The following is a 71565-nucleotide window of genomic DNA, read 5'->3' on the forward strand; positions in this document are numbered from 1 at the left end:
CCTGGCTGGTGTAGCTTAGTGGATTGACCGCTGGCCTGAAAACCAAAGGGTTACCAGTTCAATTCCCAGTCAGGGCACATGCCTGGGTTGCAGGCTGGGTTCCCAGTAGGGGGCACATGAGAGACAATCATACACTGATATTTCTCTCCCTTTCTCCTTCCCTTCCCCTCTAAAGATAAAGAAATAAAATCTTTTTTTTTAAAGTAACTGATTCAGGCAATAATCATCAATAGATAAAATCATTAAGTGAAAGACTAATGGTGAAATTTTCCATGAAGGGGTCAGGAAATTACCACCATAATGAAACTTAACATCAATAAAAGCAGGATCACAAGATATTATATGCCTCCTGGTGTGTTGAAATAGAAATCTCACAGCACCACCGATGACGCATTCTTGCAAAATAAATAAATAAATAAATAACCTGAATACAATAGAGTCCTCAGCGCTAACTTCCATGTCCAAGAAGGATGGGGAGTAAGAACATGTTAGATGACACCACAAGGGAGCAAACAGACAAATTCAAAAGATGAGTCCTTCTACAGCACAACTACAACAAGGCAAGGGCAGGACACAAAAAGCAGGAAGAGAGGAACTGTTCTAGATTAAGGGACCCTTAAGAGACATCAAACAATGCCGTGTGTTCTATTTAAAAGAAGCCCACTCTAAAAACAGACATATGAGCCCTGGCTGGTGCATCTCAGTGGATTGAGCGCAGGCCTGCAAACTAAGGGATCACGATTCAATTCCCAGTCAGGGCACATGCCTGGGTTGCAGGCCAGGTCCCAGCGGGGGACACACAGGAGGCAACCACACATTGATATTTCTCTCCCTCTCTCCTTCCCTTCCTCTCTAAGGATAAATGAATAAAATCTTTAAAAAATAAAAATAAAAACAGACATGATTATGAAGACAACTGGATAATTGTGGAGTTTCTTATCATTAGACATTACCAAGAACATTATTAGATATTACTATGCTTAAGTGTAATGGCATAGGGGTTTTACTAAATTATGTCCTTTTAAAAATGCATATTGAAGTATATAGGAATGCGATATGGTGTCTGGGATTTGCTTTTAAAAACTGCAACAAAAGAATAAGTGGAATAGGTGAAACATGATAGAATCTTATTTATCGTCCAAACATGGTGATAGTGGTAGTGGTGGTGGGTGTTCTTATACCACTTACCACCTGCTTTGTATATTTGAAATGTTCACAATAAAAAGATTAACGTTTGTTGAGAGAATGAAAGGGGATCCTGGCTAAAAAAAAATTCCAGAGTGAGTTGAGAAAAAAAGCATTTTTATTCAAGCTTGGGGTAAAAGCCTTAGATTCAGTTAATTAGGACAATTAAACATGGATGAGGAAGGTACCAAACCAGCCCTGGCTGGCATAGCTCAGTGGATTGAGCGTGGGCCTGTGAATCATATGATCGAGGTTCGATTCCCAGTCAGGGCACATGCCTGGGTTGCAGGCCAGTTCCCAGCTGGGGACTCACGAGAGGCAACCACACATTGATGTTTCTCTCCTTCTCTCCTTCCTCTCTAAAGATGAATAAATAAAATCTTCAAAAAAAATTTAAAAAAAAGAAAGGTACCAAACCACTCCCAGCTGTTTAGACACCAACCCTGGATATTCCTTATGATAGGAATGTGATCTTTTGTTTTTTCAGATAAAAGAATCATTAATGCTAGTTGTTTCTAGATACTGTTAATATTCTATTTCTTGAGCTGAACAGTGGTTACAGGGGTGTTCACTTATAACTATTTGTTAATCTGCATGTAGAAATATCACGTACATTTCTAAATTTAACTTGAAAATGTGAACTTAAAAAAAAAAGCCTAGTTGAATTCCACTGCAGCCTGAGCTGGTTAAGCAGGTCACAGCAGCCCCACAAAGGTGGTGGAATACTATCATTTCTGAGAAAGAAATGGGAGGAAAGAAGAAATTTTCAAGATCCTCTAAAATGGGCTTATCTTTCCACCTGCACGGGGAGGTAAACAAAGGGGCACAGGCAAAAGGGAACCAGGGGTCTCCTGTTCCTAGAATGTTGGAGTTGATTCAAAATGAGGGATGTGGCTGTAAGTGTATGACTCAGTTTCCTCTGTATCCTCCCCCAACAGTTCTCTGCCTGTTGGTTCCTATGTGCTTATCTCACAGAGACTGACCTTTTTGGAGAATGCTTTCTTCCCCTTGCCAAGTGACAAAGGTTGCTCCAGGGTGGAGAGAAGGGTAGGGGGCTTGAATCCAGCTGGCTTCTACCAGCCCCTGTTCTTCATTGCTGTTCCTCACTATTTCCAAGGACCTTGCCAGAACAATCTTTTCTCCTGAGGGCTTAGAAAGACGTGGGTTGAAGGCTAGCTGAAGGAAAAACAAGATAGCTGGGGTCCAAGTCAATATTTCTGTCTTCAAGAAGAAGTCTGGACTTCCAGTCAAGATGGCAGAGTGGGCGGACAGAGCTCCCCTCTTCACACAAACACATCAGAATTACAACTAAAATATACAATAACCAAAACTCAGAGCCATCAGAAATCAAGCTGAATGGAAGTCTGACACATGTGGAATTAAAGAAACACATCCGTCCAGATTGGTGGGAGGGGGGAAGACAGGGAAAGGGATGGTCCCACAACCATGTGTGGTGCACAAATCCAGGAAGGATATCTAGGGAGCAAGGGAGGACTCGCAGCCCCACACAAGGCCCCCTAGCATGGGGTTCAAGTACAAGGATGGTAAGTCCCCACAACTTCTGGTTGCAAGAATATTGAGGCTTGAATCATAGGAAGACACTTCTAGAGCCCCAAGCAGTTCCTCCTAAAGAATCCACGCAAGGATTCACCTAATCAGACTCACTCCCTCTGAGCTCCAGCACCAGGGTAGCAGCTTGAAAGGCACCAGTGGCACACAGGGAGAAACTGAAGTGTCTGGCATTAAGGCGAGGAAAGGCCATTGTCCCTTTTCTAAACCCGCCCCCCACAGAGCCAGAAAGCTGGTATCATATCGGAGAATTCGTCAACCTGGCTAACACTGTTTGACCCACCCTGGAGATCCCCACAGACTCTGCCCCATCTAACTTATGGGCCCACCCAAAGCTGCTTTTCCATATAAATGGCTGGTCTTGGCTTGTGCTTCACAACTTCCTAAATCCTCTCAAGCAGCAGCTGGCCTCAGTGAGCCCCAGGCCAGCAACTAGCAGCCTAAATTCACAGCTTGGCTTCTCCTGAAAATCTCCAAGCCCAGCACAAGTAGCAGCCACCTCAGATTGCTTTATAGCTCAGGCAGGGTGCCCATGCAAAACACACGTAGGGGCTGACCTTAGCCTGCCCACCAGGGAAACCCCAGGGCCAGAGCACCCAGTGGACAGCTACAGACCATGTCAGACCACCACCACTCTGCCCCTGCACAGCTGATCCTCCACAGAGGGAGGAAGTTGGTGGTCAGTGGTCACAGCCAGTCCTTGCAGCTAACTATCCTAAGTAAATCCCTTCCATCGATCTGCCAACAGCAACCAAGGCTCAGCTAGAAGGGGAGGGTGTACTCATTCCACATGAAGGGTGCACCTCGAGTACCCAGCTTGGGTGATAAAAGAGGCTGTGCCACTGGCCCCTATAGGACACCTACTACATTAGGCCACACTACCAAGACACGGTGTCAGAGCGGATCTATGTAGTACATAGAAACAAACATAGGGGGGCTGCCAAAATGAGGAGACAAAGAAACATGGCCCAAATGAAAGAACAGATCAAAGTCCAGGAAAAGAGCTAAACAAAATAGAAATAAGCAATCTATCAGATGTGGAGTTCAAAACAATGGTTATAAGGATGCTTAAGGAACTTAGTGAGGACTTCGACAGCATAAAACAGATCCAGTCAGAAACAAAGGATACACTGATTGAAATAAAGAACAATTTACAGGGAAACAACAGGAGAATGGATGAAGCTGAGAATCAAATCAATGATTTGTAACATGAGGAAGAAAAAAAAAACACAACCAATCAGAACAGCAGGAAGAAAGAAGAATGTGAAAAAGAGAATAGTATAAGCAGCCTCTGGGACAACTTCAAGAGGTCCAACATTCACATTATAGGGGTGCCAGAAGGAGAAGAGAAAGAATGAGAAATTGGAAATCTATTTGAAAAAATAGTAAAAGAAAACTTCCCTGATTTGGTGAAGGAAATAGAAATGCAAGTCCAGGAAGCACGGAAAGTCCCAAACAAGATGTATGCAAAGAAGCCTACTCCAAGCACATCGCAATTAAAATGCCAAAGGTTAAAGATAAAGAGAGAATCTTAAAAGCACCAAGAGAAGTTAGTTACCTTCAGGTGAGTTCCCATAAGACTGTCAGCTGATTTCTCAAAAGAAACTTTGCAGGCTAGAAGAGATTAACAAGAAATATTCAGGGTCATGAAAAGCAGGGACCTATAGCCAAGATTGGTCTACCCAGCAAAGCTATCATTTAAAACTGAAAGGCAGATAAGGAACTTCATAGATAAGAGAAAACTAAAGGAGTTCATCATCACCAAATATTATATGAAATATTAAAGGGACTTATTTCAGGAAAGGAAGATCAAAACTATGAATAATAAAATGGCAATAACTACATATCCACCAATAATTGAATCTAAAAAAAACAAACAAACTAAGAAAATGGAAGGAATGGAGACAGAATCTTGAATTTGGAGAGTGTTTTGATGGTTGCCAGATGGGAGCAGGGTGGGGGAGAATGAGTGAAGAGGTGAGGGGATTAAGACATACAAAGACACAGTTACAGAACAGCCATGTGGATGTAAAGTACAGTATAGGAAATGGAGTAGCGAAAGAACTTATATGCACGACCCATGGACATGAACAATGGTGGGAGGATTGCCTGAGGGGGTCAGGGGTATTGGGTGGATGGAGACAAAGGGGGAAAAATCAGGACAACTGTAAAAGTATACTCAGTAAAATGCAATTTAAAAAAATAAAGGAGGAAGTCTGAGATCCTTAGCCTGGTATTCAGGGTCTGGCTGGCACACCAGAGGAGCATGCCTCACCCAGGCCAGAACAGAATGCTGTCACCATGCTCCAAATGCATCTGGCTTTCTGGAACCCTCACTTCACGCCCAAGCTTTTATACAAGCTATTCACTCATGTGGGCACCTTTTTAAATTTAATCAAGGTGTGCGTGGTAATAATTATATGACTTGACATTATTATGAACACTTTACAAACATTACCTCATTTATCCTCACAACTCCATGTAGGTACTATTATGACCCCATCTAATAAAGAAGTTGAGGTGAAGGGAAGGGAAGAGGCATGGATTCACACCTAAGCAGCTTGGACCCAGAGTCCATGCTCTTAGCCACTACTATATTGCTTCTTAAGCATCTTCCAGCCCTACCTGATGTGTCTTGGTGGATTGAGCACCGGCCTGAGAACCTAAGTATCGCGGCTTTGATTCCCAGTCAGGGCACATGCCTGGGTTGCAGGCCAGGTCCCCAGTAGGGGGTGGTCGAGAGGCAACTACACATTGATGTTTCTCTCCTTCTCTCTCTCTCCTTCCCTTCCCCTCTGTCTTAAAATAAATAAATAAATAAATAAATTTTAAAAGGCTTCCAATTCACTTGCCCATACCTCTCCCTACACAGATCCTGACATCCTCAAGCTCCCACAGCCCCCCAGTTCCCACCTTTGCCTTTCATTATGATGAAACAATCTGACTACTTACTTGACTTCTCATTTTTAGAAACTTGTTTTTTTTACAGTCTAACACATCAATAAAAGTACACCAGGCATGAGCGCACAGCTCACAGCGAATTGTTACTAAGTAACCACCCATGTAATCAGCAGGGAAATCAGGAAACAGAACATTCCCAGAATTCTAGAAAAGCCTCTTGGGCCTCCTACTCAGACCCCAGTTGTAATTCTGATGTCTATTACCACAGATTCGTTTCACCTCGTTTAGAGCTTTATCTGAATGGAACCATACTGTGCATGCTCTTTTGTGTCTGTGTTATCTTGCTCAGTACAACATTTATGGAATCCACCCATATTGTTACCTGTAGCGTGGGGCATTTCTTCTTGTGGATGTGTAGTATTCCACTGTGTGGATATACCACGATTTATTTATCATTCTTCTGTTGGTGGCATTTGAGTCGTTTCCGGTTTGGACTAATCCAAATAACACTTTTATGAACATTACTGCACATGTTTTTTGATAAACATATAAGCATTTCTGTTGGGCACATACGTAGGAGTAGGGCTGCTGGGTTATGGGGTCTGCGTGCGGTCACCTTTAGTAGATATAGCTCAGCAGTTTCTGAAGTGGTTTTATCCATTTACACTGTCATTAGTATTGCATAGGAATTCCAACCACTCCTCATTCTCCCCAACATTCAGTACGCTCTTTTTCTTTTTAGTCACTCTAGTGAGTGTGGTTTTATATCATATTATATTGCCTACAAATTGATTCGTACATTTCTGTCTTCCTTTCTATTCCTTATGTCTCTTATTTATTAATATTTTTCTTGCCCTGGCTGGTGTAGCTCAGTGGATTGAGCGCGGGCCTACGAACCGGACGATCGCGGTTCGATTCCCACTCAGGGCACATGCCAGGTTGCAGGCTGGTTCCCTGCAGGCCGGCTCCCAGTGGGGGACACACGAGGGCGACCATACATTGATGTTTCTCTCCCTGTCTCCTTCCCTTCCCAGCTACAGATAAATAAAATCTTTAAAAAAATATTTTTCTTGCTTTAGGGCGATAGCCAGGACGTCCAGTATAATTTAACTAACATAAAAGTTCTTATAGTAGACATCCTTGCCTCATTCTCAATCTTAGATGAAAATAGATTTTCTTTAGACAACATATATTAAATCGAGGAATTTCCCTTATATTTGTAGCAAGTTTAAGTTTGCTAAGTCCTTTGTCATCATGCTCTCTTTCACCTATTGAAATCATCATATAATTTTTCATATAATTTGTGTACAATTCGATCACTGTTATTTTTTTTCTTTAAATATTTTGTAGAGCTCTCCATTTACAGTCTCTGGTCTGGAGGTTTCTTTGTGGAAAGGTTTCCAATTATAAATTCAATTATTAAATTCAATAGTTACAGGATTGTTGCAATTTAAATTTTTCTTCTGTGAGTGAATTGTATTTTTCCAGGGATTTTTCCCATTTTCTCACAATTTTTGAAATTGTAGCTATAAAGTTCTTCATAGTACTGTCTTATTACATTTTAATGGACCTGTGACCCATATTGTAGTGCCCCTTGCAGTGTTCCTGATGCTACTTATGTGGTTTGTATATATTTTTTCTGGGCGAGTCTCAGGGATTTATCATTTTTTTCTAATTTTTTCCAAAGAACCAACTTTTAGCCTTGTTGATCCTCTCTGTTGTAATTCAGTTTTTCTAGTTCATTGATTTGTGTTATCTGTTTTTTCCTCTACTTTCTTTGTTATTTCTAAATTCTTGGGGTAGACTTTCAGCCTTTTAAAAATAATATATAAAATTTAAGGCTATAGGCCCTGGCTAGTGTAGCTCAGTGGATTGAGCACAGGCCTGTGAACCAAACAACCGCGGTTTGATTCCCAGTCAGGGCACATGCCTGGGTTGCAGGCCAGTTCCCAGCAGGGGACACACTAGAGGCAACCATACATTGATATTTCTCTCCCTCTGTCCTTCCCTTCCCCTCTAAAGATAAATAAATAAAATCTCTTTAAAAATTGAAGGCTATAAATTTCCCTAAGCATAGCACGAGGAACATCACACAGGATTTCAGATGTAATATTTTCCATAACAGTTCAAAATACACTTTCATTTCCACTGTGAATTTATCTTTGACTCATGGGTTTTTCTTCCTCCCCAAACTTCAGTGGGCATAAAAACAACCACCTGGCAGCCTTGTCAAAATGGGGTTTTAGAGGCTCATTTCAAACCTCCTGGATTAGTATTTCTGGGATGTAGACCTAGGGATCCACATTTCACAAGCTCTGTAAGGGATTTGCATGCCGGTGGGCTGCCAGACCACAGTTTGGTAGCAGAGCAAGTCTGATTCACCCGATTGCCAGTACACAGCACTGGCTCTAGCATAAAGCAGGTCTTTAAAAAGTGGGTGAACCAATGGGTGAGGAGAGAAAGGAAATAAAATTGCTTATGTGGAGGGAATTGGAATTCTCGAAAGCTATAAATAAAGGGACCCACTATGGCACCATTTGGCCCCAATTTAATCCATTCAAGGTGGGATATTTTTGTTTCCAAATCTCACCTGTCCCATTCTGCTGTCCTGGAACATAGCCTGAAGTATGGGGACCTGCCTGTGTACGGGCCCATCTCCGGCACAGGAGATGTTCGGAGAGGCGTTGTTCAGAGCTGGGCAGCATTCCCTGCCCCACCCTGAACTCTACCCCCAGGACTTGGCTGGGAAAATGCCCATAGAACACATTCTAAATAACGTTATCTACACGCCTCTCAGAGTTCTAATCATCCTCCAACCCCAAAGCTTTTGAAAACTTCCACAGGACATTTGTGTCCCACCCTAACCCAGAGCCCCTATCACTGTCTCCTCTGCACTTGCAACCCCTGTAAGTTCCTCTCTCAGCGGCCTCTTGGCCACCTCTCCCCACGCATGCCTCTCTTGAGCATCTCGAGCATCTCGGAAAAGCCGGGGTTTGACTTCCCCAGCCAGCTATTGTCCTGGCAGCGCAGCCCCCACGCCACATCCCCACCCAGCCGGCCGGCCGGCTGCTCCCCAGCCTCACCAGCACCCCCTCCGCGCCCCGCCCCAGGGAGGACCAGGCTGGCGGCTGGGAGTCTCCCTGCCTGTTCAGCCTCCCTCCTTTCCTCCCTCTTCCTCCAAGCCTCCCTCCCTCCTCCCTCCTCCGCCCGCCCCTGAGGCAGGGACCGTGCAAATCGAGGAGAGGGGGGACGGACAGTCAGGATGGGGTCCAGCTTAGAGCCCTGGGCTCCCAGCTGATGCTCTATCCAGTGTGAGTGTCCCAGCATCTTGGGACCTGGATTGGTGTGAGCTGGGGTGGTTCCCAGTCCAGGAAGGTCCCTTCGGCACACCCGTGGTGCCCCCATTTTGCATCAGGACCCCCCCCTCGGATGCTCTGAACCACCCTCCTCAACCCGGATCTAAAACCCGGGACACAGCTATCAGGCCAGCCTCTGTCTCCACCCCACCCCCTCTTTCTGGCGTCCATCCCCTCCCCAACACCACCTCTGCTGCTGCCTCTGGCTTGGACCGGCACTTCTTCCCCATCCCCGCCAGGCCTAGGGTGCGTGGTGAGCCTGGATGAGAGCCCCCTCAAACTGGGGCTCTCCCAGGCCATAGCCTGGGTGCTCCCAGGGAGGAGCCCCGGACCCTGAGCATCTGCTAGAGGCTTGGCAGAGGCCCCGCAGGGACCGTGTCTTCTGAGGACAAAAGGCGGCGGCCAGCAGGCAGACAGGGGGGGACGGGGAGGGGGGAGAGACCAGCAGCCAGGCGGGCAGACGGGTAGCAGGGGCCAGCGCTGGCCCCCCTCCCAGCTTGGCGGTGGCATGAAGATGGGGGTGGGAGTGTGTAGTGGGGGAAGCACCTGCCTGGACCCCCACCTGCCATTCAGCTGGGCACCCCGAGGCTGTGTGCTGCCCATCTGGTGTTCCCCAACACCCCCACCCCTGCCCAGTGCACCCCTCCCGTGCCTGCTTCCCCTGATGTCTGCGATTTAGACCAGCCCAGCTGTATCCACGGCAACAGAAGCAGGAGTGTCACAGGCGGCCAGATCACCGAGGGTCCCACAATGTGGCCTGCGCTGTGATTTATCCTTGGTGAGACGGCTTGAGCCCCCTCTCTGGATTCCAGGACCTCCCTGCTGAGAGAGCCCAGGTGAGTAGTCAGCATCCCTCCACGGAGGATGGGGGCTGGGACTTCTCTTCTGTCTTTCTCTATAGATTTCAGAGACTCCATCACTGCCATGCTCTCTCTTTCTCTGTCTGTCAGTCTCTCCGCTCCATCACAAGGGCTACTTGGGCACCCAAGCCCGGAGAGTCCTCTAGCCATCCCCACCTTTCCCAATCCCAAATGTCCCATGAGAAAGGGAACCACCACCTGTTTCCCCAGCACAGGGTCTGTTTTTCTCATTACGGTTGCCTTTGAGCAAGAGGCTGTGTGAATATTTCCTTGTGTGCTAGCTGAGGAAGGCATGCCTGGGAGTCTGTCGTGTTCTCCTCACAATGCCTGCACCCGAGGCAGGCTCGGCCTCCTGCAGCTGCCTCCTCTCCCTCTCCCTCCTCCTCCACTCTCCTCCAGTTTCCTCGGCTTGCATGCAGCGCGTGTGTCTGTCTGTCTGTCTCTCTGTGAGTGTGACCAGGCAGGTGGGTAGACATGACAGAGAAGCTGCTCCTAGCCCAGACCACCCCCACCCCTTCTTTCCTTCTCCCCTCCCTCCCCTGTCTTTCCCCACAGGTAGCAGACTTTTGCTCACTCACCACTGAAGATATTGCTGTGATTCCAGGATAGGGTGAGGAAGCCACTGTAGGGCTGAAAGGAAGCTGAAGTGGGGGTGGGGAGCATTTCCAGGCCTTAGGCTGCCTGATGGCTCTGTCGAGACAAGGACCACACCACACATCACCCTGCAGAGGCCAGACACAGCATGGTTATGCCCACAATGTGGACCCCACCCTCTATCACAAGGCTGTCTCTCTGTGTTTCAGACACCATGTTGTGTCTGGGACCCCCAGGTCTTACAGCCTGTGCACAGTGGTCAGTGGTCTCTATGTGTGCAGGGACAAAAAGCCTGGTACATGGAGAACGTAGATTCTCCAGGGACACTTCCCCCAACTGCTAGCTCTTGCAACTTCAGTGGAAATGGGACACTTACTAAAACCTCAGTTTTCCTATCTGGCAGAGAGACTAGTGACCCTTCCATAATGGGTATGTGTAGTGACTAAATGAGTTGGTGCATAGAAATAAAGGATGTGTGCAGAAGTGGCCCTGAAGCAATGCCAGCAAAGCTCATGATCAATATTGTTGCTGATTATTCATGATTAATATTGTTAGTGATTATTTCTGGGAGGGACTGACCTCTCTTCTCCAAGGTCTTGGCGGAGATCTCGGGAGGGCAGCAGGTAGGCAAATGGCGGGGGCGGGGGGGGTGGAGTGAGTAGTGGAGGCAGGATCAGCTCTTGTTATAACTGCTTATTTGTAGGGAGTGATAAGTGGTGGCTGTGGGCAGAGCCTCCTGCCCCTACCAGACTCCAGGCTTCTTTCCTTGCACTTGCCCCTGTCACCCTGTCTGTGCACACACACACACACACACACACACACACACACACACACACACACAGACAGACTTGAGCCCCCCCCCCACCAGGTCCCGATTTAGCAGAGGCCTGGATTGCAGCCTGCAGTATTCCTGGCCCTGGTGATGTATGCGTCTCCCTGTTGAGGGGAGACTTGGCAAGAGTTTGGCCTGTGGTCAGTGGTTGGCAGGGCCTGTAGACAACGCCGAAGCTTCTAAGATAGCAGGGCTTTGGGTAGAGCTGGGGTGTGGCCCATAGAGCAGCCAGACATGTGAGGGACGGGTCCCAGGGAGTTGCTAACCTAGAGCCTGTGCTGGGGAAACCATAGGGTTTGCCGGCTGGTTTCCAGGTGTGGAGATGTGGTGAAGCACTGGGTAGTGGGTCAGTGGCTGGAAAGGGATCCCCAAGGCTGGGAAGGAGGAGAATAGAAAAAGATGGAGGTCCAGAAAACACCTTATGTAGGGACAGGGAGGGTTGGGACTTTGTGGTCTAGAGTAGGTTCTTCTGAAGAAGTATTTGGTGCAGAAGAGAAAGGATCCAGCCTGTGGTCCAGAGGCATCTGGCCCTCAGCATGGGTGTATATGTGCAAGTGAAAACATGTGGCTATGTGTGTAGTCTGGTTGTGTTTGTGTCTCGGTTCATGGGCACTGTGAATAGGTATGAGTTTGTGTGTGAGCAGGCTATGTGATAGTGTGTGCAAGTGTGTGGGTAGGCTTCTGTATGTGTATTGGGGAGTGGATATGACTTTGCATGTCTGTCTGGATGAGTAAATGGGCATATTTGATTCTGAGTCTAAGTGAGGGTGTTTCTCTGAGCCAATAAGCCTGTTGAATGTCTGGTTGTATGTGTGTGTGGCATCAATTTGTCTTTCAGTGTGCATGTGTGAGCGTAGGTGTGTGAGTTTGAGGATTTCAGAATGCCTGGCTATGCATGTCCAATTAGGTAAATGCCTACTTGTATCTGATTGTGCACATTTGTGTGCCCATGTGTGCATATGAGTATAGGCGCATTTAAATGGTGTGTTTGTGAGTATAGGGGCATGTGTGTAGGTCCATGAGTATATGCCAGGGTATGCATGTAAACATGCTTCATGTATGGGTGTGTCTGTCATGTGTATGTATGAGTAAGCATGTGTCTGAATGTCCATTTGGAATCTCCAGTATTTTTAGATAGATATATATATATATATATATATATATATATATATATATGTCTGTGAGTACATTTTGTCTGTAGACAGACTTAGGGGATCACATCTGATTGGGGAAATGTTAGTGTAGGTGGCCACACTAGTGGAAAGAGAACTAATTTTGTGGGTAAGGAAGAGTGTGTAAATACATGTTTTGTGCATGAAAATATATTTTTGCATATGCCTATGTGTGCACATTTGCTCATGTATATGAGTAGGGCTTGGGGAGGTGTATATCTGTATATATATGTACAAAAGCCTGTGTGCATAGGTGAACGAATGCATTTGTGTATATGTCTAATTTTTTGTGGATACACTGTTTGTGTGAGTGCATGTCTGATTATGGTATGCATGAATAAGTACATTTCATAATATTTGGTTACACATATCTCATGTTTTGTTTGAATTTCTAAGTGTGAGTGTGGCTATGTTAGTGACTGAATGTCTGGCTGTATGTGCATTTGAGTGAACATGTCTGTATGTTTCCTGTGTGTTCAGACACACCTAAGTGTGTATATATGAATATGCCTGTGTGGCTATCTGAAAGTACAGATATGTGAATGTGGCAGTTTGTGCAGTTCTAATTATGTGCATATATGTGTTGTGTTTATACACCATTGTTTGTCCTGGAATGTATGTTGTGGAACAGTGCAAATAAATATATGTGCATGCCACTGTTGGCCTATAAGTGATTCGTGTGTGTATGAGGACATCTCTGCATGTGTGTGTCTGTGATGGTGTTATAAATTCTCCTTGTGCAGATGTACAAGTATGTGAGAATATGTGACTGTTCTTCCATGTGTGCATGTGTGCAAACATGCCTTTGTGTCCAAGTGTAAATGAATCCTCTTTTATTTGCACACCTCTTATGTGGGCGTATGAACGTGTAGGAACATATATGGTGTGCACATCTCTGTGTGCGTGTGTTTTTAAGTACACTTATGTGTCTGCGTCTGATTGTATGCATAGAGTAATGAATGCTGTACAAGTCTGTGTGCATGTCAGTATGGTACAGGTGTACACACTCAGTTGTGTATATAAGTCTATGTGTTTAGAATGTCTGTTATGTGAATACATCATATCATTGACAAACATGTACACATCTCGGCATTTATATGTGTGAGTATACCCATGTGTGAATAAGTGAGACTATGTTTATGTGCTCAAGTCTTGGGGTGTGTGTGTGTATACATTTGGGAGCTCACTTCGGTGTGTCATGTTTATTCATTGTCTCGTTGGGTATGATATAGAGTCTGCCTGTCTGTGGCCATGTGTAAGTACACCTGTATTTGTGAATGAATGTTTGTCTTTGATGGGCATTATTATGTCTTGTGAATGTCTACCATGCATGTATGTCTATGTTTGAGAGTAAATGGATGTGTACATGTGAAATCAAGTGCAGTGTGAGTGTGCATTGTTGTAAGTGTATCTATGTGTAGGGATGAGTGTAGGTATTTGTGCATGTCCTTCTCTGATGGTATGTGTGTGAGAGAGAGATACTTGGCCTTGAGCCTGTGCCTATAATCTCTATCACTAAGGGGGTGATAAGGCAGGATACTTAGAAGTCTATGTGATATTCTGTGTATCCCAGCATGTATTTATGTACTTGTCTGAGAGTCAGTGGCATTCTGCTAAACCATATCTGGTTCTAAGTGTGTAGACATCCCACAGAATGGCAAACTATAACACCTGAGCAATCCATGACCCCCTTCTGGGGCCTCTCTGGCCTTGACTACATGTTTTAATGAATGATCTGGGGATAATTCCTGTTATCATTCACACCCAAGAAGTAGGACCCAATCATGACTGATGTCCTACCAGGGAATGGGGCCAGTGACCTCTTCAGAAGAGGATTTCTTGAAACACAAAGATCTCTTTCTATCACCCCACCATCAAAGGCCCAGGACAAAGGGTCATGGTGTATGGTGTCTGGGGTTGTAAATGATTTTCACAGACAGTACCCAAATTATGCCACCCAGGCAGAAATTTTGATGTGAATGTACATGTATAAGTGAAGGTCTATCTGGAGAGAGCAGGAAAAGAGAGGGAGAGGAAAAGTGTCTGGATTGTGCATATGTAAGAGAGAACCTTGGTGTTTCTGGGTAGAGCATGTATGTGAGACATTTGGGTATACAGGTATACCCTGCTTTCCAGAAGTTCTCATTAACCCATTTCCCTTTCACGAAAGGCCTACATTAGTAAGGTAATGTGGGGTTTTTTTTGTCATAAAAGCAAAGTGACATAACACAAACTTTGAGACAGCGGGGGATATTCTTCACTTTACACCGTTTGGGCTTATGAAAGTTTTCATAGGGATGCTCTGCATTTGAATAGTGGGGAAACCTCTATTTGGGAAGGATGAGTGTGAATGTGGATGTATGTAAATGTGTTTGTGAAGTAGTACTATGAGAACATCAGCCTTTTTGGGTGGAGGATGGCATGAATAAGATTGGGTGTGGCTGTGTGGGACTATGTGTGAGGACACATACATATTTGTGCCCTATGTGAGTATGGGTGTATCTGGATGATATGAGAGGCAGTAGGTGGTAGCTGGATGTTGTGTGTGTTTGATAATGTGCATGTATCTGTGTTATCCATGTAAGAGAGGGCATGGGTGTTTCTGGGTAGAATATGTGTATGAGAGAGTATGGGTGTGGGGGGCATTCAAGTGTGAGCGTATCTGGGTGGTGTGTAGGTGGGTGAACGCATACGTGTATCTAGGTCATGGAAGTGTGTGATGGAGTGTATCTAGATGGTGTGTGTGTGTGTGTGTGTGTGTGTGTGTGTACATGTATCAGAAAGAGAATTGAGGCACATCTTGGTGAAGGCAGGGGTGTATATGAGTATGTATATAATTGGAGGGTACTGCGGGTAGTGTATGGGGGTGTATTGAGAGAGTACTCATGTGGTGTATCTGCATTGTGTGTATGGACTGTGAGTATCCTAAATGATGGTGATTAAGAGACAGGGGGGATCTGGATTGTGTGTATGTATAAGAGAGAGTAGGTATTTCTGAGTGTAGTGAGGGTATGAAAGCACAGATGTGTCTGGTGGGAGGAGTGTGTAAGTGTATATGGATGATGGAGTGTGTTTGGGTTTAATTGGGTTGGAGAGTGAGTGTGAGTGTATTGGAGTGTGAGTGGCTGCATCTTGGATGATGTGTGCACAAGGTATGTATGTATCTAAATGGTGTGGGGGGGGTACATCTGGGCTGTACGTGAGACAGTATGTGTGTATATTTTGGATGGAATGTCTTTCAATGTGAGTGTACCTGGGCAATGGATGGTTGAGAGCACAGGGGTATTTGGGTAGCAGAGTGTGTCCTAAGGTATATCTGGATGGTGTGTCATGAGAGCTTCAGTTTTGTATCTGGGTATGTATGTACTTGGGTGTGTATTTGAGTGTGTGTATAACTGGATGGGATGTGTGAAAGAGACTTTGGGGGTATGTCTGGGTGGTATGTGTATGTTTGGAGTGTGAGCACATCCAGGTGGTGTGGAAGGGTTGAGAGCATTGGCTGTATCTGGTCAGTGCAGTGACTGGGCAGGTGCACCTGCATGGCATGTGTGAGAGTTAGGTACACCTCTGTGGCATGGATGTGTGAACGCAGATGCATCTAGATGGTAGTAGAGTATATTTAGATGATGTGTGTTTGGGTGAGTATATCTAAATGATCCCTATGGGACGAATCTGGATGGTGTATGTGTGAGAGGGTGGATGGATCTGGGTAGGGCCATGTGGCTGGAGCTGTGTTTGGGGTGTGTATGTGTATGAGACAGACAGACAAAGAGAAAGAAATTAACAGAGAAAGTGTGGGTGTATGTGGATAGGATTTGTGCGTGAATGGGTATCTCTGGGTTATATGTAGGTACATATCTGTGTGGATGTATTTGGGTTAGGAATTTGTGAGTGTGAGCATCTGGGTGGGGCGTGTGCAAGTGTAGTGTCATTTTGGGTATGTCTTGATACTGTGTGAGGGAGACTGTAGGCGTGCTTTGGTCGGATATGAGGGCTCTGGGTTGGGAGGGTGAGTTTGTATCTAAATGTATGTGAGAGTGTGGGTGTACTGAATTGGAGTTCACATAAGCGTGGCTGCATCTGGGTGGACTGCCTGTAAGGGTAGGTGTATTTGAGGTGTGTGTGTATAAGGATGGGTGTGTTTAGATGTGACATGTGTGAGAGAGTGTGGCTGTATCAGTACTGAATATGTGTGTGTAAGTGGATGTATCTGAATAGTGTGTGAGAGAAAGAGAATGTGCACCTATCTGGGTCAGGTGTATGAGAGTGGGTCTATCTAAGGAGCATATGTGGGGTTCTCTCTGGATGGTGTATGAAAGAGATAGGATTATCTGGGTGTATTTGAAAGAGAGAGAGTATAGGTGAATCTGTGCAGGGTGTGTGAGCATGAGTATATCTGGGTGGGGGTGCATGCATGTAAGCATATCTGCTTAGTGTGTATGAGTGTCTTGTGTATTAGGGGGCTGAGTATACCTGAGAATGTGGGCATATCTGTACACGAGTGTGGACTTATCTGGATGGTGTGTAGGTGGTGTACCTGGATTTTTTCTGTTTGATAATGTGGAGGTGTCTGGGTGTGTCCGATTGTGACTTTGTGTATGAATATCTATATGATCTTTCCTGTGGCATATATACCTGTGCTGGAGTGTTTGCGAGCACATCCATGCATATGTGCATGTGTGTGACTGTCTGTACCTGAGTATGTCAACATATGAGTTGTGAATGCATGTGCTTGTGCTAGAATAGTGCATATCTGTATATGTGCATGAGGTAAATGTATTTCTATATGTGAGTAAGTTGGATCTGTAAGGTTTCTGGAGCCAAACTTAGGGGTTCGATTCCTAGTTCTCCCATTTATTACCTGCATGCCTTTGCACAAGTCAAGTAACCTCAATTAAGTTCCAGTTTCTTATTCTTTTTTAAGGTTTTATTTATTTTTTAGGGAGGGGGAAGGGAGAGAGGAAGAGAGGGAGAGAAACATCAATGTGTGGTTGCCTCTCATGTGGCCCCCCACTGGGGACCTGGCCTGCAATTCAGGGAATTGACTGGGAATTGAACCAGCAACCCTTTGGTTCACAGCCCACGCTCAATCTTCTGAGCTACACCAGCCAGGGCCAGTTTCTTATTCTTAAGTGAGGGTACTAATACAACCTATCTCAGAGGGTCAGGATTGAATGAGTTTATATTTGAAAAGTATTAAGGACAATACCTGGCTCATAATCGGTTCTCTGTGCTATAAGGTGTTATCCAGCGCTATAACTATTACATGTGCTGATGTGTAAGTAACATTATGTGTCTACCTGCAAGTAAATGGGGTTGTTTCCATGCGCATATTTGCTGTATCTGTATATATGTGAGTGTATGACAGAATTAACAGATCCTGTGTGTATATGAGAGTATGCCTGTACATAAAACTTGGCTTGTACTTTTATGTGTTCCCAGTATGTTATAAAACCATAGGTGTATGAGGAAGGATGTGTATGTAGGAGGTTGATGGAGGGCATTTGGTCCTGAGTGTGTATTTCCTAGTGCACAGACATCTGGTTCTATGATTACACACACCTGTATCTGTGGTAGGATTGTGTCATGTGTCATACCTGCATTTCTGGTATGTCTGCATATGTATGTGTGCATGTGTAAGAGTGTGTTTTTTATTGTTGTTCAAGTACAGTTGTCTCCATTTACCCCCTCACTACTCCCCCTGCCCTGCCCACCCCTACCTCCCACCCTTGATCCTACCCCCTTTTGGCTTTGTCCATGGGTCCTTTATACATGTTCCTTGATGGCCCTTCCCCTATTTTCCCCCTTTATCCCACTTCCCCCTCCCCTCTGTTTACTGTCAGTTCTTTATTTGGATGTCTCTAGTTCTATTTGCGTGCTTATTTGTTTTGTTGATTAGGTTCTAGTTAAAGGTGAGATCATATGGTATTTGTCCCTCACCACCTGCCTTATTTCACTTAGCATAATGCTCTCTAGATCCATTCATGCTGTTGTGAAGGCTAGGAGCTGCTTCTTTCTTTCTTTCTGCTGCATAAAATTCCATTGTGTAAATGTTCCATAGTTTTTGGATCCATTCATTTAGTGACGGGCACTTAGGTTGCTTCCAACTCTTGGCTATTGCAAATTGTGCTGCTATGAACATTGGGGTGCATAGGTTCTTTTGGATTGGTGTTTCAGGGTATAATCCCAGCAGTGGAATTGCTGGGTCAAAAAGCAGATCCATTTTTAGTTTTCTTAGGAAATTCCATACTGTTGTACACAGTGGTTGCCCCAGTCTGCATCCTTACTTAGAGTGCAGTAGGGTTCCCTTTTCTCCACAACCTTGCCAGCACTTGTTTGTGGAAGAGTATGTTTTCGAAGATGTAAATAGGTTTGCAGTGGTCTGGATGTAAATGTGTGCTTGTGAATCTCTGTCGCGAGTATCTGTAAATGTAACAATGTTGGTATCCACATTTATATGTGACTATGTAGGTGGATGTGTGTGTAACTGATTTATGCTTATCTGGCCATGTACTAGGATATGCGTATCTGTGTTGTGTGAGTGTATGTGTAGGTGTGAAAAGGTGTGTGCATTGGAAGGCTGTGCCTATCTGGGTTTGTAAGCATCGGTGGCTATGTGGATGTGAATGCATGAGTCTACACTGCTCCACATGCCTAGCTGCCTCTGTGTGTGTAGCAGTGAGCCTGAGTGATGTGCCCGTATGTGCAAGCATGCCTGTACTGTGTGTATATGTGCAAAGGCAGATTTATATACTGTGTGTGTATGCATGTGTGGGAGGGCAGGGTTTGTATAAGATAGTGGGTTTTCATCTCTTAGTGCAAGAGCCTAGGGTGGAGAAAGGCCTGGGTCTCTAAAACGTGAGAACTTGCTTGTGTCTGACTGTCAGTTGTGTGCATTCCTGATTGTGTCTGACAGCGTGTAGGTCCGTATGATTTGGTGTGTAGGTGTGTATGTCTGCAGGTGTCCATGTGAATGGTGAATGTGTCTCTGCCTAGGCCTGTATTTCTGTAGGAGGGTGCCTGTGTGTGCTTTGTATATCTTGTAATTTGCTGGTAGGTGGGCACCTACACACATGCCTGTTTCTGTATAGAAGAGGAGTGTGTTTATGTGTGTATGTGACAAGTGCACTTGGTTGCACTTATCAGCTGATGTAAGTCTGAATGTTGAATGCAAATGCAAATCTCCATGTATATATGTCCCTGTGTGCATGTATCTGTCTGTATGTGCTAGTGTGTCTATGCAATGTGACTGGATGTGAATGTGTTAGGGCATTCGTAGCCTGGCGCACAGAGAACGTGAAATATGTATATGGCACACTGGAGTAAACTGAAAGGGATTTAGAGGTACTGGAGTTTGATGAAAAGAAATTCCTTATATTTTCTTTATATTATGCAAATTGGTAGAAAAATAAACATGCAAAGTTTTAGGAGAGTTATAAAACTTATATATAACTTTCAAATGAAATTTTTCATAATACGCTTGAGTTCACTTCTGGAGCTATAACTTTTTTACTCTCTCATGCAAATTTCTAATGGTCCACATCGATGCCCACTCCTGAGACTTTGGTCCTGACTGTCTTGATTTATTTTATGGTCATTTAATTCATTTATGGTCATTTTCATCATGATTTGGTAAAACATTTGGTGCTGAGCATAGATCTTCTATCAAGTTATTGTTAGAAGGTTTGGTTTAAAAAAACAACAAATGAAGCAAATATTGGATTGGCCAAAAAGTTTGATTGTTTTTTTCATAAGATGGCTCTAGTAGCACTTAGTTGTCTTTCACTTTATTTAAAACAACTTTGTTGGATTGTATGGTGATAGCTGTCATATTGGTGTGCATTTTGTAAAAAGATTTTACTTATTTTTAGAGAGATGGAAAGGGAGGGAGGAAGAAAGGAAGAGAAGCATCAATGCGTGGTTGCCTCTCACATACTCCTAAATGGGGACCTGGTCCACAACCCAGGCATGTGCCCTGACTGTGAATTGAACCAGCAACCCTTTGGTTCACAGGCTGACACTTAATCCACTGAGCCACACCAGGCAGGGCATCGGCAAGCAATTTTTAAAAAAACATCAAAATTGGTGAATTTTGGTGTAGCCATTTTAATATTGAAGATGGAAGAAAATCTTCAGCATTTTTGGCATATTATTCTTTATTATTTGAAGAAAGGTAAAAACTCAAGTGAGATGCAAAAAAAAATATTTGTGCAATGTATGGAGAACGTGCTGTGAATGATAGAATATGTCACTAGTGATGTGTGAAGTTTCATGCTGGAGATTTCTTGCCGAACGATGCTCCATGGTCAGGTAGACTAGTTGAAGTTGATGGTGACTGAATTGGGATATTAATTGAAAACAATCAACGTTATACTACATGGGAGAGAGCCGACATACTCAAAAGATCCAAATCAATAAAGTTATTGGTGAAAATGAAAAAATGTGCCTTTTATTTTATGGAATAAAATGATATGGACTTTTTGGCCAAACCAATAGCTATCAGTTTTGACATGGATATAAACTTCCATCGTGGCCTGCCACTTCTTTATCTTGAAAGGCATGTTGTTGAAGGTAAGATCATTCCATGAAGGATGTTCGGGCACAATTTGCTCCAATGTCCTCGATAATTAGCTTGAGCGTATGAAATATAGCTGCAAAGCTCACCTCAAAAGCATGAGTTTTGGAGCCCTCAAATACCATTTGGGTTCTCTGGAGCATCAGATGCAGTTTCTAGTGTTAAATATGGCTAGCGCTTCCACATCATACCAACCTTTCTAAACCAATGGAATAACTGTTCATGCCTCTCCTTTTCAGCTCCCTTTTTTAACTCACTTGTTCTTGCCATGGCCATGCAAAGACCCAGGTTTTATGCCCAAAATAGCTACATGATTTCTTCTATCTCTTGGTAGTCACCATCAACAGGAAACTGCTTACATAAGTAGGTGGCAGTGAATGAATGGTCAAAGAGTATTTTTTCGATTGGTTAAAACTCCTTTCTTCTCAATAAGCAGAACTTGATAATTCATAGTCTTTGAATTTTGGGTTTCCAAGGTAGAATGGTTCTTTAAATCTAATGCCTTTTTCTTTTATTTCAGTTAAATGTGGTGTTTTAATTTTTTTGTAACAAATGCTCATGAATTTTGAACCCAACAGAAAATTTCCATTTTGAATATTTCAAAATAATGATGAAGCTTTTCCCCTAAGTACACACATACATTGCTGTACTCATCTTAATACGTCTTTTTTTAGTACTCAACTTTGAATGCCAACTAAATATCACCAAGGGAGCCATACTTGACCTCATTTCTTTTAAGTTGAAGTTTGGCTTCAAATCCATAAAACTTGTCAGAATACCCTTATGATATTTTTGAGTGACTTTAAAAATTTGTATGCAATTTTATTCATGTGCTCGAAGAGCCATTTTTTTGAAACTAGTAAGCATCAAATCTGGGAAGTGAAAATCAGTCACAAAGAAATGCTGAAATTTTTCTTTTAGCTCTGAAATCTTTTACAAAATCTTTACACGCTTAGGTTTAAAATAATAGAGAATGGTGTACTGATCCCAATGCTTCACAGAAAATTGACATGCCGGTGCGTAGTGCTTTGAATTTAATTAAATTCACCCAGGATCATTAACTGTGGAGATTAGACCTACAGGCAAGCTTTTATAAGGTAAGGGCCCCTCAGTGAATGAATCTTGGTATTTTTCAGAACAAATTCCAGATGTAAACTTCCTGTCATCACAACAGCAGCATCAGTCCATAGACTTAGGCAGAGTTTCCACAATATTTCAAAATATTCATGTATCACTTTGAACATTTCAATCTTAGTTTATTTTGGTGCTTCTTGCATTTATTTTCAGGACTTCTGACTAATCCTATGAACCAAGCAAGTTAATTAACATTCAGACATGCATCAATAAAAAATGAAAACTGTGATTCAACAGTCTTCTGGGTTAATGTTATCTTGATGTCCTTTGACCTGTTCACACTGTCTCCTAGTAGTGGTCATTGAAAGTGGCCCCTCTTTTATTCTTTCTACCTCATTGTTTTCAATGATAGTGTAGACAGTTTCCTGGCAGACTGCTAACATGTGGGATTCTACCTGGAGGGGCATCTTGCTTGTTAATTGTGTAGTCCTGTTACTATCTGGTTGAGCTCTGTCTAAGAATGTTCTAACCCATCTTGGAAATGAGCCTGGTTTCTTAATTTGCATTTCCAGTTGCTTTAAAAAGTCCAAGTCTTTCTCTGTGTGATAGTGTTCTGTGGTCAGCTGAGCAACATGCCCTACTGGGAAATGAGTTCCCCATGGTAACTTTCCCACACAAATCAGATATTTAGGCTGAGGAAGAAAGGACTAATTTGGCAGCTAACTCCAAATTTGAGGCAATCTTCACTAAATTGCTTAATTAGGGGCATTCTAGATTTGGGGGGGGGGAACAGGAAAGTATTGTTTGTCTTATGAGTTTCCTGATTTTGAAGCTTTAATCAAAAAGTCCATAATGATGGAGAAAATATCTTAAAAATTAAATATACTTGAATATAACATATTGAAGAGGTCTGCAAACTCTTGTGACTTCTGAAAACAGTTTTTAAATAAACAAATTTTAGGTCTTCTGCATTCTTAAGAAAGCAGCACTCTGAAACAGACATAAAAGGCTAGCTTCTCTTTCAATGAGTCGATTGAATTCAACTACAGTCAGCCTTCATCCATTTATTGACAAATATTTTTACCCAAGATCAAAAGATAATGAATAGTTATGAAATCCCACCAAGAATCAGACTTGGCTAATTGTTAATATTAAAAGCTAGTAGCAAATAAATCAATAAATAATATAAGGAATAACAAAAATGACATTATTGTAATGTTTGAAAGTGTTCTTGTCTTTTAGAAATACTTTCTGGAATGCTTATGTTTGAAATGGTATAACAGATATGCTTCAGAATATTCTAGAAGTGGGGGAAGTATGTGAGGTTATAGGTGAAGTAAGACCCTATGAGTTGATCACTAGTGAATCTGGGCAATAGACGCACTGAGGTTCATTACAGGATTCTTTCTACCTTTTTTCTGTTTCAAATGTTCTAGAAAACAGTTTCTTTTTTAAAGCAGCAACAATCAGAGAAATAAACAAACTAATTGCATTCCTCTAAGGAACACCTCATACCATATGAGAGTAACAACAGCAACAATCATAAAGCCCTTATATTTGTGTAAGAAAAAACATTGTGGGAAAATAAGAATGAGATCAAATTAAAAGAAAAACAAACATCATACACTTATAAGGAAAAAAAAAAACCCTCACTGATGATGAATGAGTGGCAATCAAAAGAATAATCAGAAAACAATCTGGGATGTTTCAACAGGAAGAGACCCAAATATTTACAACCTCTCTTTTCACACAGCCCCCCTAGAGCCCCATCTTTCTCTAGCCTCCTGCTGTGGCAGGTGCCCACCAGCTGGGCAGCTCTGCTAATGTTTTCCACCTGTGTGTGCAGGCTTTGGCTGGTCTCTACACATACACAGGGCTGTCTCTTGGTGTATACCTATTGCAGGATGTATATATCATGTAAGCGTATCTATGTGTTGTGAACAAGTTTGTGTCAACACATCTGTGAGTGTCTGTATACATGGGCAGTCTTTCTCTGTGTTTGTGTATATGTCTATAGCAAAGTTCAAGTACGTGTGAGCATGCTGGCCTATTTAAGTGACTTTGAATCTGAATGTTAATGTATTTAACAGTGTTTGTATAAGTGATGCTATAGGTATGCCACTGTTTATATACATGTATTGCAAGAGCTCATCTGAATATGTGAGAGGATCTAAATCAGGTATAATGACACAAAGGGGATATGAGTCTATGTGTAAGTAACAGTGAGTAGGTTTGCAGGTGTGAATCTATCAGGATTTGAGAGTTCACAAGTGTGTGTTAGGGTGTTATAATTGTGGGTTTATGAACTATTGTACATGTATATGTGTGAGTGTATCTGCCTGTCTGTGTATGTAATTCTCAGCCCTCGCATACCTAAGACCCTCTTTCATGGAATGGATTTTGTAATGCCCCCTTACTATCTGGACACAAAGATCTTAAATAATATAAGCTCTCTGCACATATAATTTCAAAAGAAAATCCACATAGTATTTTACACAATAGCCACATTGTAGTCACTCTTACAAAGAAATAAAAAATAAAATGCAAGTGATTTAGAAGAAAATAACTTGTATTTCAAACATAAATGTTTGGTCATGACACTCCCCAGGAGGTTCAGTGAAGTCTCTGGAGCCGTGTAACACAATGAGTACACACGGGCTAAGGAGAAGGGGAAAATCAGAAGCAGCCCCCATGCAGGAAGTGCAGAAAGGTCCAGGGCTGAGATTTTTCTGAAATAGTGAACAGCTCAAGGAAAGTGTGCCACAAAACAAAGCAAAGACTCCTGTGGACTTAACAGCCACATTCCTGTATAATTCGGGGTACAGTAAGTCCTCACTTCATGTCGTCAATAGGTTCTTGAAACTGCAGCAAAACGATGTATAACGAAACCAGCTTTACCATAGGCTAATTGATACAAACAAGTTAAGTTCCTATGGTATCTCATCAAAGTTATAACCAAACGACATTGAATAAAATGTTATCAAGGACCTACTGTACATGAAAAGCAGGAGGGAAATTGTGTTTATCTATGAAACAGAGGTAGATTTTAGGTTATTCATTACAAGTCCGAAGTCCTAGGGAATGCGGGACATGTTGGCTGTGTGGGACTGCCCCGCACATCACTGGATCGCCAGTATCCTCACCCTGGGCCCTTAAATGTTAGAAAGACACCCTGTACTCCAGCTATGTGACAACCAAAAATGCACCTACCAATTTCCAAAATGTCCCGTAGGGGGCAGTAATGCCTTTATTGAGGACGAAGCACTGGCAGTTAGGCAGGGTATGTGGTATACCTTTCGTGTGCGTGCATGTGCAGGCATGTCACTCACACTCCACACAGTGTCCCTGTGTGTGAGCTGGTTGCGCTCCACCGGTGCCGTTGCTGTAGGCTGTGAGTGTGTAGGTGTCTGTGTCTAAGGCATCTGGGACCCAGGCTGTGCTGCCAGTCTGTGTTCAGAAGAACCCTCCTCCATTGTTTGTACAAGTGCCCCAGCTTTCCAGGCAATACCAGGGTTTCGTTTGCTGCATTTGTTTTTGTTTTCACCCGGACTGTGGGCTACGCACTATCCACCTTCTTGGTCTTAGTGTGTCTCTCTGTCTCCCTCTTTCTGTCTTTATCTATTTCTCCCTCTCTCTGCCTCTATCTCCATCCCCACCTCCATCTCTATTTCTCTAAGTCTTTCTCTCCTTCCTGGTATTATTCCTTCCCTTCAATCTATCTACTTCAATATCTACCTATCTATATCTCCTCCTGTCTCCCTCTCTCTGTCTCTATCTTTTTCTCTCCCTTCTCTGTCTCTCCCACTCTCTCAGTTTCTCTCTGTGTGTCTGTTTTCTCTCTCTCTCTTTTTCTCTTCTTCCCTTTTCTGTCCATTTCCATCTCTTTCTTTGTCTGTAAGGCTGTCTCCCTTTTGTATGTCTCTGTTCACCTCCCTCCCCCGCTCAATTTCTGTTTGTCTCTGTCTCTCTGGTCCTGTCTCTTTCTCTTCTCTGTTACTCTATGTGTCTCTTTGACTCTCTCTTACATTCACTTTCCCTCTGTCTCTAACTCTCACCCCTGTTTCGTCTCAAGGCTAAAGAGAGAGAGTGTGTGTGTGTGCACATTTACACATAGCCAGCTGTCTGTGGGCTGGTCCACAGTTCTGTGTGAGCTGTCAGACCTTCAGGGCCAGCTGAAAGGGGCTTTTCAGCCCCACTTCTCCGGAGCCCCTGTCCCAACACGTTCACGTGGCCCCTGGCACTGGCTCTGAGACTTCAGGGCACCGTCCAAAAGGCCTGGCCCCAGGTGGCTGTGGCAGGGCAGGCTGCATTGAGTTGCAAAACAGTGCAGACAGGAGACTTTTTCCTGGGACAGAGGCAGCTAGAAAGATACCCATTCAAGCCCTGCCTCCCCCGACCTCAAGTCCATCCCAGCCCCAACAGCAGTTCAGATCTTCTCCAGCTTCTGCAAGACCACCTTTCCTCTGGTACCTGCCCTGTTACCTTATCACGCCTCACACCCTCTCCCCCAGCCCACACACACCAGGATTCTTCCCGTTCCCTGCCAAGTGTTGCCTGTGCCCTCCCACTCATGCACTGCCCGGGCTGCTCTTTCAACAAATCCTTCCTGGATGCCTCCAGGCAGCCCTCCCTGAGCCACCAGCCTATTTAGTCCCAATCAATTGGTTAACAGCTCTGGACCGAGGGCCTGCCATGTGCTACGCGGAGCTCTTCTACAGGAGACTGCGTGAGTCTGTAAGCCCTGCCCTATGAAGCTTTTGTTCTCACAGGAAGAGGCAAGCAATAGAGCAAAATTTAAAAGTAAATTAATACAGTGAGTTAAAGGAGATAAGTTCTAGGAAAAGAAATGAAGCAGGGCAAAGGGCATGGATGTGCTATTATTTCTCACCTGGATTACTGCAGGAACCTCCTGAGTAGTCTCCCCATTTCCACATTTGCTCCCAAGGTCTGTACTCCTCACAGCAGCAAGTGGGATCCTATTCAGTCCTGAGTTATATCACATCTCGCCTCTGCTCGCAACCCCTCCCATGGCTCCCGTCTCACTCAGTGTAAAAGGGAGAATCCTTACCATGGCCTATGAGATCTGACCCTTGACACTTTCTGACCTCACCTCCCACCACTTTTCTCTCACTCTGTTCTACCCACTGTGGCCTCCTTGCACTTCTTCAAAGGTACCATGTCAGGTCCTGCCTCAGGGCCTTTGCTCTGACTGTTCCTCCCGCTTGGACTTCTCTGCTAGGTACCCACACGACTAACTCACCTCCTTCAGGTCTTTGCTCAGATGATGACTCCGTGAAGCCTTCCTTGTCCACCTCATCTAAAATTGCATCTCCCCACCCTTAACTTCCTATCCCCCTTTCCCCCTTTTTTTATTTTTAGAAACTTATCATCATCTGACCTACCATACATCACTTCATATGTATTGTCTTTATTATCTAGACTGTCAGCTCCACGGGGGCAGGGATCTTTGTCTGGTTCACAGCTGTATCCCCAGTGCCTGGCACAGTAGATATTCAGTAAATGGTTTGTCAATGAATGAGTGCGCACAAGCATACCTACATCTTTATATCCATACACTCTCCACCTCACTTAAAATAAAAAACCAAAGTCGTTGTCATAGCCCACAGCCCTAGAGGACCTGGCCCTGGACATCTCTGTGACCTTACCTTCTACCACAGTCCCCCTCACCTGCCCACTTCCAACCACACTGGTTTTCCCGCTGTTCCTTGAGCAGGCTAAACACATTCCTGATCAGGAGTAAAAAAAAAATTATTTCATGAGTGGCTACCAGCATGGAGAAAATAACATGAAATAGAGTAGAAACTAATGGGAGTATTAGACATAGACTCAGTACTAGTCTTTGAAACCTTTGACTCATCAGTGTTGCCTGTGTGTGTATGTGTACGAGGTTGTGATGTAAACTCTTATGATGGGTGGTGGTCAGAAAAGTTTGAAGAGCCCAACCTTAGGACTTCACACAAAGGGAAAGAAAAGAGCCACACAAGCATCTCTCCCCCACAGATCCGCCAATGGAGGAAACGGGTAACCAAAGACGTCTAGAGATACGACGTGCACTCACTCAGTGAGGAGAGAGTAGAAGCAGCAGTTGGCCACGGGCAGGGCCTGAGACCAGGCAGGGAGTAAGCAGGGGGCACGGGGGACAGTGGGCTTCACGGTCACACTAACACTGCCTTCTCTGTTTCTTCCTCACTTTTTAAATTTTCCATCTGTTTCTCCCTGTCTTTTTCTTGTTTCCCTTTCTCTCCTTCCTTCTCTCCCTCCTCGTCTCTCGTATCTCCCTGTCCCTCTCCTTCTACTGTCCCCCTCTCTCTCCTTCTTTTTCCCCTGTCCTTGTCTCTCCGGTTCTGTCTCTTTATCTCTTCCTACCCTTTTCCATCCCCTCCATTGCTGTCTCAATTTTTTTTTATCCATTTCTATCTCTGTCACCATTTGCTATCTCTTTGCTCTATCCTTTCTCGCTTTGTCTCTGTGCCTCTGTGTGTTTTTTCTTTCTGCCTCTCTCTTGCCCTCATCTCTCTGTCTCTATGTCTGTGTCTCCTCCACTACCCCTATTTGCAGGTGCGGCCCAGCAGGACAACTGATGGAGTCCCCCATCCAGTACCGGACTGGCTGACTCCACAGGGTTGGGAGCAGCCTCTGCCCCTCATTATGGCCAATACCACTGGAGAGCCCGAGGAGGTGAGCGGCGCACTGTCTCCGCCATCAGCATCAGCTTATGTAAAGCTGGTGCTGTTGGGACTGATCATGTGCGTGAGCCTGGCGGGCAACGCCATCTTGTCGCTGCTGGTGCTCAAGGAGCGTGCCCTGCACAAGGCTCCTTACTACTTTCTGCTGGACCTGTGCCTGGCCGACGGCATCCGCTCTGCCGTCTGCTTCCCCTTTGTACTGGCTTCTGTGCGCCATGGCTCCTCATGGACTTTCAGTGCACTCAGCTGCAAGATTGTGGCCTTTATGGCTGTGCTGTTTTGCTTCCATGCGGCCTTCATGCTGTTCTGCATCAGCGTCACCCGCTACATGGCCATCGCCCACCACCGCTTCTACGCCAAACGCATGACACTCTGGACATGTGCAGCCGTGATCTGCATGGCCTGGACCCTATCTGTGGCCATGGCCTTCCCGCCCGTCTTTGATGTTGGCACCTACAAGTTTATCCGCGAGGAGGACCAGTGCATCTTTGAGCATCGCTACTTCAAGGCCAATGACACACTAGGTTTCATGCTTATGTTGGCTGTGCTCATGGCAGCTACACATGCTGTCTATGGCAAACTGCTCCTCTTTGAGTATCGTCACCGCAAGATGAAGCCAGTGCAGATGGTGCCAGCCATCAGCCAGAACTGGACATTCCATGGTCCTGGGGCCACTGGCCAGGCTGCTGCCAACTGGATCGCTGGCTTTGGCCGTGGGCCCATGCCACCAACCCTGCTAGGTATACGGCAGAATGGGCATGCAGCCAGCCGGCGGCTGCTGGGCATGGACGAGGTCAAGGGTGAAAAGCAGCTGGGCCGCATGTTCTACGCGATCACACTGCTCTTCCTGCTCCTCTGGTCACCTTACATCGTGGCCTGCTACTGGCGAGTGTTTGTTAAAGCCTGCGCTGTGCCCCACCGTTACCTGGCCACCGCTGTTTGGATGAGCTTCGCCCAGGCTGCTGTCAACCCGATCGTCTGCTTCCTGCTCAACAAGGACCTCAAGAAGTGCCTGAGGACTCACGCCCCCTGCTGGGGCACAGGAGGTGCCCCAGCTCCCAGAGAACCCTACTGTGTCATGTGAAGCAGGCTGGTAGGCAGACAGACAGGGAGTAGGTCATGGCCACCATGATGGGGCCAACAGAAAGGGAGGGGTAGGGGCCCATACAGGAGCCTTTCTTTCTGAGCTCCAGCTCCAGCCCCTCAAACCACCCAGAATCTAGCACCTTTGCCAACACCTCCCCAGCTGGGGGGGCACTTGGGAAGGGGTGTTTCTAGTTCTAGGGCCTGTCTCTGCTGCCTCTTTTTCCACTTCTACAATCAATCAAAATCAATCTCTCTCTCTCTCTCTCTCTCTCTCTCTCTCTCTCTTTCTCTTTCTCCCTCCAATTCAGAAAAAGAAAACAAACTGAAAATGCAGGTTTTTCTACTAACAGCTGAGGAGTCAGGCTTTCTTGCTTTAATGTCTCTCCTTCTGACATTGTCCAGAATGGGGAAATTTATCCTGTAAAATAGACTTCCAGATCTCTTCTGGCCCCCTCTGCTCCCATGCACCCTCCCCTTCCAAGTCCTTTAGCAAGGCCTGGATATTTAGGGAGAAATTGATCTGTTGGCAAGAGGGACCAAAGCAGGTGCAGGGTCCCCAGGGAGCAGGGATGTTTAATTGCTATGTTGTGTGCAATGTTGTTTTAGGCTAACCATGGTCCCAAGCCCAGTCTCCTCTTGCTTCCCACTCTGTCCAGACATCCCAAGTGTTTCTTGAGCATCTGTTTGAGAAGCCATGAGCGGGGGAGAAGGGCCCCCAAGATTGGGCCCAGGCTAAGTGAAGAGCAGGATGTGAGCTGCACACCAGGAGCTGAAGATAGGGGCTTAGCTATGTTCTCTCAAGTTGCCTCCTGGATCCCCAGGCCCCAACTCTTCTTTCTGAGGACGGAAATCCACTCTAGCCCTACTAGGGCTGATGTGGGTACCATACAGGCAGGAGCAGCCCCAGGGAAGTGTAGAGAGATCGTCGAACTCCCCAGAGTAGCTGGGTCCCAGAGCATGGCGTCAGCATGGAATTCAAACCCAGAATTGTCTCCTGAGTTCACGCTGCACTCCCAAAGATGAAAATTCTTCTGGGGCCTTGGCATCTCATAGGGAATAAGCTCCAAGGTACTGTGGATTTGAGTCCATTTCTATCTGACCTCTTTTTGTCCTCCTTAAGCCTCAGGGGCCTCAAGCCCCTCCGTGGTAACCCTTGGTCTTCTGGGCCCTCAGCTCCCAACTTCCACTTCCTTCCCTTCACCAATCCCTCCTCCCAAAGTGGAACAGACCATATTCAGATTCCCCAGGTGGGTGATTCCCAAGCTTCCACTCTGGGATCACACCAAGGCCAGTTTTTGTGGACTGGGGATCCAAGCTGGCACTCCTTTTGCCTGGTCTTGCCCAGGTTCTCTATCCCCTTCTCATTCCCTGGGGGAGGGGGAGATCTATATTTAGCCTTTCCCTTGCCTATTGAAACCCTTGTCCTAAGTTTCCGCCCTACCCTAACATGGCCCCAGAAGTGGGGAAGCCTTGACCCCCAGGAAAATGGGGAGGGCACTCTAGGCAGGAGAGACATTAATGAGCCTGGCTATGGAGTTGCCCTGGAAAGGCAGGCCAGAGTGGCTGAGAGGCTGGGGTGGGGGGGGTTACCTGTTCTCTCAGTGATAGTGATGGGGGTGCCTTTTCCAGGGGGTGGGGTGGGGGGACCACAGGGGTGGGGGTAGATAGGGTGCATTCAGGAGGGTTTTCCTCCATTTCTTTTTTCTAACTGCCTGGATTCACCATTGGATTTTGTAAATGGAAAACTGAAATGAACAATGCTATATTGGATGTTTTCTCTTTCTGACTGTGTGTATGTGTGTGTGTCTGTCTGTGTGGTCTGTGTGTCTGTGTGTCCTGTCTGCATGACCACATGTGGAGAGGTATGATGGAGTGTGACAGTGTGTCTGTGTGACTTTGTGTGGGGAGGCACCCCTGCTTGGTACACACATGTGAGTAAATGCCTGTGTGTGGAGACATGGCATGTACACGCATACATGTATGCGCCTAATTGAGAGGAGACAAGCTATAGTATGTGCCTGCAGTGAAAGTAGAGTGGTTGGAGAGATGGAACTTGAAAACCGTATGCATGTATGTAGCAAGAGGGAGACTCCCATCTCATCGTATCTTCCTCCCTTGGTCCAGACTCTGAACATGGCAGATAGAATACTTGAGAACCCCATTTCTTCCCAAAGCCTGGAGCCGCCAGGTACCACTTTGAACTCCTGAATCAATCTCCTTTCCAAAACCCAAACAAGGTGTTTCTGAAACTGGACCACCATAGAGAATGGGGATTGGGAATTAGGAATCCAACTTGGGGAGAACTGATAGACTTAGGGAGTGACCCCGACAAAGTAATGGCTTCTAGAGAGAGGGACTGCTCAGTCAGGGATGGGAGATCTTTTGAAGGGTCTACTTGATACAGCTGAGACTTTGGTAAACTTTGGCTAAATTCAGAGGGAGGGATGTCACAGGAGGAGGGAACCCAAGCCTGGGAGTCTACCCAGCCAGCCTGTTGCCTGGACACTCGATTACTTTATTATTTATTTACTTATTCTCTCAGAGGTGCACAGAATTGAGTTGACTATACTCCTCAGTTCTTGGCACACTATATCATCACTGATCATGTGAAGCCCTTTTATTTATTATTTTGTTTTGTTTTGTCCCCTTCATTACCCATTCCTGACCCCATTCCCCCCTCCAACACAGGCACCCACTCTCCTGTATTTAACATACATCCTTCCAATCTACCATTCATGTGTTTATTTACATATATGTGTATCTGTGAAAAATATATGGTATTGTTATGTGTTTTAATTTACATAAATGGTATTGTACTATAAATCTTGTTCTGTTTCTTTTTTCACTCAACATTCTGTTTTTGAGAGATCCAGCCATGTTGCCGTACGTAGATTAAATTCATTCTAGTGGTCCATCTTATACACATATATCACATTTTCCTTATCCATCCCCTGGTGCCGGGTCTCTAGGTTGCCTCCAGTTCTCTGCTACAACAAGGCTACAATGGGCAGTTTTCCTACGCTTCTCTTTAAGAACGCTTCATCCAGAGGAGGTGAAACTGAAGCTCAGAGAGAGTATGAATTATAAAGTAAGGAAGAGACCCATGATTTAAATCCCTACCAAAGCCAGAACACCACCACATGGCCACCGAGACTGTCCATCTGGCCAAAATAATTTTTGAAATACAGTTAAGAACAGTATAGACTGGGGACAGGGAGAGGAGAAAGGAGAAGAAGAAGTATTGAGTAGATGAAGACAGAGAAAGTCCTAGAAAAACCTAGTATAATGAACTGAATCACATCATTTTAATGACGCATAGGGAGTTACTTTTTTTTCTTGATTATTATTTCTAGAGCCATTTTGCAGAGATGGAAAATGCCACGTCAAAACCTGACCCTAAACCAAAGGCCCTAGGTTTCTAAAGTCCAGGCTCATTTAGAACACCTTGAGCCCCCAGGAGCCTCATCAGTTTGCTGCGGGGCAAAAAGCCCGGGACTGGGGCGGGGGTAGATTTTTAAAGTGCGTAGTTGCCTAAGGGAAATGGAAAGGAGGGGAGGGGAGGGGGGATGAACGACAGCTAAGCTCTCCAATTTGATTTGAACACGTCGTGCTCAGCGCCTGCGTTCGGTTTTTTGTTTTGTTTTGTTTTGGGTTTTTTTTTCGGTCCTAAGAACCACTGGTAACATTGGTTAATAAAACTACATAGGTTTTAGGGGTACAACTCTATAATACATTATCTGTATATTGTATTGTGTGTTCACCACCCCAAGCCAAGTCTCCTTACATCCCCATTTATCCTCTCTCTACCCTCTAATTCAATAAAAAAAAAAAAAAAAGAACCACTGGTACTTTTCCCATTGGATAAAACGTTGAAAGGTGAGGAAGAAGGGCTTCTTCCCCTTGGTTTTTCTCACAGCCAATTGCCCCGCAGTTTCCCTGTGGTCGCTGGGGGCGGGCGGGGGGACGGGATTCAGCCCGATGATTGGCGGGCCAAGGCGAGCCAATGGGAAAGTGATGAGGTGGGGTGTCACCCAGCAGGTTGCGGGGAGAGCGCGCAGTAGTCTGGGGAGCGTGAGTGCCGCCTCTGCAGCCAACAGCCAATGGCGAGGCATACGGGTATCTTACGCCAGAGAGGGGCGGGGCCTGGGCGCTTGGCGCGGAGGGAATAGGGCAGGCGCTGTGGGAGGGAGCGCCAGAGCGAGGCTGTGAGCTGAGCTGGTCGCGTGAGGCGCGGTGGCTCCGCTTCAGGTGTGACGGACAGCAGCGGCCTGGCTGAGAGAAGGGGCGAGCGCGGTTCTTCTTGCGGTGTGAGAGCGGTCACCATGGACCGTCCGGATGAGGGGCCTCCAGCCAAGGCCCGCCGCCTGAGCAGTTCAGAGCCCCCTCAGGACGACGTGCCTCCGCCGCCGCCGCCGCCGCCGCCACCGCCACCACCTCCACTCCTGCGACTGCCCCTGCCTCCACCAGAGCAGCGCCCGAGGCTCCGGGAGGAAACTGAGGCGGCACAGGTGCTGGCTGACATGAGGGGGGTGGGACTGGGCCCCACTCTGCCCCCGCCGCCGCCCTATGTCATTCTGGAGGAGGGGGGAGTTCGCGCATACTTCACCCTGGGTGCTGGGTGTTCCTGCTGGGATCCTGAGATAGAGTCTGGGTATGGGGGGGCGCCCCCTCCCACGGAGAGCCTGGAAACTCTCTCTCCTTCGGAGGTTTCTGGGGGAAGCCTGGAAATCGACATTCAGGTTTCGGAGCCCGGCAGCTTTGATGGAGAAAAGGCCCTAGAAACCTGTAGCATAGGGGGGCGGGGGTACCAGATGTTAGCCGGTCTACAGGGGAAGGAAGAGACCATCATCATAGTGGAAGATGATGAGGAGGATGAAAAGGAAAGTGTGAGGAAGAGGAGGAGGAGGAAGAGGAAGCACAGGAAGGTGAAGAAGGAAAAGGAAGAGATAAACGCCGAGAAGATAGAGTACATCCTGCAGGCACTGGAAAACATTCAGCTGGACCTGGAGGCGGTGAACATCAAGGCAGGCAAGGCCTTCCTCCGTCTCAAGCGCAAGTTCATCCAGATGCGGAGACCCTTCCTGGAACGCAGAGACCTTATCATCCAGCATATCCCAGGCTTCTGGGTCAAAGCAGTATCCTTGTCATCTATACTCATGGGTCAGGAGCCCAGGACAGAAAGGGGGGATGTGGGGACAGGGACAGAGTGAAAAGGTGTGGGGACTGGTCCCTGTTGAAAGAATGACTAGGTTTGGTGGAGGAGGGATGGAAGGAGGGGGGAAAAAACATCAGAGAAGCTGGACTAGAGATAGTGAAGGGGGAGGGACATACAACATAAAAACTGGATTAGGGATGGGAAAGGGGAAGAAGGAAGAACATAATATTTTAAAAATGCATCATAAGCAGTGAAAGGGGGAGGGTAGTAGAAGGGCATACAGCAGAAAAATTGGATCAAAGATGATAAAAGGATGGGGGAGGGGCACGCAGAAGATAAACTGACTCAGAGACAGTGAAGAGGGAGGGGAAGGGCACCATAGCAGAGAAATTGCCCAGAATGGGTGCTTAACTCACACATGGCTCTGCAAATCCTAGGTATCTCCCTAGATAGTAGGGAGACCTCAACCCTGGCTGGAGAAAAGGGGGCTAAAAAGTTGCCGGAATCCCTGAAGGGTCAGAGGAGTACCTAGGAATGGAGATCAAGGAGTTAAATGAAGGAAAGGGGAGAATAAGAAAATCCCAGTCACTACTCAGCTCATCTCAGGGACACATACAGACATACAACATGTTAGGAACACATAGGTTTAACATCCTATCAGAATTACATAGATACAGATCCTTGGCACCCTCATGCAAAGTATACATGATCACAGACCCTCAGTACCCAGTGTCATTGAGACATAAACCCTCAGATCCAGACACATAATATCATGTGGACAAAGACCCATAACACCCAAACATACATTATGTGACTACAGGCCCTCAACAACCAGATATAGCTTTACTTGGACATGGACCTTCAGCTTCCAGACATTACAGTGTCTTGTGAGCACAAGCCCTTGGCATCCAGAGACACATCACATGGACATAGACCCTCAGCACCCATACACAACAAACAAGCACTGTGGCAAGGCCACCTGATGCAGAGGTTTGACGGCATAAACACAGGCTCTCACCATATAGCATCATGAAAATAAAAGTACAGGTCAGGTCCCATGATGCACTTGCTCCACACATATCAAATGAACACAAAAGGAATTCTGCTCCAGCTTCTCTTTTGTTTTGCACCCCCTGACCTGCTCTGCCTGGCCTTCCCTCCCTCCTTCTCTCAATGAATAGTCACTCCTTGACCTAAACTGCTCCCTCCCTCAGTTCCTCAACCACCCCAAAATTTCAATCTTGATCAACCAACGTGATGAAGACATTTTCCGCTACTTGACCAATCTGCAGGTCAGACCAAAAATATTTTTTTTTACTACGACTGGACAAGGAATCTGGTCCTTAGAGGTGAGGGAGGACTGGGGGGGGCACGGTAAGGTGAGGATTCCGTCATTACCCTCCACCCTGAGCAGGTACAGGATCTCAGACATATCTCCATGGGCTACAAAATGAAGCTGTACTTCCAGACAAACCCCTATTTCACAAACATGGTGATTGTCAAGGAGTTCCAGTGCAACCGATCTGGTAAGAGGCACTCCCAGGGCAAATCCATGTACACTTGGCCAGTCTCCTCTCGATAACCTTTTCCTCTAGGCCGGCTGGTGTCTCACTCTACCCCAATCCGCTGGCACCGGGGCCAGGAACCCCAGGCCCACAAGCACAGGAACCAGGACACCAACCACAGCTTCTTCAGCTGGTTCTCAAATCACAGCCTCCCAGAGGCCGACAGGATTGCTGAGGTGGGCTCCTCCTGGTAGTACCAGAGAAGGACTTGCTCGGCTTGCCTCTGGGTGCCTGGGGAATTGGAAATAGGTTCTGGGGCTTATACTCATAGAGCTCTGTTTTCCCTTCCCCCTTCTCTTCCAACAGATTATCAAGAATGACCTGTGGGTTAACCCTCTGCGCTACTACATGATGGGTGAAGGCGGCTACAGGGCCAAAAGAAAGAAACAAGAAAAGAAAGAAAGGTGATGGGGGGTTGGAGGCTGAGAGATGATTTGTTAATGTTGCATAAGAGTTATTGAGCCAAAAGGGACCTTGGAGATAATTCAGTCCAATATGTTTTACAAGTGGGAAATGATGCCCACAAATGGGGTGTGATTGGCCTGAGATTACACAGTCAGGGGCAGAAATGGGACTCTTCCCACCCTAGTTTCATCCCTAGGATCCCTTGTAACCTACTGCCTCCCCAGTTACTTACTACCTTTCAGTAGTTGTTTTGGGTACAACACCTCTCACCAAACTTATATTCAACCCCAGGCTTTCCCACAGTAAAAAGAGGAACAAGTATGAGGTGGTGATCATGGAAGACTTTGACGACTATCAAGTAATGGAAGACATAATTGGTGAGACCTCAGACAGCGATGTTATCACCGACAATGAGACCATTCACGACATCAAGATCTCTGACTTCATGGAGACCACCGACTGCTTTGAGACCTCCGACAACGAGATAACCGACATCAACGATATAACCGACATGAACAAGGTAACCGACATCAGTGAGATAACCGACATCGAGAGCCTCTGTGACAGTGAGAGCCTCTGTGACAGCGAGATCCCAGACCACAGTGAGACCACTGACAACAATGAGATTGCCATTGACGACAAAAATCCTGATGACAACAATGAGAATACTGATGGTGACGATGAGAGCCCCAAGGGTAGCAGCTACAGCAACAACCTGGGCAGCAGTGATAGTGACAATGATGGAGACAACGAGGCCAGTGATGATGAAGATAATGATGGCAATGAAGGTGACAGTGAAGGCAGTGATGATGACGGCAATGAAGGTGACAATGAAGGCAGTGATGATGACGACAGAGGCATTTATGATTATATGACTGACATTGAAGAGTCTGAGAAGGATCAAGTTAACAGCAGCTACCTGTATGAATATGACGATGAGGTAGAAACCTTCTTGGAAGAAGAATCATCAGTGGAGGAAGAAGAGGAGGAGGGTAGTGAGGAAGGTGAGCTAGATCCCTCTCTTGTCTTCCCTCCTGTCTTTTCTCAGAGAAAAGCTGGCCAGTATCAGGGAATCAAGGCATGAGCACAATCTGCCCTTGTGGAGAAAATAAAAAAGCATTCTGTATAACTTTTAAGACAAAAGCCAGGGGGCATTTAACTTAAAAATGTAACAAGATCAAAGAAACATTTCAGTTGTAGGTGATGGGTAACAGCAAAAGACAAAGAAGGAAGAGATAGGAGAGAGTAGGTGGAAAACAGGACTGGTTCACATATGGGGGTGGGGGTGGGTGCATGGAAAGTAGCAAACACATTGCAATTCAGTACACTTTGTACCCAGCCCTGGCCTTCTGGCAACTCCCAGTTCTGTTTGGGGAGCTGAGGCTGAAATGGACATTATGCTTTGTGAACCCAGAGGAGGGAACAGTTAATTCTACCTTCAGGAGGAAGGGGAAAACTAGAGAAAGGAAGTGGCATTTGAATTGGAGGCTGCATTTGTCTTAAGGAGTATTATGGGGCATTCTTGGGGGAAGGGATCACATGAACATGGAAGGGTGAAAATGTATGGTATGTTGAACACAGTTTCCAAAATTGTCTTCTGAGGACCCTTCACCAGTTCTGAAAGCTGCTTTTCACAAACAGGTTTAGTGATCAAATATGTTGGGGAAATACTACGTATAGTAATATCTTCATGTAGAGTCACCTGTACATTAGCACCTTAAAGGCTCTGAGAAGTCCTCCTGTAAGAAACCTATTTAAACTTTGTGGAACCCAATATTTTTTAAGCTTGGCCACAGAAGCCACTGCTCACCAAAGAATGTGTTTTGGGAAATGCTATGTTTGAAGGAAAAAATGGTATTTAAGGTGACTCTTGGGTTTAGTTCTGGCCTGAATGACTGGCAAAAGGAGGTGCCATTTCCTGGGATGGGGAATGGCAATGGTGGTGAGATTGATGGGATGCAGGGAGAAACACAGAGTTGGAAGGGCTTGTTGGACATAAGGTGGGCCTCTGGAGAAAGACCAACCACTCCTGTGGGTTTTGACCATGCAGTCAAAAACTTCCATTGAGGGTGGGGGCAGGGGACCAAGGAAGGAGGCATTAAATGAGTGAGTAGACTCAATCTAGACATTTTCAGGTTGACTGGGGAAATTGAGGAAATTGCTGGCCCCATCCCCTCCCACCAGATGACACATCTGTTGGAGGAAAGACAGCTATCTGTCTAGCCATAGGATGGGAGTGGGGGTGGGGAATTGGGCTGAAGAAGACAGACTGGGTCCTGTTTCCATCACACTATGGAGAAGGAGCTGACTCCAGATGAATAGGTTTATTCAGCTGAGGTCACGGCTCAGGAAAAGACACATTTGATACATACAGTGGGAGAAAAAGCTACTTTAAGAGATGTATGAACTTTGTTTGGATAGAGGCAAAGAGCTCACCCTATTCTTCCTGTGCCTCCCACTCATCCACAGTTGCTTGTTCCAAGCAGAGGTGCTTGGCAAGTGATCCTTCCCCACCAACAGCCCATCTAACCACTCTCTTACATTTTCTGGTCCCCCTTCTCTGCCCTGTGCTGCCAGGAGGTGAAGACAGCCATGACGAGGGAGAAACTGAGGAGGAGGAAGGAATCGAAGAAGACTGGGAAGACTCTGACATGGAGGAAGTCCTTCAGGTCCAAAACGCTTGGGTGGACCCAGTGAAGAGAGGCAAAATCGGATAAATAAACGTCCAGCCCTTGCCCTTGTGGCGGCTGCCTCTGTAGTTCTCCCCCCCCCCATTTGTCCTCCCCTTCAGCTAGGGCCTTGAGGCCCCACATTGCACTTCTGGGGGGTGACCAACTTCGTACACGGGTTTGAAGTTTATTTTTATGGTTTAGTAATTGCAGAGTTCTTCTTTTGGGGAGCAGGGGGAGGGGGATTCCCCCTTCCTTTGGCCCTCCCTCGCAGGCTTCTGTGTGCTGCTATGTATTTATTGTGATGCCTTGGTCAGGGCCCCTCTGTCCCCCTCCTCGTGCTGTATGGAGTGGACACCCTTGATCTCAAAGTGGGGGAGGCTGCTGTGGCCTTGGGGGCTCTGCTGCCACCCTGTTGTCCCAAGTCTCTCTCTTTCCCTCACCTTTCCCCGCTGTGCCCGCTAGCCCGCATCGGTGTCTATGCAAGGCCGCTTTGCCATTGCGGTGTTCCTATCCCCCTCCCCCAGAAGCCCTGCCTCTTTCCCTGTGAACCCTGGTAATCCTAATAAAATTCAGAGCAAGTTCAAAGTGCTGCTTCGAGTCTTTTGTTCCAGCAGGTGCACTGTCCCCAGCAGCCAGTCTCCCTGCCCAGCACTTCTAAGCACTAGCCTACACCAGGGTAGTTGACAAGAGTTGGTGGGGGGTGGATTTGGCTAGCTGGAATCGTGCTCCGCAGGGCCGCAGAGGTGTGGCTTCAGGCCAATGCGGACCATTCTGGCCAATGGCAGGGCGAGGTTGAGGAAGCCCCTCCCTCTCCAGTCGGCAGGCAGTAGACTCAGCCAGGTAGCAAACAGCTTCCCACGCCTTCTCTCGCGCAGGCGCACAGAAACGCTTTGCGCCTTGTAACATCCATTGATTCAGTGATTCATCTTTTAATTTATTGTGCGTCAAACCTTTCCTCAGGCCTAGTGTGAGCTGGGTGGTGGAGGGTGGAATCAGAGGAATCCATTTTTCTCATTCGCACGTAGCAGGAAAAAGTCATATCAGTTGGCACATCACGATCCAGTAATGCAGGAGTGGTCTCTCCTCTTAGGGCAGGGGTGCAGGATCCCTGGAGCTGGGTCTGGGAGAGAAGACAAGAAAAGATGGGTCAGGCTGAGGAGTTTGTATAGAGATAAGGGCAAAGCAAAGGGAAATCACTATGTAGCTGTGTGAGGGGGGTGGGGAACGGGAGTTAGGAGTCTGAAAGGCAGGCGTTATCTGGAAGACCTGGGAAAGGCTGAGATGTTTTAAATTTTGGATACAGTAACTATTTCAAGGAACACCAAAAACACCTCCCAGATTCTTTCTGGATCGTAATAACAACTTATGTGGCCATCTGGGTTGGTCTTCTGCAACATACCTCCAGAACTCTGCATCCAACGCCCTTACTTTGCTGTAAGGATTCAGATTTGTGTTTTAGAGAATGCCCTCTGCTGGCTGCCAGAAGAAAGGATTGAAGGAAGAGTGTGAGCAAAGCTCCTCCTCAGGTTGAGAGTGGCTTGATGGGGGTGGATATAGGAAGCTTTTTAATTTTTTCCTTACTTTTAGAAGTTTTTAATATATAGAATTATTTCAAAGATAATAGAGTCCCCATATACTTTACAGACAGTTTCCCCTAGTGTTAACATCTTTCATTACTATGGTCCATCTGTCACAATTAGTGTTAATACTGTACAGTTAACTAAAGTCTATACTCTAGTCATACTTTATTAGTTTTCACTTAATTTCCTTTGTCTATTCCAGGGTGCCATCGAGGATACCACATTACATTTAGTCATCATGTCTCTCTAGGCTCCTCTTGACTGTGACAGTATGTCAGACTTTCTTTGTTTATGATGACCTGAAGTCATCAACATTTGGAGAGTACTGGTCAGGTGTTTTGTAGAATTTTCCTCAATTGGGATTTGTGTGATGTTTTCCTCATGTTTGGAGTGGGGTTATGGGTTGAGGGAGGAAGACCACAGAAATACAGTGCTATTTCCCATTGCATTTCCATAGCTAAGGCATAGCTATCAACATACCTTATTACTATTAATGTTAACCTTGCTCTCCTGGCTGAGGGCATGTATGTCAGGTTTCTCCACTGTAAAATTACTCCTCTGCCTCCTATCAAACTTTGGAAGGAAGCCACTAAGTCAGGGGTGTCTAATTCATTTTCACGGGGGGCCACATCAGCCTTGTGGTTGCCGTCAAAGGGCCAAACATAATTTTAGAACTGTATAAAGGTAACTAGTCCTTAACAGTTAAGCAAGAGCTTGGCACTGTTGCCGGGTAGAAACAAGGTGCCGGGCTGGATAAAACAAGGTGGAGGGCTGGACTCAGCCCACAGGCCTTGTGTTTGCCACCTGTCCACTAAGTGTAGCTCATGCTTAGGAAGTGGAGAGTTATGCTCTTCATCTCCTCAAGGGCAAAGTATTTATATAAATGAATTAGAATTCTTCCACACTAGAAATGTGTCTGTTCTATGAGGGATTTTAAGATGCTGGAATTGACAGGCTTTATTTTTTCATCTTAAGCAAGATGTTTATTTAAACAACAAGACACTGGACATAAAGGGAAAACTGTCTAGGACTCATTTCTTTTAGAGTAATTTGCCCCTACTTAAAGACAGATTGCCCTACATGTGACAGTTATGTACAAAATATTATAAATTTGTCTTTGGTTTGACAATGATACATTAAAAAAACATTAAAACTCTCCAGTTGAACAAAGCATGCAAGAATTTTATGTTTTTCTTTTTTCTTTAAAGATTTTACTTACTTATTTTTAGACAGAGGAGAAGGGAGGGAGAAAAAGAGGGAGAGAAACATCAATGTGTGGTTGCCTCTCATGCACCCCCAACTGGGGACCTGGCCCTCAACCCAGGCATGTGCCCTGACTGGGGATTGAACCCATGACCCTTTGGTTCACAGGCTGGTGCTCAATCCACTGAGCCACACCAGCAGGGACTTATATTGTTCTTTTTTTTTTTTTTTTGTTAAACAGTGAGAGCAAAATAACTTCCTGGATATAAACATAAGGGCTGAATGAGCATTCCACTAATGGAGGACGGGGATATTTCCACCAAACTAGTATTTATCCCCATCTCATCTCTATTTGATATTGATCAAAACATACAATTGGTTATTTTCTAGCTTTCAAAGGAAATTAAACTTTTGTGTGAATAAATAAACTGATTAGGCCCTGGCTGGTGTAGCTCAGTGGATTGAGCGCGGGCCTGCGAACCAGACAATCGCGGTTCGAATCCCAGTCAGGGCACATACCGGGGTTGCATGCAGGTTCCCTGCAGGCCAGTTCCCAGCAGGGGACGCACAAAAGGCAACCATACATTGATGTTTCTCTCCCTCTCTCCTTCCCTTCCCTCTAAAGATAAATAAATAAAAAAATTTAAAAAAAATAAACTGATTAAAATGTGAAAAATAAACAATATACCATTGGCCATTTGTTGTAGTTAAAATGCAAATGCTTGCACATATACATCAGTTATTTTATGTACAATAAAGGAATGGGGAAGGGGAAAACCAAAGAATAAAGAAAAGTATGCTGTAGTAGTCAGGATGTGGTGAAACAAAATTGTGATTTTCTAATAGAGAATGTCTTTTTGGTCTGGAGGAGCAAAGTTCTGGAGTAAAGTAGCAGGTTCTCTTTTTGGTTAAGAGAACCAAACCCTACCTCCTGTCTGCTGCTGCCGGAATGCATCAATTGTATTTTCATCCTCCATTTCCAATTGTGCAGGTGTGTCTGTTTCGTTCATTGGCTACCTGTCAAATTGTAGTTCACAATAGGCTTTCATTAGTTTCCTATGTGGTTTATGCCTCAATCTTAAACTGCACCACAGAACCATCCTACCCCACCACCTTCAAATTAATATGATAGTTATTCCCAGTCGTGATTCGCTTGGGCTTTTCCTCCGCCTTGGTGAGTGCCAAAGTCTCCTCAGCTGCCTCGAGATGAGCGCACAAGCAGGAACAGGAGCAGCAGAAGCTGATAGGCTTTAGATAAGTAAAAAGAAGGGTTGAGAGAAGTGAGAATGACTACAAGGTTGCTGTGGATCATTTGTCAAAGCTCCTTTCTCTCTGGGCCTCCTCTCCGAAATAGTTGGAATACCAGATCTTGGACATACACCATGATTCTGATAAATGTTTTGGGAAGAGCATGGAGGTTTGGATGCCTCTTGTTCTGACCTGGGACTGCACTGTCAGAAGTGGGTAGAGGAGACTGTGGCCCAGAAATGGGAACATCTTGCCTCGGGACCAGAGCTGAGAATGCAGGGTCCTGAGTCGAGGCATCCCGTGCATAGGGAAGAGACAACTATGTGCAATATCTGGAACCAGTCCCAATGAGCACGTGGCGAAGTGAAAGGGAGGAGAGAGCAACAGGGACAAAGGCCTGGAGTGGGCCAGGAAGAGGTCATCCTGGCGAGAGGATGCCAGCCAGTGTGAGAGACAGATGGCCTCGGTACCCTTGCCTCAATCTGCTGGGCCTCACAACATGACTCCCTGGCCCTTTCTAGAGGGCCTCAATTTTCTCATCTGAAAACTTAGGCTCATTATGCTTGGGAATCAGTCCAGGAGAAGCAACCTGCCTAAATTCCCAAGATGGAATCCAGCCTTAAAGTAGATTCCTGAAGCTTGCTCATCATGCTCTTCATCATGCTCTTCCCTGGTTCCTCTCAGTCTTCCTAATCAAATCCCCAGGCCCTCATCCTCCATTTGAGGCTCCTCTTCACCCACCCTGTCAGAGAGGTCCTCTGGCTTCAGGGACACTATTCGGAACTAAGTATGGGATCCTAATACACAATAGTAGCTAGGCTGCTTATGTCCTGCCTGAGGCATGGGAGAACAGGATGTTCTTTGCCTAGAGCGATATCTTGTTCCCCGTGCCCTCACTCAGAGTATGGTGTGGCTTCAGTCTGGGCCTCCAAAAGGAATGGTCTGTTCTAGAAGGTCTTTAAGGTCACATCCCACTCCAAAATATAGTCTTTGCTGAAGACCAGAGAAGACTGGCCCCATTTGCTGGGACCCTGGACACAAACTAGGAGGAAGACCAGGAGAAGAAGGAGGGGTTGTAGACCCAGTGCAACCCAGAGCCTGTTCCCGTGCTGAAGCTAACCGCCTTGGTGTCTTTCACAGCTCACCCCATTCTCCTGCAGCAGAGGGCCCTGCTCCTGGGGCTGAGGTCCCCAGGATCTCCTGGGGCCAGACCTTTAAAATGCCACTCACTTCTGTGAACCAAAGATTGGCAAAATTGAACCAAAACTAGATTCATGAATATCTCTCTTTCTTAGGTCACCAAAGGGCCAGCAGTGGCTCCTTCAGTTGGGGGTGTGCAGGATGATTAGGGAGGAATCCTATTATTTATACAGTAAACATTTATTGGGCAGCTACTGTGTGCTCGATACTAAACTGGGTGATAAGGATATAACAAAGAAACAGGACGGGGGTTGGCTGGGATGGGAGTAAAAGACAGAAAACTGTACTTGTACAATTAAAGGAAAAAAGAAAACAAAAAAGAAACATGACAGACCAGGTCTTTGTTCTACCGGAACCCAGAGTTTAAAACAAGTATCTTTTATAACCTTGATCGTATCTTTTTACTTTTTTCAAATAATTTTTTTCAATTACACTTGACATACAATATTATATTAGTTTCAGGTGTATAACCCAGTAATTGGACATTATAACTAAGTGATCACCCTGATAAATCTTGTACCCATCTGACATTATACATAGTTATTACAATATTCTTAACTATATTCCCTATACTGTACTCTACATTCTGTGACTATCCTGTAACAAGCAATTTGTCCTTAGTTCCTCCCCCTTTTCCACCCATTCGCCCAGCTCCTTTCCCATCTTTCAAAAATCCAGTCTTCCACCCACCACCCCACAACCACCAATTCTCTCTCTGTGTAAGACAAGTATTCCTAACACTTTTTATGCTATGGACCTGTTTGATGATCTTGTGAAGCCCATAGACCTTTCCTCAGGAAACAATATCTTTTTCTAATTATTATTTTTTACTTTTAGAGTTGAAGGGAAGGGCAGAGGGAGAGAAATATCAATGTATGGTTGCTTCTCATGCATCCCCTGCTGGGAACTGGCCTGCAACCCAGGCATGTGCCCTGACTGGGAATGGAACCGCGGTTGTTTGGTCTGCAGGCCCGCGCTCAATCCACTGAGCTACACCAGCCAGGGCAGGAAACAATATCTTTTAAATGAATAAAATAAAAGACTTTTGGTTACAAACAAAAGTGATTATATTGAAATGTTGTTATTAAAATATGGAAAAAGCAAGCATGTGCTATAATAATATATGTACTCCTCGTTAATTCATTAAATCATAAGATACTATGAAGGGTCTAATGACTATCATGATTTTAAAATAGAGATGAGATTACATGATATTTCAAGGGATTTACAACATCTATAATGAGATATGAAATATCCCTGTGATTTCTACTGGTGACAGAGTCACATGTACTACTACTGTGGCCAGTTACATTCTTTACTGAAAAAAGGCTAAATCTCAACCAGAGGAGAGTGAAAAGTAAAGATGTAATTCTTTTTCCTATGCAAATTCATGGACCCCTCCAAAACCTGTCCCCAGACTAAGTTCGAGGTCTGTGAACACAAATCGAGAACCTCCGGTAATAAGAAGGTCCTTCCTCTCTCTCCTTTCTTTTTTTTTTTTTTTAAAGATTTTATTTATTTATCCTTAGAGGGGAAGGGAAGGAGAGAGGGAGAGAAACATCAGTGTATGGTTGCCTCTCATGCATCCCCTGCTGGGAACTGGCCTGCAGGGAACCTGCCTGCAACCCCAGTATGTGCCCTGACTGGGAATTGAACCGCGATTGTCTGGTTCGCAGGCCCGCGCTCAATCCACTGAGCTACACCAGCCAGAGCCTCTCTCTCCTTTCTTAAACAGCTGCCGTTTGGAGGAGAGGAGCCTGGGTTTTATTCTGTGTCTTACTGCCGTGTAACCTCAAGCCAATCATTTTGCCTCTCTGGGCCACAGTTTCCTCAGTCTGAAACAATGAGAAATGCGAGCATGAGATGGGAGGCCTTAATTATTAATGTTCTGGGCAATCAGTTTCTGTTCTCTCAGTTAATCCTCACAATGATAGTGTCAGGTGAGTTTTTTAAATTATCTTCCCATTTCACAGATAGTTAAACTGAGGCTCCTAGTGAAGTTGTCGCTTGACCAATGAGTTAGTTAAGTAGTAGGGGCTGGTGGGTGACCAGCCATACCCCTTTTTAATCCCCTCATCCTCCATGGATGAAATTAGAAACTACACTCATTTTGAGTGAGCGAAACCTATCAGAAATTCCTGCAGGGAGGGTAGAGCTATAGAAAATTGGGGGCGCAGTCCTGTCTCTTAGCGGGGCAGTGGCTTACACAAAGGGACTTGCAGAGTAAGACGTTTAAAAAGCCAGGATCTCTGATCAGTCAGTGACTTGCGCCAGGCCCCACTTTGGGCTTAGTGCCTGGGTATTCCCAGATAACTTCCTGAAGCCTATTCGAATAGATCCCGCAACAGGAATGAGGAGTCCTCCTTCCCTGTCAAATCCTGCTAAAGGGTGGGCTTGGCTGTATGTCAGCCAATCAAAGACCCATGAAAAGGCAGAGTTTTCTTCCGCTTGGATCCCGGCCTGGGGTTGGGGGGTCTGGGTAAGTAAAAATAGTGTTTCCACCTTCAGCCAATCCCAGGAAATATAGGAGGGCACTCCTCCAATGGGAGACCCCGGACTGTAGGTAGCGGTGGAGCCAGAGACCCAGCTCACGCTAATGCCAGCGGAAGGGACCACCTGGGTATTCTCGAGATCCAGCTCAGCTCCTGGAATCTGCTCTCTTGTGGCGTGAACGGCGGGAGGTGTCCGGTGAGAGATTGTAAAGACCGAGGTCGGAGGCGTGGGGGAAAGAGGTGGGACGGGAGTGCGTGAGGGATGGGCACTTGGCGAGCTTTTACCTGGGTGGCCTCTCAACCCTAGGTCTGCGGGTTGCGGAGGATCGTGCGGGTGGCAAAGGGAGGCCTAGCACCCCTGCGGCCCCAGACTGCGACCCGGTGAGTACCCTGTGAAGCCCACCGCCCATGCCCTCCGCCCCTGCTCCCATCTCTTGGAAAACGTGTGCCATTATGCAGCTCACGTGATCGTCTGCGTGTGTGTCTGTAAGTCCCTGCCCCGCCTTTCCCTCTTGCAGTCTGTCTCTATTTCCATCATTCTATCTGTACCTTTCTGTTTCTCTCCCTCTCTGAGACATAGTAGACAACCCAGACCTAGAAGGCTGGATTCTGTTAAAACTGACCATGAGACCTTGAGCCATCTCCTTCACCCATGTGGGCCTCAGTTTCCTCATCTGTCAAATCGAGGTCTAATAATCTCCACCTGAGACAATACATGTGCATCATTTTGCGCAGTGCTCAGCCCCTAGAAAATATTCAATAAATAACCACCATCATGAGTGAAAAGAATATTATCTGTCTTGGTGTTTGGCTTTGTTTTCTCCCTGTCTCTGAATCTACCCCCTCACTGGTTCTTCTTTCTGAAGGCTTCTGCTTTTCTCTGTTGTTTTTCTCTTTCTGCCTGTCTCTTCTCCATTCCTAAATAGGTTGAAGGTGCATTGTTTGTAGTAATGAATGAATGCGGCCTCAGAGCACCTATGAACTTAGCCTGGGGCTCTGGGCTGTTCTGTGGGTAAAAATTGGAGCATGGACTTGGGCTGCTTCTGGCCTCGTTGAGGAGAGACCCTCTTTGTTCCCCAGCCTACTGTGTTAAACAGGTAGAGACCTCCAAGTGAGGAGCAACTTAGATGAAACAGTGGATTGGGCCCTTTACCCTGTATCATGTTATTCACCACGAGTAGACCAGGAGTCTCCTAGTTACATCCTCAGACAGCCCTTCAGTCCCCGTCTTGAAATCCTTTGACCAGACCTTCTGGAATTCACCTTCAATCATCAGCAAAATCCCCTGCATTCTCTCTCTGGTTTCTGAACAGTCTCTTAATTTCTTGCCATTCCTTAGTGGATCTCATACCTATTGGATCCAACACTCCATTTTTACAATGTAGATTATGAAATGCCCCATTCACTTCTGAAATGAAGTACAAAGATAATAGAATCTATCTACACACATAATTCCCCCAAACCAATATAATGTCCTAATCGTAATATAAAAGAAAAGTAGCCCTGGCTAGTGTAGCTCAGTGGATTGAGCACGGGCCTCAATGAACCAATGGGTGGTTTGGTTTGATTCCCAGTCAGGGCACATGCCTGGGTTGCAGGCCAGTTCCCAGCAGGGGACACACGAGAGGCAACCACACACTGATATTTCTCTCCTTCTCTTCCCCTCTAAAGATAAATAAATAAATAAGAAAAAGAAAAAGAAAAGAAAAGGAAGAGTAATTTATAATAAAACTGTATATTTTGATATGTAAAGGCTTGGATATAATTCCACTAGAAGACATAATGAAATGGTCTTGCATAAAATGATATTGGACCTGGGAAAGTGACAGCTACATGTGTGTTGATTGGTGACTCAGAAATCACAGGTAGGATGATGCAGTTTCCTAGATGAGGAACCATTCTTCATAAGGTTCTAAACATAAAGTACATATACATAAAGTGCAATCTTCCCTGAATTTATGTAGTTGTTGAATTTCTGGAAAAGTCAGTATATATTAAAATCTCTGATCTGGCCTTCATAACCTCTCTGATCTTACCTCCTACATTCTCCCCACTTGCTGTCTCTGTGCCCCCCTTCCTAGCCTCCTTTGCTCTACTTGACCACATTAGGCACACTTCCCCTTCGGGCCTTTGTAATGAGCCATCACCTGTACCTAGATCGCTTTTCTGGCACAAGACTCATCCCCTTACTTCCTTTGGGCCTCTACTCAGACGTCACTTTCTCAATAAAGCCTACCCTGACCACCCCTTCTAAAACTGCAGTTCTCCTCTAGCAATACCCTTATCTATTTTTCTCATAGTGCTCCTCACCCTCTCGCAGAATATAAAATTCATATTTTTATTATGTTTCTTAATTGTCTGGTTTCCCATTCAATTGTAAGCTCTAGAAGAGCAGACATGTGTGTGTATGTGTGTGTGCCTCATGCATCCCTACCTAAAACAGTGACTGGCACATAGTAGGCTCTCTTAGTAAATGTTGAAAGAATGAATGATGAACAGGTTTTTTACCTGCAGGATTGTCTGGTGGGACATTCCAAAGTTGTATGGAATGTGGTACAATTCTTTGCTGTGTGGAGCTGTCTTGTACAACTGAGCATCCTTGGTCCATACCCACTAAATGTCACCAGTGATGTCCAATTGTGGCAATCAAAAATTCCCCCTACGGTGGGGGGTAAATACAGACAACTGTAATTGAACAACAATAAAATGATTTTTAAAAATTCCCCCATAAACCCCATGATTGTCTATCCCCGTACTGAGAATCACTGTTTGGATACAAACCTGCCTTTTCCTGAGCACTTTGCTCCCCACCAGCCCCCTCATACCCCTCTTACCAGGAGACCAGGAGATGGAGATGGTTATCCGCACTCTAAATGACCTCCCCAGACATTTTCTTTTCCTCTGTCTTAAACAGCCTGCCTTTTAGAATTAAAATTTTTATTTAAAAATAATTTTAGACTTTTAAAAAGTTGTAAAAATAATACAAAGAATTCATTTATATTTATTCCTCAGATTTCTCACATATTAAGAAATTATACAAGTATTCAATTCAATTCTACAATTCACGGATCAAAATTAGGAAATTAACACTGTTACAATACTATTAATGAAAGTACAGGATTTATTCAGATTTCATCAAGTTTTTTTCACTGATATCATATTTCTTTTCTAGGATTGAATTCAGGTTGTCATTTAGATTATTCCAATATGGGATAGTCCTTTAGTCTTTTTTCATCTTTCATGGCTGGTATTTTTGAAGAGCCCTCACCAGTTACTTTATGGCATTTCGGTTTGTGTGATGTTTCCAGGTGATTAAAGTGATGGAATTTGGGCAAGAATGCCACAGAAGAGAATGTGTCAGCAATGCTTCGTGTCAGGAGACACCTGATATCAGCTTGTCCCAATAAGGTTTTGTTCACTTTGACTGTTTAAGGTGGTGACTGCCAGGCTTCTCCGCTATAGTTACTCTTTTCCTTTATAATTAATATATAATTTTTAGATGCTTTAAGATTATCTACATATCAACTACCTTTTTAATAAATCTCAGATCATCAGACCATAACACCTCCCAGCCATCTGTGTTATAGTCAGGTACAGACAAACACATACCTACCCCTGTCATGCTTATTCCTGGAAGAATTTAGCTCCTAGCTTCCTGTCACTCTTTATAACACTGCCCCAGTCCTCCTTCTTGGTGGTTTTAATGTGTTCATAGATGACCCTTCCAGTGTTCTTGTCTCTTATTTCTATGATCCGCAATCCTACAATGCTCTTGCCTTTCAACCCCATCTCAGCCACACACGCCGATAGCCATACCCTTCTTACCAGTCTCTGTGATGGCATCACCTCCATAATCTGCTTCAGCATCCTATTGTCCATCCGGTACCTAGTTCCGGTACCTATCCCTCTAGTTCATTCCCTCTAGCACCCCAACTCCAACAATCCTTCAGCAGCACTGGGATGGAACATTTTCACTACCCTTTCCTTCCTTCATGTTCCTGGGTCCTCCCTTTAATCAGCTTAGATTACATGATCCATCATTATAGTCATTCCCTTGCATACATCTGTAACACCGGAAGTCGAGCCTGGGGATCTTGACTGCTTGTTTGGATAAGCTGAAAAAGCCACAAGGAGGACTGGGTAGAGCAGACACAGCCTTTATTACATTACGGGGAGTACCGACGGCAGCAGATTGGCAAAGCAGGACCACACCTCTATGAGTCCGAGACTTGTTTTAAAGCGTCCCAGACAAAGGGGACATGTGTCTTGTGCGTGACTCTAAACTACATTGCCTCAGTGTGTACATGCAAAGAAAAAAAGGTCAAGAAGCAGTCACATAGGACAAGAAGCCACTCCCAGAAGGAGATAAAAAGGGACGTATAATCTGTTTGCTAAACAATACACATTCCTTCTGGAATTCCTTGATTGAGAGCCTTGCTGGCTAAAGTAGCTTTGGTTGCAGGCCTCTGGTTCTCATAACTGGCAATATTTCCTGCCATTCTCTTCTGGCTTCCAGCAGCCTTCTGGCCAACCTTCCATTATGGGGTTTGGAAGAGCCAGGTCCAGCACAACCCCACACTGCACCCCAACATTGCTCCTCCGCCTCACATTCTTCATGTTACATCCTCATAGGGGAGCTGTGTGGTGAGCATGTTGGCACACGGCATCCATATGCCACAGATACAGTAAAGGCTACACCCCAAGACCAACAATGCAAGACAAAACCCAAAGAGACCTAGGAGAAGGGAGTGCCACCAGGAACCTAGACAATTCCTCCAAGTTGTAAAGGGATCAGGGGCTATGGAAAATATATGATTAATTTCAGCTTCTAGGGCAGTTAAGTCTTGGGACACACTGTAAGAATTATTGGGGATGTATACTCAACACTTGGTATGCAGAATGGCACAGGTGCCCCCTTAGGTGACAGTGAGAAAGTCTAATGCCATTCTATTCTGCAGCACAATTTTCCTCATTTGAGTTACCTCATCAGAAACCAGGGCTGTAGAGTGTCTGCTGTGGTTGAGGGCTATTGCAGTGTGATTTGCTAGGGCCTTAACGGCTTCATAGGTTAGAACAGTACCCACAGCGGGCACAAACATGGGGGGGAGTGGAACCACCTGTCAGAGCACTTGACTCGATAGCATGCCTGAAATGAGTCCCAATGTCAAGTGACAAAAAGTATTTAGCACTCACCTTGGGAAATATGGTTCTCCCCAGGTGCAACGCCTAGCCCAATTAAGTGGGAGGTAAGGCCAACCATATTGGCCACAGGCCCACAGGGCTCCCCGTGGGATGGGATGGGCCTGTGTCTCCCTAGTAGACCATCCCCAGTGGTCTGTAGCAGTCATTACCATTATTTTTTTATATAGGAGCGTTGGCATCCACTCCATGAGCTAAACAGTGTCATTTACGGTACTATTTCTACACTCAGTACATATGGGCAGGGGTTGTGGCACCTCTACCTGTAATGCTGACAGCCACCCCACGCCATCCCAAACTGTGTACAAAAGCCATGGCTCGGTGCAGTTGGCCTGTTACCTCACAAGGGAAAACACCTTTTCATGCATCTGCTTGACAAGGGGGTCAGGAGACTTCCAGCTTTGCAGCCAGTCCCAAGGTGTCTGGTTCACAGGGCATATCCACCGTGGTAAGCTAGTGAAAGCAGCAGTGGGAAATTCAGTGCAGACCCAGCAATCAGAACGGTTGCTGACAGCTGCTAGCCTACTGGCCCACTGTAAAAAAGGAGTTTCCAGAGCAGAGTCTAGGGCTGATAATAGAGATGTTTCATAGGAACTGATAAAGGTAGATCTTGGCAGTCTGGCAATACATGGGCAACATTTGGTCTTTGGTTTATATGGTTACACTGACTGGTGGATGCCCTGGCCTCTGGTGGATACTATGCCTTATCTGGCCCTAGGCTAAGGGCCTCTTGTGCTCAAAAGACCAAGGAAGGTGTGTGTACCTGCCAAACTATAGGCTACACAAGTTCCCTTAGGAACTGAGGTTTGGCTACCGGTTGTAACAAATAAGGGTAAGTGGTTAAGAGGCCATTATGGGTGTCAGCTGCAACCCCATGACAAGTCCCTCCCCACAAGGAGCCACCATGGAACACCAGCGGGACTGTACCCACACCTGCCAGGGCCAGGTGAGGGTGCTTCTCCCTGGGGGTAGGTCTTGGGGCACTGGCAAGAGCCTGTTATTTTGTTGTCCCAACTCAGAGGCTCCTATGTACTTAACTGCAGGTGGATAGGTGCCGCGCCAAGGTTTAGTGAGGACAGTGACAGGAGATGCTTGTCCTACCCAAGGCCATTTATTCAAGGTTCTCAGGCAGACAGACAGGCAGGTCATCCACCCCTGGAATGAGCTAGACTCAGTCTTCAGGGTGCCTTTCAAGAGGCCATTCATTGTACCTTTCAGTGAGGCCGGCTCCAGTGGGGTCGTATGGTAGATGGACTCTCCAATCTATATTGAGGGCGTCTGCCCATTTGTCTACTTGATGTCCCATGATATGGATGCCTTGGTCGCTTTCGATGCCATCCAGGCTCCCATAGGCAGCACAGAGCACCTTTAGATGTGGGACGGTGGCTCGCTGTGTGGCCCGCTGGCATGGGTCTGCTTGCAGCAAGCCAGTAGTCATGTCCGCACCCAGGAAGGCACAGCATGAGCTTCCAGATAGTGGCAGGGGGCCGATGTATTCAACCTGCCAGAGGGTCAGCAAGGTGTCCCCCTGTTACAGGCCACTCTATTTTGGGGTAGCCAGTGAGGGTGCTTCTCTGCACAGATGGTGCATTGCTGACAGGCCGTGACTACACTGGAGTAACAGAGCAGTAGGCCTCAAGCTTTTACCACTCTTTATGAAGTCTTCTGTCCCACATGGTGCGTTCGTTTTTTGTTTTGTTTTGTTTTGTTTTGTTTTGTTTTGTTTTGTTTTGTTTTGTTTTGTTTTGTTTTGTTTGTGGAGCCCCAGGGCCCTGTCTTCTGCTGGAGCCTCTTCCAACCAGTGGATGTGTCATCGGCCTTCGCATTGCCAGGGCTGCAGAGAGGTTGGTGTGCCCTGACACAGTAAAGAGTTACTCTTGTTTTAGACTGTGTTCATAACTTTTTAAAATAAGTTGTGCCCCCCTCCCAAGGGTTCTCAAGCCATTTGCTAACTGTTTTGTTGTCAGTGATGCAGCTACAGGGTTAGTCTTTTGTATACTGCCCAGCTATCTGTGCAGATGGTCACTGGCCCAGGTTTGTGGGTTATGACTATGCAGATAGCTTTTAACTCAGGCCACTCACTACTTTGTCCTGAGCCATCTTCGATCCATACGCTGTCCATGCTGGGCTGGTAGGCCTCTGCCCTCCAGGATGGTAGCTGGCCATGGCAGGAGCCACCAGTGTACCAGGCACCCTCAGGCACGGGGGGGCTCATCCCTCTTTAATAGTAGGCCCAGGCATGGGAAGAGGCGTAGGGACCTCCATGCCTACATCTTGGTAAGAAACTGGGCGCAGGAGCTGCTGCATGTTTTGGCTCAGAGGGTTCATCACTAGTTTGCTTCTCCGTTGGAGACATACACTCCACTCAGTCAGAGTGGCATCTGTGCCACTGAGTTCTTGGGTTGGTTTACAATGTCCCGTACCCACCCAGCGATGAGATAGTATGTACTTGAACCTCAGCCGGTCTGGTAATGGCTTCAGTAGCCAAGAGAGCCTGGTAAAGAGTGTTCACTTGTTGCTCTATTGTGCTGTATTGAGCTTCCACCCACTCCCAGACCTGGGACCAGAAGCCAACTGGCACCTTGGTGTGCCCTTCCTATTGCCAGAGGCCCCAAGTACAGCAGCCATCAGGGGTGATGTGGACATCTAAATCACATGCCTGAGATTGATTGATGACCCCCAGTGCTTGTATTGTCCTCATTGTTTGCTTGGCAGCCTTAAAGGTCTGGTCATGTTCCCCCCCACCCAGTGGCAGGTGGCTCCTTCGTGGGTGAGGTGATAAAGAGGGTGCACTAGCTGAGCTAAGTGTGGTATGAAAACCTGCCAGTACCCCACAACCCTAAAAATTCTTGTAATAGCTTTGGCTTTTGTGGGATGGGGAGAGCCTGAGTTTATCTATCATGACAGCAGGCATCACCTTTGTGTTACCTGACCAAACAACACCCAGGAATTTGACAGACAGTCCAGGTCCCTGGATTTTGTTGGAATCGACTGCCTAACCTCAGCCCTGGAGGTGAGCCAATAGCTGAGGAGCAGTGCGCTCTAACTCTGTAAGAGGATCAGAGGTCAGCATAATAGCATCAATGTAATGGTACAGTTTCACAGAGGGTGGTACGGTCCATGCAGCTAAGTCTTCAGCCACGAGGCCGTGGCAAACAGTAGGGCTGTGCAGATAACCCTGAAGCACAAGTGAATGTCCACTGGAAACTGGTCCTGGTTTTCAGGATAAATATTGACAGACAAGAAGGCATTAGTTAAATCTAATACATATGTGCCCAGTTCATGGCTGAGCTGGTTTAGGAGGTTAGCTATGTTAGCCACAGCTGTAAAGAGAGTGGCGATCACCTTATTTCATTCTCTATAACCTACAGTCATGCGCCAAGTTCCATCCAGCTTTTGAATAGGCCACACAAGTGAGTTGTAGGGGCTGTGGGCTGGTCTGATGATGTTCACCTTAGCCAATTCTTCTATGGTCACCCCAATCTCCTCATGGCCACCCAGAAGGCAGTATTGTGTGGTGTCCAGTATTCTAGGTTTGGAGAGTGGGAAGGGACACAGGGGGGCGGGTGTCTGGCATGCCCCCTCAAAATGGCCTTCACAACCTGTATTTGGAAGCAAAACTCTCCCATGGTGTTCTGCAGGTGCATACAAGCTAGAATATCAATTCCTAGGATGTACTCAGGGATAGGGCCATCCACCTTATAGGGCCATAGTGGTAAACACCCTATTCCAAGAGTCAGTGTCACAGCTCACACCTGAATGGACTGTCCTCCATAGCCATCGGTGGAAGTTATAGGCTCCCTAAGTCTGTCTGGGTTACCATAAATAAGAGCATTCTGCACCAGTATCAACTAAAGCCAACACTCTTTGTATGTTTTTTGGGGACCAGTAAATAGCAAGTTGTACATGTGGCCTCCGGTCCCCACTGGGTCCCCATAAGCAGGTCCCTCAGCCATCACCCTATGCAAAGACCTCTCTTCATGGATCATCCTCCAGATGGGCCAGCGGCAACTCCACAAACAGGGCTGCCATGAAGTCAGCCAGGCAGGGGGTTGGCACTGGGGCCACAGATGGGACCATTCCGGTTGGTGGGGACCATTCCAGTGTTCGACAGTAGATGTTGTTATGGGCTGGAACTGTTGCTCAGGTTTCAGGTAGGCTTGTTATTGTATTTTATCTACCCCAGCCTTTATCAGATTATTCCATAGTTGTTTGCCGGTTATTTTAACTGGATTTTTCTGTTTACATTTCATATTTTGATTTTTTCCTTTTTATGATCCATTTTTAAAGTTAGTTTGATTCCTTTTTTTTTTTGTCTCAATGGCTCTATTTCTCCTAGGTTGGTGACTGTATGTGCCACTTGTTGTACAAAATCACCCACCTTGGTGGACGAAATAGGCACCAGGACGCTGAAGTAAGCTGGGGGTGCTGTTTACACAACCCATTCCTCATTTCTATGGTAAATCTTTCCATATCTGGCCCATTGGAGTGTGGGTTATAGATGGCATGTCGCATGCTCCTGGATGAACTGCTGGAGTTCTAGCAGACTGGTTCAGCATGGGTTAGAGGAAGGTAGATCCCCCTCACTGGGCCACATGGCCCTACAGCCAGCCATTAGCCACATAAGGAGGGTAGTTGTGTGACCGGCTTGGGCTTCGGCAATGTGAATTTTTTGTCTGAAAGAAGGGTGGGTGGTGACAGAAGACATATGTTTTAACTCATCCCCTGTAAGTAGAATGCCATCAGTCCCTATATCCCACAGCCACGATGACCACCCAGTGATGGATTCAGACCCTTTCTGTCTGAACTCAGCAGCCAGCTCTTCTAGCTTGGCAGGGGAGTAGAGCCACACCGTAGTAGTGTGTGAGGTCTGCTGGGAAAGTGGCACTGGAGTGCCCTGTGGCACCCGTGACTCTTAGGTCTTAATCTTCTGAGTTATAATTGGACAAGCCGTAAGTTTTCCTTTTTCTACTTTTATTGCCTTCCCGTTCTCATCTATTATGATCTCTGCATCTGAGTCACTTTCACTTTCAGCCGTAGGATCCCGCTTGTGAGGATTCTAGTTGGACTGTGCTACAGTCACCCATACATGGATGGGTGCTAATAGGCGTCCCGGTATCCTAGCAAAGTGGCGCGCTAGGTCCTGTTAATTGCTCACTGCTCTGTTCTAATTGTCTCCCTGGGGCATCCTTATTGTCTGTCATTAGGAGACGCGTGTTCCTTTCTACTTTCAGTTCCTCTTCTAAAATGCACAGCACGTGCCTCTGCCTCTGTCCATCTCTCCATTACCCTCTGTAGCGCTGCCAACATTAACCAGACCGCAGCAGCAGCAGCAATGTGGTAGAGGTCTTTCTTTTTCCCCGGGGCGCACTTGTCTCCCACATGCTACAAGGCTTGTAGGAGGCCATTGGGAGTTTCAGGGGTGTCCCCCTAATCCTGTGGTGGTCCCCATGTATTAAGAAGGTTTGCCACCTCATACCATATAGAATATGCTGGCCAGCTGGGGATTCCTCCAGGCACACACCCCCCTACTTGGCATAACACCTCCCGTACTCGACTGAAGTTGTGGAATTTTCAGGGTATCCAAATCTTGCTGACTACGCCCATTGTAACGCAGGAGGTCGAGCCTGGGAATCTCGACTGCTCATTCAGATAAGCCAAAAAAAAAAAAAAAAAACCAGGAAAGACTGGATGGAGCAGACATAGCCTTTGTTACTCACGGGGAGCACCGACAACAGCAGACTGGCGAAACAAGACTGCACCTCCATGAGTCTGAGACTTGTTTCAAGGGGTCCCAGACAAAGGGGGCACGTGTCTTGTGTGTAACTCTAAACTACATTACCTCAGTGTGTATGCGCAGAGGGAAAAGGTCAAGAAGCAGTCACACAGGACAAGAAGCTACCACCAAAAGGAAGTAAAAAGGGAATCACAATCCATTTCCAAAACAATACACACTCCTTCTGGCCAGCCTTCCATTATGGGGTTTGGAAAAACCACGTCCAGCATGAGCCCACAGCATCCTCGCTTTCTTTGCCCTCTGTCACTTCATCACACTCACAGGGCAAATCCCCAGCCCCGGCTACATCCGATTCCACCTGTTCCCCTGTCCTTCCCTAGGCCAGTCACTCTCCCATCCTCCTAGATGAGTATTTTGTAATTCTTTCCTCAGATCTCCAGCACCTCTCTCCCACCCTACACTCAGGATGTCTACTTGACTGAAAACTGCAAACCATCAGAAGAAAACCTCCACAGATTCCCACCACCACATCCAACCGCCAAACAGCATCTACACTCACACACTTTGCCCTCTTTCCTGTTCTTATGGATAAACTGTCCACACTGTCATCAAAATCTAGTTCTTCCATTCTGGCACTGGATCTTGTCCTCTCTTCCTTACTTGAGACATGGCTCCAGCAGTTTTCTCCTCCCCTTCCTGTATCAATATCCCCCTCTCTACAAGATCATTCCCATTAGAACACAGACATTCTGTTATTGCTTCCAGCTTTTTGTTATACTTTTACTGACGTATTTTATGTACCTTAAAACTCACCCTGTGAAAGGGTTGTTAGTATATTCGCAGAGTCGTGCAACCATAAATTTTGGAAGTTTTTTTATCTCCCCCCAAAGAAACTTCATACTTATTAGTGGTCACTCCCCATGACTCCCTCCGCCCCAGCCCTAGGCAACCACTGATGTACTTTGCGTCTCTATTTATTGATTTGTCTAATCTAGACATTTCAAATAAATGAGATTATATAAGATGTTGGTCATTATAAGTGGCTTTTTTCACTTAGCATAGTGGTTTTGAGGTTCATTCATATTGTTGCATGTAGTAGTACTTTTATTGCCAAATAATATTCCGTTGTATGGGTATACCATATTTTCTTTATCCATTTGCCAGTTGCTGAACATTTCAGTTGTTTTCATGTTTGGCTGTTATAATGTCACTCTGAACATTTCTGTTCAAGTTTTTGCGTGGATGTCTCTATGTTTTTGTGGGGGCGACTTCTCTTGTGAGTCCCCCTGGTGCCACAGACACGAGTGAGTGAATAATGACTGAGAGATGCTGAGGTCTGTTTGGGGAGGAGGAGTGGGCTGTGGTCAGTTTCTCAGGGGAGATAAAGGCCCCAAGCGCCCTCTTCCATAGCCTTTTATTGGGTTGTAATGCACAGGAACACAGGGCAGCAAGGATCAAACAGTAGATAACATTTCAAAGAAATCTGAGGGCTTAGTATGAGTCAGTGTCTGTCAAGAAGAGAGTTGCAGAAACTTTGGGAGACATATCCATTTTCTCTCATACCCTTATCATATGAATGAAAGCACTCTTAACAGAGCAGATTTCACAGGTTTATCAGCAAGTCTTTGTGATGCCAGATTTTCCCCAAGGACACTTTAACCAGGAAAGGAGCTGCACCCCTCCCCATCAGGTATTCAGGCTTAAGGGGATTAGACTCAGGAATCGCTTCTCCCAGAGGACATGGGGACTCTGGCTTTGTCAAAGGGGGGGGGGGGCAAGAGTCCATTGCTCTTTGTTGCAGCCCCCAAGTCCTTCCATGAAGGCCTCCCAAGTGATCGAGTCTGGCTTAGGTTGCCCCCCACTATGAGGGGTCTTACCCGTCATTGACTTCAGACCAAGCTTTGGGGACAGGGAGAGGAACTGAGGCAGCATTTGCTACCAGAGACAGGCTTTGTCTCCTGCGGCTCAAGTTCCAAAGGTCGTCCCTCGCCCTTAGCCACAAAGGGTAGAGATACAATTCCTAAAATCAGGCAGAGCGGTTTTCTTTTCTCTTGGGTAAATACCTAGGAGTGGGATTGTTTGCTCTTGTAGCAACTCTGTTTAACTTTTTGAGGAACTACCTAATGTTTGAAAAAGTGGCCGCACCATTTTAAATTCCCATGAGCAATGTATGAGGGTTCCAGTTTCTCCATAGCCTCGCCAACACCTTTTATTATTTGTCTGTTTTTTACAACCTCACCCAAGGATATGCTCTATTGTTTTTAGAGAGAGAGGAAGGGAGGGAGGGAGAGAGAGAGAGAGAGAGAGAGAGATCTATCAGTTGCCTCCAATAGGCACCCTGAACTGGCATCAAACCCTTAACCTAGGTATAAGCCCTGACTGGGAATTAAACCCACAGTCTTTTGGTGTTATAGGAAAACGAAGCAACCAGACACCAGGGGATTCTGGAGTACAAGGTTTATTAACGTGCGCGGGCCCAGGGGAGTCAGTCTACAAATTCTGAGCCCCAAACAAAGGATTCTTGGGGTTTATATAGTCTACGGGGTCTTCCTGTCTATGTAGCAAAGCGGGATACAGAAGCGGTATGCAGTAATTAGTTCTATCTATGGGGCAGAAGCAGAGTACAAAGGCTAAATGTGAAAATTAGTTCTATCAGTGGGGGTGCTAGTCCCGGTCCTTGTGACTATCCTGTTGTTTGCTTTTCCCAGACGGCCTTATCGTTCTCCCAGGGCGCCTGGGGTTTTGGGTGAACAAAGGTTTTCCAAAGCTTCCCACGTCATTCCCCCCTTTTATGCTAAACAACACTAGTGCTTTTCTAGAATAACAATATTCTTGTAGGAATAAACAAGTCCCCTCTTTTCCTGGATTCAGAATATTAGTGAGGTTTCTTTCCTCATCATTTTTCTCCTCCTGTGATCTTCCTTCAGGGAGGGGTTCTGAGGCCTTTTTCTCCTTTTGGACTATTACATACTTCTTTGTAGAACTACTTACATAGTTCTAACAAAGCAACCAAAGATTTAGAACAAAAAGAATACAGATGGTGGAAAGGCCAGGTATTTCCCTTGCTATTACCTATAATTCCAGTTCTATTATTGCAAAAGAGCAGTCAGAAACCAAGTTTTTCAACCTAAAGTACTTTCGTGTCTTTGCTCCCTACTCGCACTGTCCCAACTCCGGGTACTGTAAATCAGGAAAGAGGACACATCTGTGTTTCAGGTCGCTGGCACCGTCAGCTGTATCAGGCAGGATCTCTAGTTAATCTAAAGTTATGTGGCATTCTTTCACGGTCTACTGGCAAGAGTTCTTTTGTACCAAGTTCTAGTCAAAGTCTCTCTTGCTTTCTAGGGCACGGGGCCAAAGGGGGTACCTCAAAGCCATGTGGGCTTCTTCTACTAAAGCTGCAGGGGACGTCACTCTGCCCTAAACCGAGTGGCTCCCTCTTTCACCTGGGTAATTATCCCCTCATGTCCTGGAGCTGATCTTTTCTAAGCTCTTATACAGGCCTCCCCCCTCAGGGGCTCTGCTCCTAGTTACATCCTGGGTAAGTGACTTCATTCCCCCAGCTCTAAGCCTGGCCACACTATTGAACACATCCATGAAACTAGCCAAAGGCCACAGATATGTCAAATAATCACTCTAGAGGTCAGCTGCAAAACCGTTGCGATGCAAAACAGCTCTCAATGGCCCTGCTCCATTCGTCCCTTCCCCCTGGGGGGGGGGGTGAGGACATCTCAATATTTCTTGGACACCCCGAACTGCAGACCCTATCCTAAATCCTTTCCAGGCCCCCCCTTGGATGCACCCTGTATCAATAGTCCTCTTTTCAGATTTACACCCACTTTATAATCATATAAAGGAAAATGGACGAAGGTCGTATCTTCTTGTAACTGCTTCCGGCTGGAAACGGACGCTGTCCTACCTACCCCTGGGGTCAGGGTTGCCCTGAAAGGGGGGGGATGCAGCACGGAGGGAGTCCTACCTGCAAGGGGAAGGACCTTACAGGGTCCTGGTATGTTAGCTGTCACCAGGACGTCACAGGCTTGGTGTCCAAAGGCTGGCATTACTGGACTGTTGGCATACTGGTCAGGTTGTATTCTGGAGGTGATAGATTAAGCAAGAAATTGGAAGTACAATTAAATTATAACTATTAATTGACAAAGTCAGGGACTTCAGTAAAGAATGGCTCATCTAGTGGAAGGTGCACAAGGCATGCTATACCTATCCAAGACTCTCGTGGCCTACTATACTTCACTCGGGCTGAGGGAATACATTAAGATTTCCCTCCTTTCTGATTTCTGAGCCCTTTCTGTCCAAGCTGTCAAGACAGAAAAGGGAAAATCAGTTCTAAAGTGAAGCCCACAGACTGCCCTAACCTTTTATTAACTTAACGACTTAGTTCAACAAAACCATTGATTCTCAGGAGGGCGATGACGAAGATGGGCTCCTTAAGTGAGGCTTATATTGCTACTAATTACTCATAGGCATAGGCAGGTCGTAGGCATGCGTCCTATGAGAACAGAAGAACATACAGGTTAATTCACACAACAATCTCTAAATCAGTCTCTGCACCTGTGAGACTGTCTTTTGGGAAGACATTCCATTGCAAGGTCCTCTGCACCTGTACATTGTACATCTTTAGTGATATCACAAACCTGGATTCAACTCTTTAATGAAAACAAACTTTCAAGACAGTTAGCTGTGCCATTCTGATGTCCAATACTGAGCCTTGTGATTTTCTTTGAACTATAATTTTTCTCCTTAAGATCACCCTCACTGTTATTACAGGGACTCCTTTGGGTCCTGCTTTTGATTTTGGCTGTTCGTTTGCATAAACACACCAAGAGCGGCCTGGATCATTCGTGATCCTTAAGTCTGCTTTGCTGGAACTCACACAGGGAACTCTTAGATTGACTTCTCAGTCCGCCCCTCAGGGCACAGAAGCAGAACCACACATCTGCCATCTGGCTGCACCTGTACCAGTTGTTTCACTCAAATCCTTGAGCCTCTATTGTGACTACAGGTTCCTTTTTAGCCATCTTTCAGGAAAGCAACCTTCATTCCTTCCCTGGAAAGACTGGCACAAACCGCACAACCAGCTAAAGTACCAGGCTTTTCTCGTGGGCTTTCGCTAACTTCACAGGTCAATCCTAGTTCCTCAGGGCTTTCTGGTAATGACCAGAACCCATACATGCCTCCTTCAGGCGTGACATTCCAGTCAAAGTCCTGGTTAACAAAACCACTATTAATGACTGTCTTATTGGTTTTATGCAAAGAAACCTCATGTCATCATTCGCTCTTTCAAAGTGTCAAATTCTGGAGGGTTCAGGTGGGGAGAAAAATATAAAGCGTGATGGAAAATCTTTTTCCTTCTGATACCTACTAAGATTGCATCTACATGCCTTATACCTTCCATTACTAACTCTACATAATTCCTTTCCAAGCCTTTTGCAAACTTCTACAACCTTTTACATACCCTTTTCTATCTGCACAGCTTTCCACAGACTTTCAGCAACATCCAAAAAACTTTTATATCCTTTCATATACTTCTTTATTTACAAATCTTATACTTTCTATTGTTCATTTTCTTACAGAGTATGAAGTTTCAAATTTTTCTGGAATCCTCAATTTCCTTTCTCAGAGTAGATACAGAGGAAGACCCGAAACACAGAGTTCTGAAACAATACACAGGTAGAGGCATTCTTTTGCACCAATGTGTCCACTGGTGCCTCGCAGAGACATGCTCCTTCAGGCCCGGTCTCGTGGCAGAGACATGCTGCTTTGCCTCGGGCTGAAATACTTATCAGCCCCAAATGACCCTTCCTGGGTCCCGGGTGGCAAAGGCATCCTCTCCAACCGGCTACAGTGACCTTTTCTAGGTCTTCAGGTACACAGGGTTTCTGATCAGAAACAACCAATGGCAGAGAAATTCACTCTTTCCCTGCAAGACCAGAATACAAGTAGTTGAGGTTTCCTTTACTCTAGGTTTAAAACTTTTACATCCTTTATATATATTTGTACTCATCTAGATTTAACCATCATTCTCTTTTAATCTTGGTCCCTTTCCCACATTGGGAAGGACTGTACTTAAACTCAGTGCTTAAACTCAGTATGTGGCAGCTAAAAGTCCCTAGCACTTTAGGTATCTTCGACTAAAACACCCTAGATTCGCAGGGACATTTTGCACCTTTCTGAAGCTTAGACATTGTAAATACCCTATAAATCAGGTGGTCACTCTTGGACCTCAGTTCATGACCTTCAAAACCAGAGCCATTACTATTAGAACCAGTTACACAGAGAACCTGACTGCTGCAGTGTCCACACAGCAGTAGCATGCAGCCTATAATCTAAAGAGAAGCCTTATCCAGGTCCAAGATGGCAACGCCCGTGCATGCTCTGTCCTCCATGGTGGGGCACTCATGTGGCTCATCTATTTTGCCTACAATGGCAGTGCCCCGACTCTGGTTCCACTCCCCTGGGAAGGTCTCAGGACTCCAGTTTCAGGAGCCCAGGAAGCCCCCAAGGCCCCTTCCACCTTTGGGTGTGGAGGCACCACAAAGCCACCCTCCACCCATTGGGGTGGTTTACTGAGGCTGCAGTCACCAGTGGAGGCGGGACAGAGGTCCCACCCACCTCTCAAGGTGGGGGCCCTGCAGCTCCATTTTTGGGAGCCAAAGCAGCTCCTGGCAACCCCTGCCGCGGTGGGTGAGCAGAGCCTACTGGCAGAGACTGCAAATCTATGGTAGAGACTTCTCCCACTTGCAGGGCAGGAGAAGCCATAGTGGACCTCACCTCCCCAGAAAGCAGTGTCACCATGTGAGTTACTGCTGTCTGGGGTCCCCCATTGTCTATTCTGAGGATGGGAGGAGGTTTCCCAAAGACTAATCCACATGGGGCACAGCCCGAAGGGCTAGGCAGCGCTCTAAGCAGCGCCAGCGGCAGCAAATCAGTCTAAGGCAGTCCAGTCTCCTGGTGGAACTTTGTTAGAGTTTCCTTGAGAGTCTGGTTCATGCGCTCTACTTTTCCCGAGCTCTGGGGTCAGCATGCAGTGTGCCCACCCTGCCCCGACATGCGCCCCTTCTTCATGGACACCCGGCACCCCGTCTTCATTAGCAGTTCAAACAGCTGGCAAGGGCCCTCCCAGCACCAGTCTCAGGTTGATGTGGCTGAAAGGAGGTTATCTACACACCGATAACACTGGGTCTGTCTCCTTCTTGGTAAATGATTTTAGATCTCTGGCCAGGGCCTCTCCTAGGGGAGTGGGGGAGTTTCTGAAGCCCTGTGGCAGTCTGGTCTGGGTCGAAGCCAGCTAACCTGAGGACTGTAGGCGCCTGTAACCCTGGTCTTTGTCACCCGCCAGTGGGCTTTTCTTCTTTCCTTTAGGGGCACTCTCTTTTCTAGTACCCCTTCTCTCTGTAGTAGGCACACTGGTCTTGTTCCGTGCTCCAGTGTGCCGGTCTATTTCTTTTCTTAGGCAATCTGGTGGCTCCCTGCTCCTGGGAGGTATCTGGTTTCCTAAAGGACCCACTGCCAGAGCCGCCAGCACAGGCCCAGGAGGTCTTCACAGCTCACTCCTGGCTCAATCACAGGGCTTGGCTGGGGCAGCCCTGCTTGTCTCCCTGGCAACCCCTTTAGCAGGAGCAGGTGCAGGGGGCCATGTGGGCCTCAGCCACCTCTTGTCCCTCCAGCGGAGAGGGGGGTCACTGCCTCTGCCTCACTGCTCTGTTATACTGGAGCATATTTTAGAGAGGCCGACCCCTTTGAGCAGGGTCTCTACTCTGCCGTCAGAGACCAGCAGGAGCCGAAATCTTGGTCGCAGATGAGGGTCTTTGCTTCCATGGGTCTGGCCAAGAGTGTCCAGAGCATATAGGGGAGGCAGACTGATAGGCGGCTCTTCCTCTGGCTCTCCTTTGAAAATGGGGGGCAGTGTGTTCTTCCTGACCAGGCAGGCGACTAAAACACTGGATTGCGCCTCTTTTCACCTACTGCCAGCCTTTCCCACTGTCTTAGGCTTCTGACCTGCACCCTGACAGCATGTCCTGCACTGATTCCTGCCAGCGGTCTATATAAACATACTGATTGGGGTCTTCCGGCTTGCCTGTTACTATGAGGTGGGCTGTCCTAATTATACCTAAGTTTAGTGTTCCTTCAGGGGGCCAGCCTACTCCAAATGTTGGCTACTCAGAGGTGCAAAAGACCTCTAACTGACCGGCATCTATGCTCGGTTCCTGGCCCCGGAATCAGTCAGAGTTTTGCAGCATGCAATCTAACACAGTGGAAGGTCCCCCGCCCATGGTGATCCTCCCAGAACGACGCAGACAAACGAAGGGAAGGGGGTTTCATTTCGCCCGCCTGGCCTGCTCCCTCTCTGGACGAAGTCGGTCTTGGATAAGGTTGCCCCAACAGAATTCGGGGTTAGCTGCCAACTGTTATGCCATATGACCTGACACAGGAACCACAGGTTGGGGCCCACTCTTGCTCCGTAGGACCAGCCCGTGGAGCCACAAACTCAGTCACTCACACTTTCACTCTCAAGCACTCCGAGTTTAAACAATCCCTCCCCAGGTGAGGGTCAAGTGGTCGGACTCAGCATGAATCCGACCCAAATTTCTGATTTGAGGTGATCAGCCTCTCTCCGGTCTCAGGTCAAGTCCCCGGGGCTCTTACCAATTTGGCGCCTCGGGTCTCCGGTCAGGTCGTAGTCCGAAACCCTCGCTTCCCGCCTGGAGTGCAGGCCGGCGGCCGTTGCCCCAACCGGATGGAGCCTGAGAAATCTCAGGGCACGTGCACCCCTGCTTCCCCAGTTGGACCTCCGGCTGTCTCTCTGCTTATCCAGTCGGGGGAAAGTTGACCTGAATTTGTGTGAAGTCACTTCCTGGTCAGGGAACCAAATGTTATAGGAAAACGAAGCAACCAGACACCAAGGGATTCTGGAGCAGGAGGTTTATTAACGTGCACGGGCCCAGGGGAGTCAGTCTACAAATTCTGAGCCCCAAACAAAGGATTCTTGGGGTTTATATAGTCTACGGGGTCTTCCTGTCTATGTAGCAAAGCGGGATACAGAAGCGGTATGCAGTAATTAGTTCTATCTACGGGGCAGAAGCAGAGTACAAAGGCTAAATGTGAAAATTAGTTCTATCAATGGGGGTGCTAGTCTCAGTCCTTGTGACTATCCTGCTGTTTGCTTTTCCCAGAAGGCCTTATCGTTCTCCCAGGGTGCCTGGGGTTTTGGGTGAACAAAGGTTTTCCAAAGTGTCCCACATCATTGGCATATGGTCCAAAAAGTTGCTCCAACCAATTGAGCTACCCAGCCAGGGCTTGTTTGTTTGTTTTTATTATAGCCATCCTAATGAGTATAGAGTGGTATTTCATTGTGGTTTTTGTTTGCATTTCCCTAATAATGATGCTGAACCTCTTTTCTTGTGTTTATTGGCTACTTGTACATCTTCTTTAGAGAAGTGTCTATTCAAATCCTTAACCCTTTTAAAATTAGATTATTTGTCTTCTTATTGTTGAGTCGTAAGAATTTTTTATGTATTTTAGATACAAGTCTCATGTCAGATATATGAAATGCAAATCTTTTCTCTTATTCTCTGGGTTGTCTTTCCCTTTTTTGATGAAGTTCTTTGATGCAGAAGAGTTTTAAATTTTGAAGTCAAATTTATTTGTTTTTCTTTTGTCACTTGAGTTCTTCATGTGGTATCCAAGAAACTATTCCACAACCAAAGGTCATAAAGATTTATTCCTATGTTTTCTTTCAAGAATTGTATGGATTTTAGCGCTTACATTTAGGTTGATGATCATTTTGAGTTAATTTGTGTGTGTGTGTGGTGTGAGGTAGGGGTCCAAATTTTATTCTTCTACATGTGAATATCTAGTTGTTCCAGCACCTTTTGTTGAAAAGGGTACTCTATCCCCCATTGAATTGTCTTGGCAATCTTGTGAAAAATCAACTGACCATAAATGATACATTTAAAGGTTACCATAATTTCTGGACTTGGAATTCTATTCTATTGATCTATATGTCTGTCACTATGCCAGACTACACTGTCTTGCTTGATTACTATAGTTGTGTAGGTAAGTTTCCAAAGTAGGAATTGGGAGTCTTCTACCTTTGTTCTTTTTCAAGATTGTTTTCACTTTTCTAAGTCCCTTGCATTTCTATATGAATTTTAGGGTTGTGTTGAATCTATAAATCACTTGGAAGATATCACCATTTAACAACATTAAGTCTTCCTATTCATGAACATGAGAAGTCTTTCCATTTAGACTCTAATTTCTTTCACAAGTGTTTTGTAGTTATCAGTATGCAAGTTTTGCACTTCTTTTCTTAAATTAATTCCTAGGTATTTTATTCTTTTCACTGCTGTTATAAATGGTATTATTTTCTTAATTTCACTTGCTGATTGTTCATTGCTAGTGTGTAGAAATACAACTAATTTTTATTTATTGATCTTCTATCCTGCCACATTACTGACTTGTTTATTAATTCAGAACATTTTAAATTGATTCCTTAGGATTTTCTATATACTAGATCATGTCATCTGTAAAGATAGTTTCACTTTTCCTTTCCAATCTGGATACCTTTTTTTTTTTCTTGACTAGTTGCCCTGGCTAGATTTTCCAGTACAGTGCTGAGTGGAAGTAATGACAACAGGTATTCTTATCTTGTTCCTGATCTTAGGGTGAAAGTATTAAGTCTTTCTCCATTAAGTGTGATACTAGCTGTGGGTTTTACATAGATACCTTTTATCAAGTTGAGGAAGTTCCTTTCTACTCTTAGTTCTCTGAATGTTTTTGCCATGAATGGGTGTTGGGTTTTGTCACATGCCTTTTCTGCATGTATCAATATGGTGTATTACACCGATTAATTTTTAGGTGATAAACTAACCTTGTATTGCTGAAACAAACCCTAACTGATCATGTTATATAAAACTTTTCATATGTTGCTAGACTTGGTTTGCTATTTTGCTGAGGATTTTTATATTGATATTCATAAGGGATATTGGTTTATAGTTTTCTTGTAATATCATTGTCTGCTTTTGGTATTAATGTAATACTGGCCACATAGAATGAATTGGAAAGTGTTTTCTCCTCTGTCTTTTGAATGATTGTGAAGGCTTGATATTTGCTTTGTGTATGTCTTATGTCATTTCTGTTCCTTTGTTCTTTAATTCCTCCCTTCTTTTGTGTTAAGTAGGTATTTTCTACTTAAAATTTTAAATTTCCTTATTAACTATATATATAATTTTATTTATTGATTTGAGAGAGAGAGAGAGAGAGAGAAAGAGACATCAATTTATTGTTTGTGCATTAATTTGTTGCTTCTTGGATGTGCCCTGACTGGGGATGAACCCACAACCTTGGTAAATCGAGATGATGTTTTAACCAACTGAGTTTACCTGGCCAGGGCCTTAACTATATATTTTTTGAGCTAACTTCTTAGTGGTGGCCCTGGGGATTACAATTACCATCTTAATGTGAATCAATCTACTTTGGATGAATTCTAACCTTCTTTTTTTTTTTATTGTTCAAGTACAGTTTTCTGTCTTTTACTTTCAATAGTATATCAAAACCTTTGCTCCAATCCACCTCTGTTCCCTCTCCTCTTCTTTGTGGTATTATCATATGAATTACTTTGTACATTGTAAGCACATCAACACAGTTTTAAATTATTGCTTTATGCAGTTGTCTTTTACACAGATAGGGAAATACAAGCATTTCCAATTTTTTTTAATTGCATAGGTTTTTGCATCATACCTATGTAGTTACCTTCACGTTACCATTTACTGTCCTCTAATTTCAGCCTGAAGCTAGCAACAAATTCTTTTCGTTTTTATCTTAACTTCTCTTTCATGTTTGAAGGACACTAGCTAGACATGGAATTCTCCAGTAACCGCCTTTTTCTTACAACATTTTGAAGATGTCATCACACTGTCTTCTGGCCTCTTTGGGACTCTATAGTTTCTGATTAAAAATCAGCTGTTAGTGTTATTGAGGATCCTGTATATGCAATGTAATTTTTCTCTTGCTGCATTCAAGATTTTCCTTTTGACTGACTTTTGTCAGTTTCACTGTGTATCTAGATATGAATCTGTTTGAGTTTATTCTACTTGAGCTTCGTGAATGTATAGATTAATATTTTCACCCGATTTATGATGTTTTGGCTCCTTTCTCTTTCTTGTTTTTCTAAGACTCCTATTAATGTGTATGTTGATACATGGATGGAGTCTCACAGGTCCATGAAGCTGTTTCTTTATCCTCATTCTTTTTTCTGTCTTATTTTCATAATGGATAATCTCTATTGACCTTTCATAGAATTTACCCTTCTCTTCTGCCAGCTCAAATCTCTTGTTGAGCCCCTCAAAGTATATTTTTCATTTCAGTTGTTATATTTTTTCAGGTCCAGATTTTCTATTAGATTTTAAAAATTTCTATCTCTATTGATATTCTCTATTTTGTGAGACATTGTTCTCATATTTTCATTTAATTCTGTAGAGGTGGCTTCCTTTAGTTCTCTGAAAATATTTATAATAGGTAATTTTTTAATATTTTAATTTATTTCTTTTTAGATAGAGGGGAAGGGAAAGAGAGAGAGTGGGAGAGAAACATCAATGTGTGGTTGCTTCTCATGTGTCCCCTACTGGGGACCTGGCCTGCAACCCAGGCATGTGCCCTGACTGGGAATCAAAACAGTCACAGGCCCATGCTTAATCCATTCAGCTACACCAGCCAGGGCTATAATAGGTAATTTTAAGTCTTTGTCTATTAAGTTCCACATATTACCCCTCTCAAAAAATGTTCTTTTGGCTGTTTTTTTCCCCATGAAACATTATTTACTGGGTTTTTTTTGCATGTTTCACAAATTTTTTTTTTGTCAAAAGCTGGACGTTTTAGATACTCTAACAACTTTGGTATCAGACTCTTCCAAAGTCAAGGTTTCTTATAGTTCTGGGTTGTGTGTGTATGTGGTTGTTGTTATTATTATTATTCTCATTGCCATTTACTTGTTTAGCAATTTACCTCAACTAATTCTCTGAATTCTTTATTTCTTGTATTAGAAGCTAGAACAAAGGTAGTTGTTCATATGGAAAATAATGTAATACTTCATAAATAATAATACAAGAACAAACTGTTTCACGTGCTCAAATGTAAACCTACTTTTGCCCCACCCTTTATGTGCCCCCTGAGTTCTCCGCCA

The 71565-nt window shown here is 45.5% G+C and overlaps 2 protein-coding genes and 1 pseudogene across 2 annotated transcripts; 2 read left to right on the top strand and 1 right to left on the bottom strand.

The window, feature by feature from the left end:
- The first annotated feature begins 9175 nt into the window (after positions 1-9175).
- On the top strand, positions 9176-30189 carry GPR173 (G protein-coupled receptor 173). Its single transcript, XM_037153731.2, has 3 exons — positions 9176-9257; positions 9691-9847; positions 28698-30189. The coding sequence occupies exon 3, from the start codon at positions 28788-28790 to the stop codon at positions 29907-29909; it is 1122 nt and encodes a 373-aa protein (XP_037009626.1). The 5' UTR covers positions 9176-9257; positions 9691-9847; positions 28698-28787; the 3' UTR covers positions 29910-30189.
- Positions 30190-34079: 3890 nt separating this feature from the next.
- On the top strand, positions 34080-40296 carry TSPYL2 (TSPY like 2). The gene is made up of 7 exons (XM_037153742.2): positions 34080-35046; positions 36281-36358; positions 36481-36592; positions 36662-36807; positions 36938-37035; positions 37328-38040; positions 39614-40296. Exons 1-7 carry the CDS (start codon positions 34234-34236, stop codon positions 39751-39753), a joined length of 2100 nt encoding a protein of 699 aa, XP_037009637.2. The 5' UTR covers positions 34080-34233; the 3' UTR covers positions 39754-40296.
- A 3103-nt stretch (positions 40297-43399) lies between these two features.
- LOC128627782 (small ubiquitin-related modifier 2-like) lies at positions 43400-54068 on the bottom strand (annotated as a pseudogene).
- Positions 54069-71565: the final 17497 nt, after the last annotated feature.

This window comes from Artibeus jamaicensis, unplaced genomic scaffold (genome assembly GCF_021234435.1).
Source record: "Artibeus jamaicensis isolate MK-2021 breed Jamaican fruit bat unplaced genomic scaffold, CSHL_Jam_final contig_1410, whole genome shotgun sequence".
Lineage (NCBI taxonomy): Eukaryota > Metazoa > Chordata > Mammalia > Chiroptera > Phyllostomidae > Artibeus > Artibeus jamaicensis.

What these genes read in the sequence shown, in the direction of transcription:
- GPR173 (XM_037153731.2), top strand. Translation starts at nt 28,788, where the DNA reads ATGGCCAATACCACTGGAGAGCCCGAGGAGGTGAGCGGCGCACTGTCT.
- TSPYL2 (XM_037153742.2), top strand. Translation starts at nt 34,234, where the DNA reads ATGGACCGTCCGGATGAGGGGCCTCCAGCCAAGGCCCGCCGCCTGAGC. An exon ending in GCTACTTGACCAATCTGCAG is followed by an intron (nt 36,359 to 36,480) that starts GTCAGACCAAAA and finishes CACCCTGAGCAG; the next exon opens with GTACAGGATCTCAGACATAT. An exon ending in AGGCCGACAGGATTGCTGAG is followed by an intron (nt 36,808 to 36,937) that starts GTGGGCTCCTCC and finishes CTCTTCCAACAG; the next exon opens with ATTATCAAGAATGACCTGTG.